The 60,948-nt window shown below is 38.7% G+C and overlaps 1 protein-coding gene across 2 annotated transcripts; it reads left to right on the forward strand.

The window, feature by feature from the left end:
• Positions 1-21,600: 21,600 nt before the first annotated feature.
• SNX2 (sorting nexin 2) lies at positions 21,601-58,283 on the forward strand. 2 transcript variants are annotated; one of them, XM_075740828.1, is made up of 15 exons: positions 21,601-21,775; positions 31,462-31,579; positions 40,430-40,590; positions 41,874-41,940; positions 42,135-42,178; positions 42,265-42,406; positions 45,696-45,774; positions 49,023-49,098; positions 50,383-50,496; positions 50,724-50,817; positions 52,639-52,844; positions 53,868-54,011; positions 56,706-56,786; positions 56,892-56,963; positions 57,796-58,283. In XM_075740828.1, the coding sequence occupies exons 1-15, from the start codon at positions 21,668-21,670 to the stop codon at positions 57,844-57,846; spliced, it is 1,557 nt and encodes a 518-aa protein (XP_075596943.1). In that variant the 5' UTR covers positions 21,601-21,667; the 3' UTR covers positions 57,847-58,283. The 2 variants fall into 2 exon arrangements, with proteins under 2 accessions (XP_075596943.1, XP_075596942.1); XM_075740827.1 differs by having other exon boundaries at positions 21,617-21,775; positions 40,427-40,590.
• The last annotated feature ends 2,665 nt before the right edge of the window (positions 58,284-60,948 follow it).

Raw genomic sequence — 60,948 nt, forward strand, 5'->3', positions numbered from 1 at the left:
CTGGACTTTGTCCCATGGCACTCTACCAAGCAGGGCCCTGGAGAGGCCAAAGTCTGCTCTACCGATCTCCATGGTACTGAGCTTGCTGTGCGCGCTCCTCGCTGCCCTGAAGATCTTGAACTCCACTACTTCATGGTCCCTGCAGCCAAGGCTGCCCTTGAGCTTCAGATCCCCTACCAGCCCCTGCTTGTTGGTGAGAACAAGGTCCAGCATGGCACCTGTCCTCATTGGCTCCTCTATCATTTAGAGAAGGAAGTTATCATCAATGCATTCCAGGAACATTCTAGATTGTTTATAGCCTGCTGTGTTGTCCCTCCAACAGATAGTGGGAAGGTTGAAGTCACCCTTGAGGACCAGGGCTTGTGAACATGAGGCTGCTCCTATATGTCTACAGAGATCCTCTCCCACTCGCTTTCCCTGGTCAGGTAGCCTGTAGCAGACCTCCACTATAGTGCCCCCTGCCCCTGTCCTCCCTTTAATCCTGACCCATAAGCTCTTGGTCAGCTCCTCATCCATCCCTAGGCGGAGCTCCATGCACTCCAGCTGGTTATTGACACAGAGGGCGACACCCGCTCCTCATCTGCCCTGCCTCTCCTTCCTGAAAGGCCTGTATCCTTCCATTCCAACACTCTAGCCATAGAGGCCATCTCACCACGTCTCTGTGATGCCAATGAGATCGTAGCCCTGCAGGTGTGTGCACGTGTCTCCAACACCTCTTGTTCATTCCCCATGCTATGTGCATTTGCATAGAGGCGTTTAAGTTGGGCCCTCAATGAAGCTGACTGACTGGCTGGCATTCCTTTGTGCTGCACTTCAGGTGTTTTCCTGCTGACCTGCAATCCTTGTCCCAGCTCTGGGCTTATATTTCTGGCATGAAACTGGTAGGAGTTCCCCTCCTCTGGCAACTTTAGTTTAGATTTAGGATTCCCTCTGATAAAAAAGGCTTACAGGGAATACTATGAGTCACAGATAAAGCCACATAAGGCAAAAGCAAATAAGGTAAGAAAAAAGTTGCGTATGCCCCGAGTCTTCACAACCTTTACTCCCAGGCACTTGGGATGCTGTTAAACAGTAACATGAAGTGACTGATTATTTCACCTTATGATGGTCTTGCAAGAATGAAAGGAGACTAGCTTCAATACTACTAGGGTCATCCAGGCACATCTGAATTCCCTAGGGAGCTGGGATCCAACCAGTTTAAGAAAGAGATCTCCCAGATACCACATGGTGGATGTGGCAGAACGCAGTCTATAGGTCCCTCCTGTGTTTTGTAACACTTAAAGCCACGCAAAGAGACATCATGCTGAAAGAGTTGGAAAAATAAACCCAAACTGATGTAAGAATGTGGCTGGGGAAAATCAGCTCATGAAAGCCAGATCTGAGGTTAGTTTTGGACTTCATTGAATTTATTTTTTACACAATCATAACCTCAGCTGTTGCTCTGGGAATTATAATGTAATGTTTTTCTTCATAGACTTTAGGCCATCAATTAATGAATTCTTGGAGATTGTTACTATTTGTATAACATAAAATATATCAAGTTTATCTACTTTCCCATGGTGTCCAATGAGAGGGTGATGGAGCCATTCTTCTAACTGAACTTTACTTCTAATGTCAATGAACTAAATCCTGGTTCACAGGCACTGCTGGTATAATTGTCCTGAGTACACTCCATGTCAACTCACAGCGCTTCTTAGAGAAAAATTCACTAAAAATTGTATTTCTAGCTGCTCACTGATGAAATAGCTCATTATTTTCGTCAGTAGAGCCTTAGACTCCTCTCATCTTCATGTCTCTTTTAGCATGTGTATTAATAGATGTTTTGGGATGGAAATTGTGGAGACAATATAAGACTGGTGAGAATCCTTTCCTGGAATCAAAGCAGGCTAAAAGCTCTGAAACAGATCCACCTCCTAGGAATGATGGGAGCTCCTACATATAAAAAGAATTCCTGTGAATTTTTTAAATCAGAGAACTACACATTTTAATTTGTCTTCTTTCTAGTAACTATTGGGAGTTCACTGTTACTACAGCTCACTTTCCTTGCTTACAGAAAAGAAAGGTACCTTGCATAAGTCCTAATATTTTGGGGGGATTTCCCAAGATCTTCACGGAAATGCATGGGTGTCACCCAGACAACTGGTCAGAGCGGATCAGTGTAGCGGATCCATTTACACAAGCAAACACCACGTTGCAAGTTACTATATGTGTACTAAGCTCTCTCTTGTTCCCTATTTTCAGGGCAAATGAATTTTTGCTATCAGACATTCAGAAATAAAAAATGTTTTTCAGCTATTTTAATTCTTTTTCTTGCAAATAGAGTACAAAATTAAACATAAAAATCCAAGCCTGATGAGTAATGTTATAAATAATGCACTGCTTGATGTTTCTTCTTTGTGCATAGACTTTTTTTTTCTTATTTTCCATTTTAAATCATGACTTATAAACTAGAGGTTCACAATCCAGCTGCTAGCCTTGGGGATCCACCCCAGAACAGCACTGGAAAGGACAGCAGGTCATCTGGAGCAGAGGCTATCATCGTTTCTTCCAGCTGGTCCCTAACCTGACAATGGCACAAGATGCAGAACAATGCAGATGTAGCGGGTTACTGAAAGAGACTAAGAGAGAAGGAAATTACACAAAGGAGGTTGAAAATTGATCACAATAAACTCTGCAAGAATTTACAGTATTAAAATCCAACTTTCGCATATCTAAACAGTTTTGGTAACACATGGGTAGCCTGTACCGTATCATCATGGAGTTTAGAAAAATAAGATACTATTCTCCAGGCAGTTTTCATTAATTTTAAAAACTATTCTGTTTTACAGTGTTATTTCCTGTCTTCAGGTTTACATTTCGTGTGTGAACACCTTCCAAGAAACAGGCTGGATTTTTCACTGGGAGTTTTTTCCAGAAGATCAGACTCCCATAAGAAGTACCCACGTGGGAGGTCACCATCACTTTTGGCCTGGCTTTCAGTCATGCTGCTGGCATCAGGTCCATGCTGAAAGAGAGGAGAAGGGAATTTGATGTCCAGGGGAAACAACAAGCAACTGCCAGAGAACCGAGGGCGGGAAAAAGCTGCTTGGATGCAACACAGAATAATCATTGTGTCCTTATGTGGCATGTCCAGACCACAACATAAATGTAATCAGAGAAGGGAAAAATGGACTGGGAAAATCTTGAGATGATTATCAACAATTACCAGCCTCATTTCTGTGCTTATTGCATTTCCATTTTCTTCAGTGGAAAGATACCATGCTGCTCATGGCTCTTCTGTAGCAAATCATTTCATTCAGTTCTCTTTGCACCATAATCTGTGAAGATAACAGAAGAAACAAAGGCAAAGGAAAGACAGAAGCTAGAAAGCAACAATTCTAGAAAAATAAGCTGTAAAATAGCATAAGAAGGAAAAGAAAAACAAAACATACAGTTAACAGAGCAAAATGTTGGAAAGCAGGCAGGGAAGATCACCATATTATCCCGGGTTCTGTTTAGGCATGCAGTATTTTTCCCTCTACCTTGAAATTTTCATCTCAGTTTGTTCCAAAAATTAGAATGAAAACCAAAAGATTGTATGTTCTAAAAATGGGCCTGTGCATTTTGTCAGATAGGAGACAGATGACCATAAGGCAGTGGGATGCACCACAAATTTTTTGAGGTCTATTCCAAATCCATCTCCTACGATCCCATGATAAGGCAGAAAGTTATCACAGACAGATATATAACTGACAAAAATAAGTGATCGGGCTGAACAAATATGAGAGACAGGATCTTTTTTTTAAAAAGAATTCTTAAGAAAATACTGTATACAGGATTTATATTGTGGCAGAATGATCTAAGTGATTTTGGTTTATGTTTCAGGATTATTATCTTGCTTCACGTGAATTGGAACACTTGTTTGTGTTGGATGCTTCCCTTTAAAAAAATCCCCTGTGGCTTCTTTTTCAGATATAAATAAAGTTGAAAAAAATATGTGAAGTGTGGATGAAGGAGGAAAAACAACAGATCCAGACTCCCTGGTACCATTCAGTGGCAGCAGATGCCAAACATAACAAATAAGTTTTACAACAAGCTTTACACACTAGTCACCTTTTTCAAGAAAACTCTGAGGCAAGAAAAAATGAGAGTTTAATTCTGTGGCTCTTGATAAGCCCTTTTCAACAATCCATACAACATGGGTATCTCCACTGCAATGAAAGAATCCAGTGCTTGTTCTTGCATTTATGGCTACAGTCTACAACTGAGCCAAAAGAATCAGTCTGCTGTGTAGGTCCAGAGGTAACAGATGCCGCCCTGTGAGCTAGAAGAGAGAAAGTGACCCAATCTACTTCCTATTCTGACTAATATCAAATAAACTTAGACCACTCCTGAAAGACATTGTTCAGATTACTTTGTAGTGTCTCATGAAAGAGATGATCATCTCTGCAGCTGAGTTTTCTTATTATCTGCCCAAAACTTTCCCAAATGCAAATAAGCTTTTTATTCTTGTCATATTATGAGGGAAATGCAGAATGGTCCACCATCACTTTTCTTTACACCGTTCTTTACAACTTCTCGTGTATTAGATTAGTAGCATGTCCCTCATTGTTTTCTCAGCTTTTCCTCACAGGTCATGTTTTCTAACCTCTTATCCTTCTTGTTGCAGTCCCTTGAAGTCCTTTTAGTCTGTCTGCTTTTTACTGTGTTCTGCAGACACAATATTCTTGACCTGGGGTCTGAGCATTGAGTTGAGTAAAAAAATACCCAACCTGTCTCTCATGCCTTATATAAAATGCTCCTGTGAACATTCCCAGAATGAAAATCACCTGTTTTGCAGGTGACGCCCTCAGGATCAACTTGTGGTCTCCTCTACACTCTCAATTTCCTGATGCAGTTTTGTTTCCTCACCAGTTAATCCTTGGTTTGTATTTGTGCATTTCATATTTGCTTCCTGAATGTGACACTTTTTTTTTTTTTTTTTAAATTCTAACAGACACTTGTCAAGTTCTTTAATTTCAGAATTTAATCCTCTTTCAGCTCTTCTCACTTATCTATAAAACATCTACAACTTTTTTTAAGTCTGAATCTGTTTCATCAACTACATCACTACTGACAAAGTGACCCAGGATAGATACCTGTGGTATCAGCTTACAACGTCTTTGCTTTTTGGCTGTGAAGCGTTGACTATTCCTTTTTGATATGGCTTGTTGACTGCCTGTTGTGATACATGGATGAGACAACAACTTACTGCCATTTTCCATCAGTTTCAGATGGCTTCTCTGGGAAGCAGATGTGTCTTTGAAAATGCATATTACAGTAATTACTCAAAGCTATCAAGTAAAATGTTTTTTTCTGAAGACAACAGACTACTTAGGGTTGTCAGTCAGTGATGTGTAAAATGGTTTTCATTCAGTAGATATGCATTTTTCAATATTGCAAGCCATTTCTTATTCCTTCGTTCATTCATATATTCCTCAGCTACTTGGATGAACAATGTGTGAAGCATTTTTTTATCCAGCTATTGGTGTACAGGTTTTATGATGCTTTTCTGGTGCACATCTCTGTCACTTTTGTGACTGAGTTTGGTATCTGCTTTGTAAAGAAGCATGAAGATAGGCTCCACTCACATTGCTTTCATAGTAAGTTTTGACGCACATAGTTCTCTACCAATGCAGCTACTTAACCTAGAGAAATGGTAGTCCCTGGGCAGCCGAGGTTTGAAATTAGCCACTAGAGGGACTCTACCTAGCACCAAACGTAACAACATACCTGTGATCTCACAAGAAAAGGACTGGTTTAGACCATACATTTTAAAAGAAAGTCTGAGAATATGGAAATGAGGACATAAGTGACAACCTTGAAGTATGTTCTGGGTATAAACTGTTTCTGAGTGTAGTTTAAACATCTGTGTTAGAAAAGGAAGTCTCTTAATTTACCGAATTCATAAAGTAACATGCTGCTTATGCCAGCTTTGACATGAATGTCTGGGGAAAAATGAAATCCAATGCATTGTTTTTCTTTGAGGAAGAAAAAATACAAAATCCTTTGACTGAGACCAATGAATTTTTCCAAAAGTAACATGCTCATCTAAAATAATAGGTTCCATGTCAACATACTGACTTAGTAAAAAGAAACATATTCTTGGCAATAGCTTAGAGAACAAAAAGCTCACTGGTCCAAAATAGCATTTGTCATTGTCGTTGTCGTCGTGTCCCCCCCCCTCCCCTTAATATATATATGTATATATGTATATACACACACACACTTCTTGTTAAATAACTGTATAGGAATTTCCTAAGGCTGATGGTTTATGTTCATGATTTTTAAGACAAGTGGCTTCTAAATAATATTTGCTCTCTAAACCAGAAAACCCACAATGCATTCCCATCATACTGAAGTCATAATTACAAATCCACTAATGTTTTCCATTTGATTTAATTTGGATATTCTAATGCTTGGATCTAATAAGCAGTACAATGTCAGCATTTAAGTTTTTCATCCATCAGAACCTCAGAGAAGACTTTAATTTCCTTTGTTTTAAAGGCTTAAGTAAAAATATATAAGCCCCTGAAAAAAAATTTAAAGGAATTTATCCTATTCAAATGGGTTACACTATTCATGATCTGAACTCATGCATAAATTGCTTAGATCATACTGAAAGATGAAGATATATTGAATACTTTTAATTCTACCCTGACTCCCACATTGTGTCAGGGCATACGGAAAAACTAAGCAAATAGCCATATCTTTACATATCTGCTTATGTTCTCATTGCCAGCTTTCAAGGTACCTCCTGAATGCCCTAGCTGTATCCTCAATACACCGCAAATACAGGGAAGATGATGCACAGTCCTGCGTTGGCAGACCATGTCATGTCACTGCATGGGCTGTGCTCCATTCTTTCCTGCTTCACATTACCAGCTCTGTCATCTCGGGAGGGGATTGAACATCCCTGCTCTGGACAGCATGGATGAGGCAGCTGCTTATTCCAATGATGGCTCCTACTGCACTGAGCCCCAAGTGGATTTTTTCCTTGATGGAGGCAAGCACCTTCCCAGCAGATGCCTATTGCTAGCATGGCAGTGTGCACTTTTAGGAAATCTCTGGAGTGTTTAAGTAAAAGCCAAAAGATAACTAAAGCTCAATCCACACAGGTGTGCAAGTGTTCAACCCTTTTGATCTCATTAGGAAACAGGTACCTGAATGATCTTGGGGATGTGAGGTAAATTTTTAGATAACTAAAAGCATGCAGACAGTTGCCAGTCTCACTGCACGCCTGTGCAAATCAGAGTTGTATGCACTACCTTTTTATCTATGCTGCTGACAAAACTTAGTCACATGTAGGAACAGAGGAATCACCACAACAAAGCAGAACTACAGTCCTATCGCAACCACTAAAAAAATCTCCTCACACATAATAAAATTAATATGGGGTAAATGTTCCAAATGTCAAGAAGCAGATAATCTCTATTTTAAAACATTAAGGCTAATTAACCTTATAAATATTTAACTTAGCTTAACTATGTGTCCTGGTTTCAGCTGAGATAGAGTTCTCCATAATAGCTAGTATGGGGCTATATTTTTGATTTGTGTGGAAAACAGTGTTGATAATATGGAGACTTTTTTGTTATATAGAGATGTTTTTTGTTATTCTTGAGCAGTGCTTACACAGAGTCAAGGTCTTTTCTGCTTCTCACACTGCACTGTTAGTGGAATGGCTGGAGGTGCAAAAGGAGTTGGGAGGCGGCACAGCCGGGACAGCTGACCCCAACTGACCAAAGGGATATTCCATACCATATGATGTCATGCTCAGAATATAAGGGTCTGGGGGAAAAGGAAGGGGGGGGGGGGGGGGGGCTTTTGGAGTGATGGCATTTGTCTTCTCGAGTCACCGTTACATGTGCTGGAGCCCTGCTTTCCTGGAGATGGCTGAACACCTGCCTGCTGAACACCCATGGGAAGCAGTGAATGAATTCCTTGCTTTGCTTTGCTTGCGCACACGGCTTTTGCTTTACCTGTTAAACTGCCTTTATCTCAACCCACAAGTTTTCTCACTTTTACCCGTCCAATTCTCTCCCCCATCTGGCGTGAGGGCAGTGAGCAAGTGGCTGCGTGGGGCTGAGCTGCCAGCTGGGGTAAAACCACAAGACAATGGGTAACACGATGCCATATTAATGTCTAAGCCTTTCTCAAGGTTTCAACTACCATGTCTACATTCAGATTTTAGTACTGAACCAGATTTATTTGATTTTTATAGATCAAAAAGTACTGCAGCTGAATAATAGTTCAATCATTGGATATGACAAAACAAATAGTCTCTAAACATGAAACTTAATTTTTAACTATTGTTCCAAACCCATGTCTTCTTCACCACTTCTCATATGTGCTATTCATTACTTATTTGCCATGCCAGACTTATTTAATATTTTTAGTCCTGGGTTTCTATTGCCAAGTACATTGGAGTTGTTTCCAGGCCACCTGGGACAAAATCAGCCAGGCTCATTCAGACTGCAAACCCAGCTGGATCCTGCCTGGGCTGGCAAAATCACTTCTGACTGCTCATCTCAGCTGGTCGGTTGGAGGATCAACACAGCAATAACCTCCCATAGGACAGGGCGACAAAAACCAGACCCCAAATGCATCCTCTGCTAACATAGAGGGAATGGGCATCGACTTCTGGGCAGAGCCAGGTGACCCATCTGCACAGAGCAGCGCTGCTCCCAACCCTCACCGTGAACTGCCCATTGCTACCAAGCTGTTCCCAGAAGGTTCATCTTACCAGTTTGGCTGTTGACCTGATAGCTTCCAACAGCTATCACTCCCACTGGCACCGCAGGCAGGTCCGCTGCACCAAGCAGTCAGTGACTGTGGGCGGACAGGTGAGCAGCTGGGAAAACATAGCTTTGAAACACCACAAATCTGAACATCTTTTGAAAATGAATGCTTCAAAATAGCACATATTTTGTAGAAACGGAATTGGTCTATGAAGAGGAAGGCATGTATGTTTGTTGGAGGAAACCATTCAAAATAATTCAAAGAGCTCAAATATCTTGAAATCATTAATTTGAGTGACTAATTGTGCTTGTTATCCTGGATAAATCAGTTTGTCAGCTGTTTATGATCTACACTCCTAGTATCAGGCAGGAAGTCACAGGCTGTCCTTCCTTCTGCCATTTTAATCTGTAGAACTGCAAACAAGAAGGAGGAACTGAGATATCAGTCCACTATCCGTGTATTAATGGGCCAGTATACCAGCAGCCATAGGAAGAGAACTTAGTGATCTCCAGGATAAACAAACTTTTTTTGTTATATACTAAAAAATTTGCTTCCCAAACTTTTGACTGATATATATATATACACACACACACACATAGTCCATATACAGAGAGAGTATATATAGATAGAGTATTTATAGAGAGTATACTTGAGTATATATAGATATATAGTTCATATATAGTATATAGAGACTGTATATATATTCTATACATAAATTATCTCTGTACACTGATATATATCTCTCTCTCTCCCTCCCTCCATATTTTGTATCTAAAAGATCAAAGCTAACATAGCTAAAAGATAGCTTGTATCAAAGAGGACATCCACCTGAGTTGCCCAAGCTAAGGGCCAAAGGTAAGGCAAGACTTGCTATAGGTTTCCTGCATGGTCAATAGAAAGAGATAAGGGAGATAAGTGGGGGTGATCTAGAGTAAATTGGAATTGCTCTCTGAAGGTGTGCGTCTCCTGCCAGCTAAACAGGGAACGTAGAAAAGAGAATGCTTACATTACAGACAACTTAATATCATTCTTAAAGTTAGGTAAGACAAAGCTCTTTACCAACTGCCTTTAGCTGAAGGGGAAAATGTGCCTAGGATAGAAAGTACTTCCTTATGGTAGCGCTAGAGTTTTTGAGGAGGACTTGTTAGGTGAAGTTAAGACAATCCCACCATGTGCCACTCTGGAATGCTCATGAAGAATTTAATTAGCATCACTTTAAGCTCATACTAAATTCATCCTGAACAGGTTCGGTGATTTCATTAATTAACTTAGTGGTAGAATCATACTTATAACCTATAGTACTGAAATGAGATGCTTGTACCCTGTTTTTTGATATTCACAACACTAGGTTAATCAAACCAAAGAAAGTATATTTTAGGATACAACATAAACTAGATAAATAGATGATTAAAAAACCGCATGTACTGTTCTGTAGCTAAATTTCTAGTTTATGCAGGTCAAGCACTTACAAAATACCTTCTAAGACATCAAGTGAATCTCAGTGGTTTGTTTCTGAAGTTCCCATCTCTTATCAATGGATTCCTCACTATCTTAAGACTACGTACTCCTCTAAGGACTTCCCTGAGCTCTTGAAATTGTTTTCTTAAGAAGAAATTTGAAAATGTGATTATTAACTTATTTAGACAATATGTTGATTGCTTTCTCAATGGTCTTGAGAGATTAATCTTTTTTCATGCTCTGTTTAGCATCTGTTTTCACTTGAAGCACAACTTGAAGGAAATAGATTTTTCAAGCCCAAACTTATGCCTGCACAGGATAAATTTAGCTGGAGCATAGTGAAATAAAATTTGTCAAAGGACAATGTTGTGAAGCCAGATTTTGGCTTAGCATGTCTGGAAATATCTTAGAGAACATCAAATATATGTACTAGATACTGTATTAACTCTAGAGGCAATAGTGCCAGACTCTTCTTTCACACTGCTGTTCAGTGGATGTTTGCAAGCTTTCCTGTTACTTATTGGGAAAGCCATAATCAACATTAAATTGATAAACTAATTGTTATAACAGCCAGAGACAGTGCTATTTGGTGAAAATCAATTAATGTTAGAAGTTTTTCATTTTTCCTACTTATCTTTTGCGTGGTCTGGCTATAATGTAGACAGATGGCCTAAGTCAGTTTACAGCAAAATTGTAAATGATGCAAATTACAGCTGCATTTGGGCTGCGGAACTTTGAAATAAAGCACATACTGGTTCATGCATACTCACTGTGCAATTTTTGATGAAAAATTGCTTTCACATGCTCTTATCTTATATGTTCACAAAGTGGGGAAAAAATCTCAGTGGACTGTAGATTATTCTCTGAAAAAAAATTACTGGAGACATTTGAAACAACTTTTTCTGGCGCCTCGTTCTCTTAATCCATGCAAATGCAAACATTTTGAGAGATATTTTTTAGTGTGTTCTTTGTTTTATTTAATTTCAGGGCTCTTTTATTTTTTTAAAGCAACAGCAGTACATGAGCCAGTGTGTCTGGAGGGGAGGGAAGTAATTTTTTCTCAGACTAATTTTGGATTGAGTATTATTAATAGTATTTTGAGTCCAGTTAATTCTACAGCCACTTTATAATTTTTATGATGACAAATATCATAATCAGCCAACAGCCATATTTAAGATTAAGGCTCAATATTTTAGAGAGTTTATAATTTAGGATATATGCATATGCTTTGCTGAATAATATTTTCTCACCTAACCACAGTTGTCCTAAAGTCAAGGATCTGTCTATGTATTTGTGTAAACATCCTCTCTAGGCAATGGAAATAGACAATCCATCCCAGCTTAAGAGTTAAAGACAGGCAGGATTCTAGATAAATCATCTTTTCCTTTGACTGTATGCTTCTGTAGCCTACAAATTGAGCTGAATAGCTTAGACTAGGTTCCGGCCTTTTAGCTAGCTAAAGTTGTGAGGAGTAAACTGTACCCAAAATGCATATGAAAATGCTAAGGAGGAACTGAAGTGCAGGGTTTTGGAGCTATTTGTTGGATATGCGCGTTCTTAAAATTCCAACAGTGGTCTCAGAAAGCAGATTTCTGTTCTCTTACTTTTTGCTTTAAAATTGAAGTGAATTACCTCGTATCAATCACACACAGCAAGCCGAGAGGGGCAAATTATTTTAAAACACTGAACACCTATATAAGAGCAGATGCAACACCCCCCTCCATTTGCACGTGCGCAGTTGCAGCAGAGGAACGACTGGAACATGAAATCCTGACCCTCCCCAAGCTCTCAGAAGACTCTCCTGGCAACTCCTTAGCAATGGCTTCAAAGTCATGAGAATATACAAAATACATTGTCTCCAATATATGGAATATAAATAACATGTATCGTTCCTTATCTATCCCAAAGAACTAGTTGCAATGTCGCCCTTGCCTTTTATGCACATTTTATAGCTGAATAAATTAGCCAGCACTATGTTTTAAGAATGCAGATCTTCTTTGAGAAAAATCCTGTGATCAGTAAAACCTGCTTTTGTTCCTATGGTAACAACTGAAAACTCTCAGCCACCTTACCCATCACTGGGATCCCACAGCACGGGAGCAGGCTGCTGTATGTGAGTAGCACAGCCTCTGCTTTGTGCCAAGTCACCAGAAGAATAAGCATCCATCGCACATGCTCAAGATTTGGCAGAAAAAGACAGTGCTCCCAAATTTTATGTTCATGGTGGTGAACTGGAGACGCGATTACACCGATTTTTGCTTCATGTCATTCATTTTCTTCCATGTTGCCATCTACCTTCAGGCTTTTGCCAAGGTTGTCTGTAAGGTTCCCCTACATCCTCCTCAAATCTTCTAATCTAAGATTAGCTCGAGAATTGTAACTCTTTAAAAGTGAAAGATAATATAAACTTTGTCCACCTACCAAGTGATAACACAACTATTTTGATCTCTCATCTTACAAAGCCCTACACTAGATGGGGATAGTACTGCTGACTAACTAAGATGCAGCTCTGGTTACAGGATTTTTTTAACAGTGTGTGCTTTCAGCAGGTGATTTTTTTTTTTTTTTTTCTTCTAAAAAGAGACACTCGGAAACAGATTGGGGTTTTTTTTCCCTGAAACTGTTTTCATTATCATTCTGACCCTAGTGTTCTCACTAGACTCAATTTCCCCTGGAGAAATTAGATCAAAATAAATGGTAATCTTGAATTCTCCCCTGTTGAAGCAGTGATGGTGAGAGTTAGGGGGCATTTCTGAGCAGTTCCTAATACAGTACCTGAAACTAGCCGCAGAAAAAGAGGATCACCTCTGACCCTATCTCCCACCTAAGGAAAAGAAAATGGTCCACAGTTGAAGAAACTTGGAATCCATTAAAGAAAATTGCGTAATAGCTGCATGAAACCTTTTCTCTGACTGGAGAGATTTTCAAATGGTAACTTTCGATGTGCATGAGTAGCATGAGTAGGCACCAACAGAGACTGTGCGCCTATTCCTCTCTGATATTGTGCCAAAGGTCCAGCCTGCTTCCCTCCACCATTCTATTTTTCTAGGTACCCTTGTATTGTCCAGTTTTGGGTGAAAGAATGAAGACAACTCAAAATATCAATATTAGCAGATAGCTCTAAAAAAGGAGCCAAAGAACATGGACTGAAATTAATTGTGACCAATATCACTCAGATAGCAGCTAAGATCGCATATGAATCTTTAAGCAGACTGACTGCTTCTAATGCTCCTACCTCTGACTGAAAGTCCTAGCAAGTTAGAGAATAGTAAAAAATGGATGTTGACTTTAGTTATCTGTCATCAGAACTCTTGTGAAAATTTATCCCTCGTAAAATGAGTTAAAATTGAATAATAAATGCTATGAATGTTCATACCTTATATGGGACCACCTACAGACCTTACATGATTTCCTTATGTTCTCTAAAAGTAGGAAAGCAGGACAAGACAGTTTATATTTATAGAAATGTATGACATTGACTTGGTCATGGACAATGGGCTTGCAGTTACATGACCCCAAAATTTTACCAGGCTGTGGTTGAACATATAATTATCCAGCATTTAGGAACCCTTGGCTCTCTTTAACGTGATTAAGACTATGCTTCTCCCTGTGGCCATAGGCCGATGCTTGAAGAAGGGTTAGCTTCAGGCAAGTGCATACAATGCATATTCCAAGTATTGTCTCACCTCCAACCATTCTGGGGGGTTTCAGACACATGGCTTCTACTTTAGCAAGGGATGCCTCAGGTCTGCCACCTGCTAACAACATCCTTATCGTTGTTTTCAGCACAACTCCTGTACTGGGACACAACTCCTTACGAGCTGTGTCTCATCAAGTCACAATAGCCTGGTTTAGATTTAAGGCTAGTAGAGCCAAACTGAAAACAAAGCTTTGCTGGAAGGCATTCTCTCTCCAGTAAAGCATAAGCAGTGGAGGACAATCCCAGTAGCAGATAAATGCATATCACAGTAACCAATGTTTCTTGCTTAGTTCTCACTTGCTGTTAGTGCTTATGAAGATGGAAAAAAATCGCTGTTCTTCTACATCATTTTACTATTGTAACAGAGTAAACATACCCAGCTAATACTACCAGAGCTTTATATTTTAATATACTGCAACATTAGATGAACTGTGGAACAGTTCCATTAATTGATTGAGGGCAGTACCTGTCGCTACTCAAAAGGTGAATGAAGTATCTAACCGGTTAAAGAACCAGTCTCTTTCACATATATAAAATTATGTTTCTCTAATAAATGAAAACACTGACCACTCACTCACAAAGAATAAAACACAGATGACAGAACAAATTTTTTTTTAAAAAAAATATGCAATTAAATACCCAGATGGAAAGATGGCATATATTTCACAGAACAATAGTCTTCATGATCTGAAGTATAATGTTCATTTGGCTGACTGGATGAGTGAGGACATGTGTCAAATGCACAGATTTTGTAAATATTTCTGGTTTTTAATTGTTCTTAGGAAGGTTGACTCACTGCAGAGCTTTACTTTTGTGTGTAAGTGCAGGATCTATACAATAGCACATTATTCCTTTTTTTTAATGTTTTATAAATGGGAAAAATCATATCTCCCAAATTTATCTACTTTAATTCTAAGCACTCTGGTGGTTGTTGTTCCTTCACTGCACTTAGCCATTTTCTTACGATATCTCTTATTGAGGAAATATTCCTTCACTACTTCTTGAACATTTATCTTTTATGACATTTTCATAAGTAAGCTAATGAAACATTATATGTTAATCTAATATAGAGTAGGTACAAAACTGGTTAGAAAACAAAGTCAAAGACTATTTTTCAGTGATTACCATTTTTATGGAAGAATGAATTTAATGAAAGATGACAGTGGTGTGCTGTAGGTCTGATATGATTTAATATTCTCATCAGTGATGGAAAAGGGAGAATGCATATTATATTTGCGAGTGACACCAAACAGCTATAGCATAGCAAGAGAATTCAAAACGGTCAAAACAGATTGGAGTAAACGTTAGTAAAAAGAAAGAAAATTCAGTGGTGAATGTGGGAGTTTACTCTAAAATCTGACTAAACCACTTCACAGATAAAAATAAGGCCAGTATCAATTCTGAATATGATGGCAAATTGCATGAGCTCCAACAGCACCATGCTGCTACAAAGTCATACTCCATATGAGGATGTATAACTGGCAGGGTAGTGATAGAGGTTTAGGTTAGGCATGAGGAATATCTTTTCTGGTGCTAGACAGCAAAGCACTAAAGCAGCTTCTCTGCAGAGGTTTTGGAGTCTTCATCACTGGAGATTTTTGAGAAAAGGTTTGACAAACATTTTCCAACAAAGGGACTAGATAACTTCCTGTGGCTCCCTAAAGACCCAAACCAGAGGGGCTGACCTTGAGCTTGCATAACTCACTATCATTCCCTCCTCCAAAATAGCTTTATCTTAGTCTTGCGCTTCTTTCAGTTTCATCGATATTTCAGTTGTTAAAACGACACAATATTGCAGTGGCTATTACATTAGTACAATAATAAGATAGAGTTGGTCTGACACATGTAGGAAGTGTCCTGGTTTCAGCAGGGATAGAGCTGTTTTTTGGTTTTTTTCCCTGGCAGCTGTTACAGTGCTGTGTTTTGGATTTAGGATGAGAATAATGTTGATAACACACTGATGGTTTTAGGTGTTGCCAAGCAGTCAAGGATTTTTCAGCTTCTCATACTGCTCTGACAATGAGAAGGGGGGGGGGGGGGGCACACAAGAAGCTGGGAGGGGACACAGCCAGGACAGCTGACCCAAACTGACTAAAGAGCTATTCCACACCATATGACATCATGTCACATTGGCAGGTAGGGGTCTGGCGTCGCTGCTGGAGGCCTTGTGCAGAAGCTGGAGGCCTCACGCAGTGGCTTTCAAAGTGATGGCGTTTGTCTTCCCGAGTCACCATTACATGTGCTGGAGCCCTGCTTTCCTGGAGATGGCTGAACATCTGCCTGCCTATGGGAAGGGGGAATGAATTCCTTGTCTCGTTTTCCTTGCACGTGTGGGCTGGGGCGGTCTTGCACAGCAGCTGGGGGTCTTGCACAGCATTGACTTCAAGTGGTAGGAAATTGTGCTGTTCATCACTTGTTTTGTTTATTATTATTATTGTTGTGGTGGTGGTTGTGGTTGTTGTTATTATTATCTTCCTTTTTTTTGTTTGTCCTATTAAACTGTTTTTTATCTCAATCCATGAGTTTTCTCACTTTCACTCTTCCAATTCTCTCCCCCATCTGGGGGTGGGGGGGGGGGGAAGCGAGCGAGCAGCTGCGTGGGGCTTAGTTGACAGCTGGGGCTAAACCATGACAAAGAAGTTACAAAAATCTGATATATTTGATTACAAAACTTTGATTGACATTGCTAAGAACTTAATCATCTTTATTTTGCATCTAATTTAATTATTTTTGGACAGATGGACAGAAGTATATCCATGCAAAGTAATAAACGGTATACTGCCCATAGCCAAATAACTTCTTGTAACAATTTCAACGCTTCAGTTTTGTGCAGCAGTTGTATTGACTTGAAGGAATTGCTGGCTGGTGGGCCAAAACCAGAAATGACCATTTTTGGAGGGTTCTCAACTCATCTCAAGACTAATCTAGAAAGTATGAGACCTGGCAAGGGCTGACAAAAGGAAAGGAAGGGACAAAATAGAGAAGGAAAGAAATAAAAGTCCACCCCTAAAAATGGGTGTGGGTAAGGCTAATAATGTGATATTGAGGCTTACTGCCTAGGTGAAGAAACTTGAAATGTTAGGTATTCTAGAAAACAAACAAATCCTAGCTGCCTCAGGTTGGGCATCCACATTAGTAAACACTTTAAGTTTTAATGTTTCAGCCTCTGCTCACTGCCTGTATAATAGGCAACATACTCCCACAGGAATACTCTGAAGACAAAATTCCTCAGTGCCTGTGAAATCCTTAGATTTGAAAGTGACGAGCCTCAGAGAAAAGCTCATGAGGAGACATGTCAGGGGTGTTGGACTAGATGATCTCCAGAGGTCCCTTCCAACTCCTACCATTCTGTGATTCTGTGAATCTGTGAATTAAAGCAGGCACAGTACCTACACGCAAAAGGCTGAAATAAGTTCCATGTGTAAACTTAGTCTTGACGTTTACATTGTTCAGGTTCTTGACTTTGCAACCTTAATAGCCTTCTCACGTAGCATTACAGAGGTGGATATATTGGCTGCAAGGGAAGGGGTGGCTGCAGTTTCCATTAGGATACATGGGTAGCTTCCTCTCCTCTCCCTTAGATTCTGCTTAGTGCATGAAGTAGAGCTGACAGCTATTACGTATTGGTTGAATGACACATGTATTAATAAATACCCACACTGTCAGGGATGAGGCTTGTCTTTAAATTGAGGTTTTGGTTTTTTGCAGTAATATATCACAATCTCATATGTGATTGGCTTTTTGCAATCATCCTAAGTTTTCCTGCAGCAGTCATGGTTTTCCGATTTATTTCCTTGATCGGTTTTCTCTATTTTGGATTATTTTTCCACCCAGATTTACTAATCCACAGTTTTTCAAACTGAAATCTCAATTAGCTAAAAATCCAGGTCCTGTAGTTACCTTTGTATTACTCCTTGTCCCCTCTGCCACTAAAATATCTGTAATAGATTTCTGTGGCCACAGATCTCAGAAGCACTGGAAAAGTAAGTAAAAAACCCTTCAGCCTATATATACAATGTTACTTTGAATCAGAGAAGCTAAACTCCTTACATACCTTTGTTAAAGAGTGATAAAAAAACATAACCACAGTCGACATCTTGTTCGCTCTTCATTTTATTCTGCTTCCGTAGCATAATTAGTTGGTAAGATAGATGACTACTTCAAGGTATTTCAGAGAGGTGATTTACAGTCTAGCCACATGAGGGTTAACTGCATGGGTGTGAATCTTGATGAAGTCAGAAAGGTAGTCAGTCTAGTGGAAAACTATTAAACACCTAAGTACTATGCTAGATTAAAACACTTGCTAGAAATCTAAAAAAAAAACCACTGTATCATATGATCTTCCAATCACAGCAAATAAAATTATGGTGAGACATCTTAACGTACAATGTCAAAGGACACAGATTTATGACGGATGTGATAGAATCCTAATTTCTAGATAAAGCTTACATGTGTCAGATATTTGAAAAGCTTCCACGAACAGCACAGCAGAACAGGAATACCACAAGAAACTGGAAAGGCAGTTAAGGATGTAATGATAGTGCCATCCACAAAAATGTAGATGCCAGAGAACTGTACTGCTGAAAAGAAGATGTTTGTATATTTTGAATGGGGTTGGGGTTTTTTTTTTCAGTTTCTTACTCTGCATTTTTAAACCTTAAGAAGACTTTTGAATGTTACTTAGAGATATACTGAGCAGCAACAGGCTGAGTTTAGGAATAGAATAAAAATGTGAATAGAGCATATTACATCTCATAGTCACTGGAAACAACCTAAGCATCACTACTATTATTATTTTGTACAGAAAATGGAAACATGGATATGCTGGAAAATGTCCCAGTCCCATGAAACTTAAAAGTGCTATCCAACTTGGTAAATGATAAGCAAGTTTTTACAGCTTCTAGAAACAGTCATGTTGTAGCTATGTTGGTCTCAAAATACATCTTTTACTAGAGTAGCAGACAACTTTTTCTGACCTGAGGAAATATGGGAAAGCTTGGCTGTTCCTCTTCCATCTACTTCTATACATCTAAGGAGAGATATTGTCACTTTCATCGGAACTTTTGTTCATAAATCTCTTCTATTTGATAACTTTTTTGTCATTTGCAATTGGAAACTTGGAATTCCCTAGCGTTAATACAAATTTAGCTCTCCTGAGTGGGAGATTTACCAGGTCACACTCAAAGCACTGAGACATGAAATGTCCTCAGATGTTGGCAGGGACGAGGGACATTCTCTCTTAACTCAGCAGTCCACACCTCCGAGGAGAGAGCTCTCCAAAACCTCTTACACCTTGAGGTGAGCAGTACAGATAAAATTATGCATGACACTTACATGTTTCCAAGATAACATGGATTTCTGTTTACATATTAACAATTTTCTCATGATGTGATGACAAAGAGGCTGAAGGAAAACAATATGTAAGACTGTATTCTTTCCATTTAGTCATAGAATCATAGAATCATTTTGGTTGGAAAAGACCCTTAAGATCACCAAGTCCAACTGTTAACCTAACACTGCCAAGTCCACCACTAAACCATGTATCTAAGCACCACATATACATGTCTTTTAAATACCTACAGGGATGGTGACTCAACCACTTCCCTGGGCAGCCTATTCCAGTGCTTGGTACACTTTCAATGAAAATTTTTTCCTAACGTCCAATCTAAACCTCCCCTGGCGCAACTTGAGGCCATTTCCTCTTGTCCTATTCCTTGTCACTTGGGAGAAGAGACCAACACCCACCTGGCTACAACCTCCTGTCAGGTAGTTGTAGAGAGTGATCAGGTCTCCCCTCAGCCTCCTCTTCTCCAGACTAAACAACCCCAGTTCCCTCGGCTGCTTCTCACAGGACTTGTGCTCTAGACCCTTCACCAGTTTCTTTGCCCTTCTTTGGACACGCTCCAGCACCTCAATGTCTTTCTTGTAGTGAGGGACCCAACGCTGAACACAGTATTTGAGGTGCGGCCTCACCAGAGCCGAGTACAGGGGGACAATCACTTCCCTCGTCCTGCTGGCCACACTATTCCTGATACAAGCCAGGATGCTGTTGGCCTTCCTGGCCGCCCGGGTACACTGCTGGCTCATATTCAGCTGGCTGTTGACCAACACCCCCAGGTCCTTTTCCACTGGTCAGCTTTCCAGCCACTCTTCCCCAAGCCTGTAGCATTGCATGAGGTTGTTGTGACCCAAGTGCAGGACCCGGCACTGAGCCTTGTTGAACCTCATACAGTTGCCTTGGTCCATTGATCCAGCCTATCCAGATCCCTCTGCAGAGCCTTCCTACCCTCAAGCAGATCAACACTCCCACCTAACTTGGTGTCATCTGCCAACTTACTGAGGGTGCACTCGATACCCTTGTCCAGATCATTGATAACGATATTAAACAGAACTGGCCCCAGTACTGAGCCCTGAGGAACACCACTTGTGTCTGGCCGCCAACTGGATTTAAGTCCATTCACCACAACTCTTTCGGCACAGCCATCGGTTTTTCACCCAGTGAAGAGTATGCCCATCAAAGCCATCAGCAGCAGCTAGTCTTTACTAGGAACTCTGCAAACACTAGAGAGATGCCACCCTTGCCCGAATGAGCTTATAGTCTGTAGAAACAGGCTCATTCTTCCCACATGAAGAATGCTGTCTCCATTGAACACAGTTTAGAAATTAACTTCAACACAGCAAATATTAATGGAAGTTCTCACAAAGCACAAGCACACTGAGTGGATGAAAACTGTACTTTATCAATATGGAAAATAATGGTACTTTTTAAAACTTCTTTTTTTAATTTAGCAGAAACAACTATAACAGGTTAAAACAAATGTAAGTACCTCAGTAATGCTTACTATATAGACACTGTTGACATCTGACTTCATCTTTTTTAAAATGAGTATTAAAACTTAAAATTTTGAAAGAATTTATGTAATTTGTGACCTAACTCACAAAGGGGGGGGGGGGGGGGGGGGGGGGGGAGAAAAGCAATTCAGAAGTAGTAACTTAGGGAATGCACCTGTGAATACTTCATTTGCACGAGAGGTGTTACTTCAGTGGTTGTGAATACAACTGCACCCAACTAAACGACTGCTTTGGCACAGTGGGGCACAAGACTCCTCGCTCCCTAAGGAAGATCTCATTTTAAACAGTGTAACAAGTGGAGTTTCCTCACAGAAAAAAAAAAAAAAAAAAAAAACAAACGAGTTCTTAATTCAATGGCTAACACGAAATGGAAAATTTCTTGAACCTGGTTCCAACTCTGTGGCGCAAGGCACACGGCGGAGGGTTGTAATGGTGCAGGTGTCAGCCTCGCAGCCCGCGATGTCACAGAGGAAAGGAGCCGGGAATGAGAGGGTGAGGAGTGGGGGTGGGAAAGGGGCTTCTCCTCCAGCGGGAGCCTTCCCCGGCTTCATTCCCAGCAGACACTTCACATCCCTGCTACGGCTGCACCCACGCCACCCCGCTGCAGGCACGGAGACCCCCCGTGACAGCCAGTTTTACACGCCGGGGCGGGTAGCCTAAACCACAGACACGCGTGGACGGTGCCTTCACGACGGCACCGGCCCGGGCTCCCGGCTTGGCCCCGCCGCCCTGCCCCGGGGCGGGGGAAGCTGCCGCCCTCCCGCCGTCCCCGACCCGACGGTGGCTCCGCGCGCGCTCCCCCCCCCCCCTCTGTCCTCTCCAGTCACGTGGCGGGAGGGGGCGGTGCGATCGTCACGTGAGCGCGGGGGGCCGGGGCTGGCGGCCGGGCTGGAGGGGAAGATGGCGGCGGAGAGGGAGCCCCCGCCGCTGGGAGAGGCGCGGCCCGCCGACTTCGAGGAGCTGGAGGACGGCGAGGACCTCTTCACCAGCACCGTGTCCACCCTGGAGGTGAGAGTCCGCCCGCCATCGCGGGCCCCGACCCCCACGGCCGGGCAGGCACCCGCCGGGCCCTCCCCTCCCCGGCAGGCCGCCAGTGCCGCGCTCCTGACCAGGTCCCCCGACTCCTCGTCGGGCCTTTACCGGCCCAGCCTAGAGCTACGGCCCCGCCGCCTGGCTCTGGTCGGGAAGTGGCAGCTCTTCGGCGTTTCCATCCCGGCGGGCGAGTGACCTCGGCCCCGCCGGGGCTCGGTGGTTCCCGTCAGGTCTTCTCCTGCCAAAACAAACAGAAAACTCTTTATCCAAGGACCGCTATGCCAGGTCGCCGCTTTCCCTCGTCTTACTCCCTTCTTGTACTGCCGGGGTAATAAATATTTCCACCTCTCCTTGTCACACGACGCCAGCTTCACTGGTGGTGTGTCGTGTCGTCGTGTGTGTGTGTGTGTCGTCGTCCCCCGACTTTGCGGGGATTAATAACAACCCATTTTCTTTGTCTGGCCTTCTTCCGAGGTTTCATGCTCTTCCCGTTTGTAAAAACTTACAGAAACTTACTCCTCTCTAAGCCTTCTTCCGCCGGAGCGGCGCAGCGTTCGGCTGCGGTGGCTCAGCGTCCCGGCGCAGAGCGGCTGCTGGACCCTGCCTGCCCGGCGCCGTCTGCCGCCCGGGGCACTCGTCCCCTCGCCTCCGAGCAGGAGGGGCAGCTACCGGCGACCGAGGGGAGGAGGCATCCATACATGGCGTTATGAAACCTGCGGTTGTTGAGGGAAATCGAAGTCTGAAAGACAGGAACACTTGTAGTGAATACATCTCTAAACCGTGCCTGCTTTCCATGTCAGGACTCTAATAAAAAAAAAAAAAAATCGAAACACCTGAATCTAAAAATAGGTCCTCATTCTGAAAAATGCTTGTGTGTTTACTCACTATAGTGGGAGCTTTTCTTGCTGAGTTGTTGTGGTCATGTTTCACCTGTGTGGTTTGCCAGTATCTTCTGGAAGAACTTTATTATTCTTGTACACAGTTGCCCATTTAAAAAGAAAATTGTTCCTGTTCCTCCTTTCCTGAAGAGTTTCCTGTCCCTGACCTTTACAGTAATAGGATCAGTGCATGTTTCTTTGTTTTACTCTGGCTGTTGCCTGTCCTTAACAGAAAACACCACTATACAAAGAGGCTCTTAACTGTATTTTAAAGTCACTTGCCTTCCCTCAAGTCACTTTATTACTTTTTTTTTTTTTAATAGATGCATAATCTGTGCATTGGTAGAAAAAGATCTGTGGAAAAATGCTGTGAAGGAATAGCAAATGATGTGAACCTGCAGTTGACAAGAATCATGTCAATAGACTTCTGTGCATCTGTGTGTGATACAGTGTGTATTACTGGAGTCTTGTTCGGTGCACTAGGGAAGACTGCAGTATCACACAAGTAATGTTTTTACTGATATGGTCTATAATTAAAGCTGCAAGAGATATGACAGATTTAGTGTCTAAAGCACACTTAGAATGAGAAGTCCTTGTCTTAATGATTAAAAATAGTTACTGAAAACTTTAACTGCAAAAGCTGGCAAAAAATGCTCTTTGGTTTGGCTGACAGCTCTGTTATACTGCTTTATTTTTGTAGACAGTCTGTTTGGAAGAAGGTAGTGAAGTAGAAAGGGGAAACCTCTTTGCTTAAAGGGAAGCTTTGAAAAGCTTTGTCAGTAAAGCTTTTTGTAACATCTGATTGGCTGCAGCATTTAGGGAAGAGCCTTAATCTTGTCATTTTCCTGTAGATTTGGAAGGAAGAGATCGTGAAAATTGACTTTGAACTTCTCACTAGCTTGAAATAGATCATTTGACTCAAGTGTATAGGGCGCTTTAGTCCAGAGAGTGATTTTCTCATGGTGTAGGCCTAATTAAACTTCTGTCTTGAGTGTTGTTTTAATTTGGTAAATATTAATGAAGTAACTGTTTCTAAATGGCAATAGAAGTTACATAGTAACAACAGAATGGCGTCATTCTTTTCATAGTTGATCATGTATTTGTTTGCTGATACCAGAGGAGAGAGCATGGCATGGGATGGTGAGGTCGAGAGCCAGCTTATATGAAGACAGTGGTACTTTTGACAGGATTCCCAACTGGTTTATCTTGGAGTGGTCCATTTGCTTTTTGTGTGATTAATTTGAGACCCTCTCCTACTTTTTCTTGCTTTCATTCTCTTTGCAGCTCACAAAAGGCATACTGTTCCTTTCTTACCTATGATTTGGTTTTGCAGTGGAGAAGCTGTAAGATTTCTAGTAGGGCTTCCGGATAGCTTCCATGTTAACAAAGTCTGCATTTGGAAAACACATGCTAACTCGTCTAAGTTTCTTCTGACAAAATATAAATTTAATGTATATGAACAGTAGGTATGAAATTTTAAATACAGGAAGGCTTACTGACTTCAGTGGCTTATCTGTATAATCAAGTGGAGAATATCGTTTATTTCAAGTAGAATTCTCAGGTGTGAAGAAAAAGAAGCTGCAGCTATAACTTTGTCCACATACTAAAATTAATGTCTTGAATTAAACCCTCTCAATTACTAAAATATAAAATGTTAAAAGAGCACGCTGAGCTGTAATATCTGGCATTTCTGGGGTGCAGCAGGAGCACATTCTAGTACTTGAAAACTTGGTGGGTGGCAGAGCATGAGATGTGAACACAGGGCACTCCAGGCACTGGGCTGAGCAGCAGCTTGTCTTAGCTGGTGGGGTACTTGTTTCCTTGTCAGATATCCATGGTGCCTAAGAGTAGTGGAATGATTATTTGATTTTCATTGTGCCAACCATATTGCAATGTCTCGAGGAGTGCTTCCATTAAATTCATGGTCACTGAGTGGTGTCTAGCTGGCAGAGTTGCTTTCATCATTGGGAACAGCAAGACTGAATCAGACAAATGGTCTAAGCCAAGATTGTGTTTACAGCAATACTCAGTGGTGGATGCTGTGTGAACAACATTGCTGATGATTGTACGCATGTGCTGATAGTCACCCGCAGTGCTCTCCCAGCTACCACCTTTTTGTAGCTCAAGGACTTCCTGAGCTCTAGCTCACATTACAATATCAATAATCTTCCATGGACTTATCTACTTGCTAAATTTTCCAGTACATGATTTTTTTGTTTGTTTTAAAGATGTGTCCGTGATACGCACAAGATGTTCTGGAAGTTAGCTGTGTGTTATGAGAAGATTAATCCCCTGTTCCAAGTTTGCAATCAGCAAATTGCTAATTTGCTGTTTGTGACCTCTGTCACTATTAGGTGAGACCGCAAATAACTGTATGAAAGTCACTTTTGATGACATATATGAAAAAAGTGTGTTAGACTTTCTGAAAAATGGTATGTTTAGCATTACTCTCATTTCATCATTTCCTCCTTCTTCCTTGCCTTAGTCTGTTTCTCTGCCACCTTCCTTGTTTATCTGTTGTGCTACTTCTTACTTAATTTTCCCTAATCTTCTCACTCATTTATGTATTGGCTGTCTCTGTCTTTTGTAAAGCACATGCCATGTGAACATGTAGGTAAGCTACCACCTACTCATTTCAAACGGTATTTATATTCTGGTTTGTTGGGGATTTTTGTAATGGAAGGATACATGGAGGTACTTGAAAACAATGAGTAAGCAGTAGATGCGGTAATCCTTTAAGGACTGTCATTTAGGGCAGGGTGTGTATATAATCTCATTGCCAGTTTATCAGTCAAAGATCTGCAATGTGCCTTTGGGTTTCTTTTGCACAGAAGGCAAAACATTAGGTAGGCGCAAAGTCCAGATGTCTTCAATGATATCCATTGAACTTAGCAGTGACAATTATAGAGGAAGCAGTAAAGACCCCATTGGAATATCTGAGAGGAAAATATTAAGTCCTTCAACACTGTACTATACCTTTGCAGAAAACTAAGTCTGTATCCAAGATTAATTGGTGTAATTCTACTGGAAATGTGTGTCTTGTTCCTTGGTGTTAAATGCAGGCTGTAACGGAAGTACGTAGGCATTTGTTCTTGTGTTACTGCTTGTGTCCTCTTAGTTTTTGCTGAAAATGTTGCTCTCATACTGTTGAGTATTCTCTCTGCCCATGCTGTGATTTGTGAGCTTCTGTAACCCTGTTTCAGACAATGAGCCTGGTTAACTTGAGCAACTAGAATAGTATGATGGTCAACTTTTGTCAGCCTACTGTGTTGTGACTTGAAGGAGCCTAGGAGGGGTTCAGACAAGTAGTTGAACTGGTTTGGGGGGAACATGACTGTTAAGAGATGGGAGGATGTCCAAACATCTAGGCCTGTAATTTTGGCCAACAGCAAATGTGAGAACTTGTTCATGTTTTTTCATAAGTCAAAGCTATGAAATAGTTATTACCACCAAGTATAATGCTCAATAAAAGAGGGGAAAATTGAGCTTGTTATTGCCATTACAAATTGGAATGGGCCTGTAAGCCTCCCACCGTAAACTTGTTTTCTAGAAAACAAGTAAAGCAGGATCCTGAATGTCCTGGCCATTGGGTATCAATTTCACAGGCATTTTCAGGAAACTGACATGTTTGTGACATGTTGTGAATCGTTGGCATCAAATAAGTTTAAAATTTCTAAACAGCCATGCTGTCTGTGTATCTGAGCCATGGGGTTTTTTGTTAGTCTCATCTTCCGTTTCTTGTCTGATACTCAGATTTTCAATGCACCAACTACTAACTCATCTAACAGCCATTTACATAGAGATAAAAGAGCAAAGTTGGGGTACTGTCTTTTAGCTTGCACCTGTGGTAGGGTGTAACTGTAATAGCTTTATGTGTTAAGAGTTGTTTGAGTGCATGGGTGCTTTTTTTGAGAGGCTTAATAGCACTCTCTGACCCACTGACTGTGTAAAATAATCAGATTATTAGGAATTACTGATTCCAATTTCTGATACATTCAGGATTGTGGCTTTCTGGGTTTTCATAGTTCCCTAACAACTGTGTCTGTTTTGAAGATAACTTTTGTAGATAACACACTAAACTTTGTTGCAAAACTTTTAAAAACAAGCTAATGCCTTGTCCAAAGTTACAGTAAGTGTTCAGACCATGAATCATTTTTAAGAAGCTTCTACATATTGTCTTCTTCATGTAAAGTCCCAGCTGTTTGTGAAGATATTTAACCCCATCCTTAATTTATCTTGTCTGAGAATGACAGCTGTTTAAAAATACCAAAGAGCCACTGAAAGATTAATAGGCCAGGAAATACCTTATTCAGCTGTCAGCTTGTTGTGGTTTAACCCCAGCCCACAGCTGAGCCCCACGCAGCCACTCGCTCATTCCTGCCAGCAGAATGGGGGAGAAAATTAGAAGGGTAAAAGTGAGAAAACGTGGGTTGAGATAAAGACAATTTAATAACTAAAGCAAATGCTACGCACACAAATCAAAACAAGGAATTCATTCCCCACTTCCCATGGGCAGGCAGGTGTTCAGCCATCTCCAGAATGTGTAATGGTTACTTGGGAAGACAAATGCCATCACTCTAAACATCCTCCCCTTCCTTCTACTTTCCCCAGCTTTATATGCTGAGCGTGACATCATGTGGTATGGAAAGTCCTTTTGGTCAGTCGGGGTCAGCTGTCCTGGCTGTGTCACCTCCCATCTTCTTGTGCACCCCCCAGTCTCCTCACTGGCAGAGCAGTGAGAAACAGAAAAGGCCTTCATGCTGTGTAAGCACTCTTGAGCAATAATTAAAACATCCCTATGGGATCAGCATTGTTTTGGTCGCAAATCCAAGCCATGGAATTATACAAGCTGTTAGGAAGGAAAGTAACTGTTTCCCAGCCAAAACCAGTACACAGTTGAAAGGGTATTTTGAAGGAAAGACATTTTATCTGTAAATCATTCAATATCTACTATTATTAAAAATAGAACTTGAGATTTATAACAAATATAAATTTATTACATATTTATAAAATAAATAACAGCCATTTATAAAATAGCAGCCCAAAGGAAGACTTGAGGGTACTGGTGGATGAGAAGCTCAACATTATCCAGCAGTGTGCACTCACAGCCCAGAAAGCCAACCGTGTCCTGGGCTGCATCAAAAGAATTGTGACCAGCAGGTCGAGGGAGGTGATCCTGCCCCTCTACTCCGCTCAGGCGAGACCCCACCTGGAGTACTGCGTCCAGCTCTGGGGGCCCCAGTACAAGAGAGACATGGAGCTGTTGAAATGGGTCCAGAGGAGGGCCAAAATGACAATCAGATGGCTGGAGCACCTCTCCTATGAGGACAGGCTGAGAGAGTTGGGGTTGTTCAGCCTGGAGAAGAGAAGGCTCCAGGAAGACCTTATAGCAGCCTTCCAGTACCTGAAGGGGCCTATCAGAAAGCTGGAGAGGGACTGTTTACGAGGGTGTGTAGTGATAGGACAAAGGGTTTAAACTGAAGGAGGGTAGACTTAGATTAGGTATAAGAAAAAAATTCTTTACTGTGAGGATGATGAGGCACTGGAAGAGGTTACCCAGAGAGATTGTCAATGCCTCATCCCTGGAAGTGTTCAAGGCCAGGCTGGATGGGGCTTTGGGCAATGTGGTCTAGTGAAGGGTGTCCTTGCCCATGGCAGGGGGGTTGGAACTAGATGATCTTTGAGGTCCCTTCCAACCCAAACCATTCTATGATTCTAACATATAGGCAGAACTTCTTTTTCCCTGAAAATCTCCCTGTAGGAGTCACTTCTAGACTTTGTGTCTTGTATACAGATTATACAAGCTGCACGAATAAGCTTTGTATCTTGAGCTTTCTAAGGTTCCCCCATGGTCTGTTGGTTTGAGTCCTCTCCTTTTGTGAGTATTCTTCAGCTGTGGTTCCTGGAAACCAAGGTATGTGAAATTTGGAGAAAGCCCTATGTAACTGATACACTTGATACAGCTGTGAAGCCTGGTATCCAGTGCAGAATTCTTGGCTTTTTTGAATAGTGCCACAGGTAGGATCTTTCCCTGCTCAGTAACAGAAAGAAATCCATAGCTCTACCAGGACTTGGTATTTTTCCATGTATTTATGACTATTCCTAAGAAGACTCTGTTACTTCTTCAGAGTGGGAATGGTTTTGTATTTGCCTCTGGTTAACTTGTTCCTTTAGGCACATAAGTAATGGAGTTTTCATATTATGCCACACATTGATCAGGTTTAAGCGTTCAAGTTAAATCTTGTGTCTGTTAGGGGTTTTTTGTGATTAGAAACCAGGTATGGTCAAAAGTAATCATCAGTAACCAAATTAACTACTGTGGATAAAATTGAGAAGGTAGGCTGGGAGAAGAGTTTGAAGGTGTGAGTATTCTTCGAGGGCTCTTTTCCACCACTGATTAATCAAGAGCACAGTTAAGGGATAAAGCTGAAAGCCATCTGCTGCGTGGAACAAGTGATCAGGAAGGCTTTTGTTCCCTGTGCCTGGCCATGTTACAGCTGTTTTTCATGGCAGTGAATTGATAAGCATGAACTACATGTCATTCTGCATCTGTGGTAGTGTGAAGTCACCACTATGTCCCAAACCTGAGATCTGTCAAAATGTAAGTGGATTTGCTCTTCAAAGTTGAGTAGCAGCAAAACTGGTTTGGAATAAGTATCTATAAAGTTTTTGTGAAGAATTGCTTTTGCTGATAAAACTTTTAAACTGCTTGAACCTTGCAGGGAAATCAAGCATCTCTGTGCTCTGCTCTTCTAGCTGAAGTACGGGATCTTGAACTGTCAGCCCTACACAGCACTGCCTAGAGAAACAAACCGTTTCTTCTGGAATATGCTACTTCTGAGTTCTCAAATCACTTAGAACTGTTGACTATTACATGTGACGCATGCTGTCTATGCTACCATTTGTAGAATAATGAAGCCTGTCAAGTGATGAGGTTTTCTTAAATTTCCTAGTTGATTTCATCTAAATTAGTTGTAAGTCTTGTGACACAATTGAAGGATCATGGTTCATAGAAGGAACAAATACGCCTTTATTACCTCAGAGCACTCTATTTGCTGTGGGATCATTTTGGCATTGGTTTAGTATAAGTGTACATGTGACTGGTGGATTGGTTGGTTGTAAGGTTATAAACTCTACTACCTACATACAGTTCCCATGTGTTTCTGCTTTGACTTTCTTTGCAGGCTCTAGGGCAAAGTCCAGTGAGCAGTTTGAGAGGCTGCTCCTTTCGTTGCTTATCATTTTGGTTTGTTTATTGGTTTCCCCACATTATATGTGGGCTTTTTAGAGAGTGGCAGCCTTTGGTAGAGGGAAGAGGATATAACCTCTTCTGTCATTTGAATGGAGCAGTTCCTTGATGCAACCGTGATCTGGTTTAGAAGAATATAAATTTTTTTGTGTTCCTGTATTTGTGTTTACCTTCATTCTGTCTTCTGCAGGGAAAACCTTGAGCTAACACTTTTCCAGGTCAAGAGAGTCTTTATTTTATATGTCTTCTGAAATACTATTTTGTACTGTGTCTGAATTTGTTTGGCAGGATTTTTACTGTTTCTTGCTTACTTCCTCTGTACCAGAATTTCAGGTGACTGAGGTCTGGATAGATGTGGGGGCCAGGATCTTGCACTGTGCTGCTTGAAGTAAAGCACCAGTGCCATACTCCATGTCAGGACATACACTCTTCTCGGAGAGGCAGCTATAAGGAAGATCTCTTCCTTAGGGTGCCTCAGCTGCATTTATGAATGTGAAAATACCATCTGGACAGATTTTTTCAGTGGCTTTTCAGGCTTTTTAAAAATCTTTTGTAGCCTGTGGCATTTGTTGAAGTGTAGCCTGAAACGTGTACTATCTCTTTTCAGTTCTGTGTCTGAACTTAAATTATGCCAACTTTTCAAAAACTAGGAAGCAAGTAGTGACACAATATTTATATATTTTTTTAAAGCGCATGCATTCATGAGTAAATATGATGATGTTGAAGACTCCTCAGCTAGCTGTCTTGGATGAAGTTGTGAGCAGTGAGTCTTGCGAATTTTCTAGAGCTAGTGAAATAACCATAGTTGATACTTACTCAACAAGGATTTTCTAACTGAAGCACTGATCTTCAGTTAGGCATATATTTATTTTCTGAGTAATCTATACATTTGGTAGCCCAGCTTCAGTATTGCATTAATTTTCCTGAGTGTCTTCAAGTATTTCTGGTTTTCACAGGGCAAGTTCTAGTCTTCAGATATGAAAACAACTGTATCTATGGCAAGCCTCGCTTCCATGTCAGTACAATGTGACCCTCTGTACGAATAATCCCCAAATTCAAAATTTCTTACAGCTGCAAGCAGCCTTGAATTGTTTGAATGGCATTAACACACTCTTAATCTCTGAAAAACTGGTATAGAGCCTTTGGAGATTTCTTCTTTTATTTTTTTTAATGTACAAATCCAAATCTAAATACAAGCCTTTCCAAAAGGAACTTAAAAATCAAATTACATTCTGCAATACTAATAAACTTATTCTAGATATTTCTGTAGCAGCTTTTGTTTCATGTTAATTAAACTTAAGGAAACGAGTGACTTTTTTTTTCTCTCTGACACATGAAAAGAGCTGTTGACTAGCTCATATCCTTTGTTCATTGTTACCATGCTAGGAGCAGGAAATGGAAATAGCTGATAGGGTTTCCTTTCTGTACATCTTGCCTTGTTTCTCTGCAATGAAAGAATGTTTGTTGCAATAATTCTTGTATACTGACACATGGCAACTGGTTCTCTGCTAATTATTTCACTTTTTTTTAAACAGTCAAGTCCTTCCTCTCCAGAGCCAGCAAGTCTTCCTGCAGAAGATCTCAGCACAAACTCCAATGGTCCAAAGCCAGCACAAATCATGCTAGAAGATGACAGAGAAGACCTCTTTGCTGGTAATTGCTCTTTTCTTCTAATATGTCTGCATAAACTCTTTTGCTCTTGGACTGAATGTGCTTTTCTGGGAAGGAGGCTTAAAACCTTTTTATGCTGTAAAAGGTCATTTTCTTGGCTTGTAAGGGCATATGAAACCGTAACCTAGCAATGGAAACTTCAATTTTAATTTTACGCAGTTTAGTATTGTAGCAAATTTTAACTGTTGCTTAACCTGTTGAAGGTATGTTTTCTGGAAAATTCACTAAGTAATGAATTAGTGCCTCTAACCATCATCAGTCATTCTTTCCTGAGTTCAATAGTCGTGTATTTAATTGAAGTCCTATGATCTGCAGTAGCTTGTCAGATTTATGAACTTGTAGGAGAAGTAACATACTAAAAAGGAAAAATAGCTGAGATTATTCTTTGTCCAAAGTTGTTTTACCATTGTTATCACATCTTGCTATTGATTGTATATTGTTGTAAAACTGAAGTGTAGTTTGAAACTCAAAGTAGAAAACTTAATCTTGCTTAGTAGTGAAAACAAAGTGATATGTGACTTCTTTTCAGGATCAGATGAGTTTTGTTAAATTTTTTTGGTTATGTGTTTTTGTAGCGTAACTGTTGCTCTCTCATATATTAGTGGCACTTTGAGAAACTTACTTAATAGAAAAAATTAATTTAAATTTTTTAAATAGTTTGACAATGATGTATGGATTTTTTTCTTGTGGGACTTTGTAACATTAGTTAAGTTTGTTTACTAAATACAGATTTCTCAGTTGTGTGTACACAGTGCATAGTGTGGCAGTGTTAGCTGGTTAGTAATGTGTTATGCTGACAGTGATAAGAGTATTTATAATTATATAATTAACAATACTCAAATCTGTGTGTAAAAACATGACAAGTTACATCCTAGATTTCTACTTAATAACTATACATAAGTTGTCCCAGTGTTTTTTCCAATAATTCAGATCATACTGCAAGCTGGAGGTTATTTGCTTTTTAATAAGACTATTTTGTTACTGTGAAAAGGTTACAAACTGCATTTGGGACTAGTCCTAGCATTTCACTAGTGCATGTTTCTGTCTCTGTTACTTGACAGTACTGCATGTTTTGGAGAAAGATGTGTGAAAGTTTTGATAAATAATCGGTCAATAGACAACACATTTCTAATGCTTCATTAATCAGTCACTACTTTGGTGTTGGTTTTCAACTATCCTAATGTGGGTTATGGGTGCTGTCAGTTACAGGTGTAGGAACATTAACTGTTTACAAAAGGAGGTGTAATATTCGGGGTATCTTATGTACGTCAAAAGGTGGTTCTGAACGTTGCTTCTCAATACTAACACTTTTCCTGTTACTACATATTGAGTGAGTCAGCTGGCAGTATGCTTTGAATACAGTCCTCATCTCATCTTCATTGATTCCCTGATGTAATAATTTGGAAAGAAACTTTATAGCCTTTAGTTCTGGGCTATTTTATATAGATAGGTGCATACACATGCCCATTACCTTTGTTCTGAACTTACTAAATTTGTATTTGCGTATATTTGAATTTGGCTCATGACACTATTGGAATGCATTGACTGACTCTCTGAAAGTGTTCTAAGAGAGAGAAAAAAGAATAGAGGGTAATCCTACTTCTTTCGTATTTATATTACCTGATGTCATGACTTACAAAGACCAGCAGCGCTGTAGCAACAAAGCTTTCTAGTACTAGTAATTTGATTATTTAGCTTCAGTATATAAAGCTGGCTTTTTATAACCATAGAGCCATCTGGCATGGATATTTTAGGAAAGCCAATTCTCCTTTGAATAATATTAAGAAAAAAGGTGGCTGGAGTAAATATTGAGGGGAATGAGACACAAGGAACAAATGTTAGCAGCCAGATTGTTTCAGCTGAAATGAATGCTGTGAGGAAAACACACAGAACTGATTTAATGAGTTTGAGTTTTGCTATGGAGGACATTCTGTTAAATGCATGCAGTGGTGAACTGCAAGCATCTATATGTACTGCATGTCTAACACAACTAAGACTGGTCTTTAAAAGGTGAATTTATATACATACTGAGGCTGAGTACAAACTCTCCAACGGGGGGGAAAAAGCAAGAGTGATTTATGGAGCTTAAGGCAGAATATGACATCTTTCACAGTATCCTGTTCTAAGCAGGAAGTTTGCATAATACAGTTTTACCCTAGTGATGAACGTCTGTCTTTGTTTCACTGTTAGCGTAGGTGTTCTCAAAAATGACGTCTAATTTGTGTTCCAGTGCTATGCACTCACAAGTATAACTATTTTTTCTTTCTTAGGGCTGTTTTCCTAGACAATGATGTTAATCCATCTGATTAACTTTCTGATACTGATGTACAATGAATAGAAACAATATAAGAAGGCAACATGAGATGTCTTTTTCTTGCTTCCAGCATGATTGCATAAGCCTAGCTTTTGTGAGAGCAGGACTTAATTTACAAGTGAGTGTGACTGGGTTTTTTTTTTTCAATGTGTTGAAATTCCAAAGAAACCTATCTTTGCACAGCTTACAGGAACACTTAACTGGAGAGGAAGAGAATAAGGTTCCACAGCTTTCTAACTTACTTTGTTACTTCATATTGAATTGTTAAACACTATAAAATCCAGGTCAAGGAAATCCTATGGACGGCTCCTGAAAGGAGAGACTGACTCTTTGGGGGCGTAAACAATTCTAGTTTTGCAGACGTACTTGTAAAAATTATGATGGTATGCCCCTCTAGCTATTGTAGGCTCGATAAATATTTTTCATTATTCCATCTAATAATGCAACCTAATAGAAAAAGATGTGAGAGAGAAAAAAATACATGATTTCCTGTACTGTTCTAATGCAGTTCAGAATCTGGGGGGGGGGCTGTCTTAGGCTTTTTTGATTCTACTTAAAACCTCTTTGCTATTGTGTTTCTGCAGCAGCAACAGGATAGTATATGCAATAAAATGTTTTAGATATTCATTACTTTGTCTCTTGTGACTCATAAGTGCTTTGGCTGAACTATTAAAACTGGGTTTCAAAGGTGGAAGAAAATGAGTTTTCCATCTGTCATTGGAGACCAGTAAATTTTGCTGCTGCGTTCATTAGTATTGTGGTTCTTGGTTCTGTAAAAAACCAAACTGTCTTGCTAAACCCACTTAAGCACTTCCACCCTTAGTATAAAAGTCAGTGTATTGATTATTTGGCCAAGAAAGAATTACTTTATCTTACCTTGTATAGCTCTTACATATGGAGACCATAATGGTCGGTGCTCAAAATCAGGTAGTATTAAGTGTATATATCTTGAGGGGCTTTGGGGTGTGTGTTAAAACCTGGCTGTCCATAAGCTTCTGCTGTAGAGTGAAGACCTAGATACTTAGTCTGCCAAAATGTCAGCCTAAAGTTCTGTGTATAGCTGCAGAAGCATGCTGTGGACTGCTTGTGCAGGACATAGTTGTCTGTGTCTTCTGCCTCTACTGCTCATAAGGCAGGGCTATGAAGTTATATCAGTGCTCTGTCACTGTATTCGGAAAATGGAAAACTACAATTTTTCCTCTCTGCAAGTCTAGATAACTTTTGATGATGTTCTGGTTTTTTCAGGTCTGAATGGTGTTTATCTTATGCACATATCTAGCTATTGTGTCCTAGGGGAAAGTCAATGCGTTGGAGGAGGTGATGTTTGGTTTTGTTGGGTTTTTGTTTTGTTTTTCTTTCAGTCGTGATAGATTTGTCTTAGGCTTTTTCCCTGGGAGTTGATAGAGAAAAGGAGATGCTAATTCTGTGCACCTGACAAGACATGTACTTTAAGCCCAGCTAAACAGCAAAGGCTTCTAGCTGATATCTGCCAGACTGTTGCCATGTGATGTGTCTGATCAGAAGACGTCAGTGCAGATCCCTTGCTGCTTTTTAGAAGCTGGTGGTTCAGTTCTAGGTCTCTTCTGCAAAATACAAATGCACAAAAGCATGCGAACCTACAGTTTTCAAGTCAGAAGAAGGCCTTATTAGTGGCTGACTGTTCTGTTAAAACTATTTCTGTTCTCTTTAAGATTATTCTTAGTACTCTTGGTAAAACAGTAAGGATCATAGGCTATGAATTAAGTGTAGTAGTTCTTACAGTCAGTTCTGTTAGGTTTTCTGTCTCTGAAATATTGCTACACCTGGAGAAGCCTTTTTTAATAACTTGTCCTCTGTTCTGGACAACACTTTCTACTTCAGTTTCCTTCCATGCTTATGTGATCACCTGAGTAAATTTTTAAAGATAAGAAGTCAATTTAAACACTTGAGCTATGTTAAAATTTTAGAGGTCTGACATTTAGAAGTGTGACCAGTAAAAATAACTTACTCAGCTGAAGTGAGCTGCTAGTGAGGAATTGCAAACTTACACTTTCCAAGATGAAGTTTGACAAATACTGGTGGTGAAAAGTAAAGAAACAAGAGCTGTCCAATGCTGAGATTGAGTCCTGTGCTGAAGTGCTTAAGAATCTTGGGGTAGTTGGCTGTAGAATGTTAATTAAGCATAAATAGTTGTCTTCTGCAGCAAGATGAGGTGTTTTCATGTTCTTTGGTGCTAAGCATCTTGGCAGTGATCTGTAACAAAGACTGTTTATAGATTGTAAAGTAGGTATTCATGTGCAAGAAGTCTTACAGCATTAGGTCGGTGGGAGTGCTTAATATGTACTGATAACTGCCATAGCTGATGTGAGTGTTGGATCTCAATGTTTTCCACCTGAAAGTTTGGCAGAGCAGTTTCCTCTCTTTATGAAAGCAGAGCTTACACTTTTGAGAACTTCCCAGGAAAGCAAGACATCTAAATTTCATTTTTCATGAGAATACTAATACAGAATATTAAAAACAAACAAACCAAAAAACCCAGCACAAAACCACAACTTAATACCTAAGTTTCCAGGGGAAAATCTAAAATTAATAAATCAAGCAGATGTTTCCGTAAGTGCCATGGCTTCTACTCTGAAACCTACCAAATTCATCTTTCCATGGGGGAAAAAACCAAACCAAGCCACAAACACCACCCCACCCCACGCCCCCAAACCACCACAAAACAAACCGTTGTCAATAAAACTTTTTAATCTAGATTTGATCAGATTTCTCAGAGTGGAAGAATGTATATAAGAAGCATGAAGAAGAAGCAGAGTTTATCAGAACAAATCTATTTCTTAGGAAGCAGACCTTCAGCTTATGTACTACTAGGAGACTCCCCTTCTGAGGGGGAAAAATAGTTAGAAACATAAGCGTCTGCTGTTGTTATGTAGAGCTAATACTTCTTTTTCCCTTCTGAATGTTTTAATACTTGTGTTTTAAGCAAAAAGCACAGTATCCTTGTCTCTGTCCTGCTTCCCTCTTCTACTCTGTCCCTGTCACCCTCTTCCACTGTCTTTTCCATTTCACTCTTCTAGATTCACATAATGTCTGGGATGCATGCAAACTTCAGGGTGAGAGGTAACAGGAGGGAGGATGGCATAAATTCTCCTTTCTTCTTCCTAAAGGAACTGACTTGCTGCTGTCAAACAAACAGATACTATTTTCTCTGGGTAAGTTCCTCCAGGAAAATAGAAAAGAAGGGCTAGTAGGCAACACCTTTAAAATTTTGCTCATTCTCAACTAATCTGGGGTTGCACAGCTTTAGAAATACTGGTGTGTACAAAGCCTAATGTTACTGGTCTTGCTGAAAGGAAGCCACCTTGTCTTTGCATTGCTTGTTCCTGCTGCTTTGCAGAAATAATGCACCAGCTTAGCAGTATCTTCAGCTATCTGCAGAACAGTAGTAGGGAGCAAATCCTGGTCGGACTTCATGGGATCACAACCTAGATCAGTTCATGATGCAAATGGGTGCGTGGATACAGGTCTGAAAAACAAGAGTGCTGGGAAGGAGTGTGCTTCTGTTTCATTTGATAGCAGCGCTGCTTCACTACATTGAATTCACACTTTTTCATTAAGTCATACTTTTACAGTAACCGGTATGTTTGTGCAGCTGATGAAAGTGAGAAATCTGTGCGCTTTGAATTGGTTTGTGACTTGTTTTATAAGCCTGTCCAAAACTGGAAAGTACAGAGGAGTACCTAGTGACAATTAATGGTTTGTTTCCCAAACACATGTGCTGGAATATAGCTGTTGATAGGAAAAGGAAGAATTGAAGTGAAATGGCTTTATTTTATAAAATTTTTATATTTTATATTATATCATATTATGTATAGAACATGTTACATATGTATATTTTTTTTTTCTGATAAATGTTTCTGTGAAACAGTCATTTGTACAACATATAACTTATATGTTGAATACTGTTCGCCACCAAAGGAGAGACCTACCTCTTTTCTCTGTTTAAATGTTGTTGTTCTACCAATCTAATATGTTTTTGAGGGGTTTTTTTCAACTGCCTCAGTTGCAAAAGCATGACTTCCCACCTGATCTGAGGTTTTGAATTAAAGTTCTTTATTGGTTTAAGATGCAGTATCCTTCCTGTGGCATTTTAGGGCAGGAAGCATCAGCAGGATTCTTCAGAAAGACTTAGCAGTGAGAATAGAGCAATGGTAGGAAAATAAATCTTCTCAAAGAAATCTTTTAAATAATCTTTGTTCATATTAAAAATGGAGAATATAAAAAGGTGTTTGCTTTTAAATTTAGTTTGAAAATACTATGGAAATCTGTAATTTGAAATTAGGAACAGCCAGCAGTTTGAAGGACGTGATCATTCCCCTCAGCTCAGCTCTGGTGAGGCCATACTTGGAGTGCTGAGTCCAGGTCTGAGCTACTCAATACAAGAGAGACATGGACAGACTGGAGTGAGTCCAGTGCAGGGCCGTGAAGATGATTAAGGGCGAGAAGCGTACAACCTATGAGTAGAGACTGGCAGAGCTGGGGCTGTTCAGCCTGGAGAAGAGCAGTCTCAGGGGGGATCCTGCACTGTTTATAAATGCTTAATGGGACGGAATGGAGAAGAGGCTTCTCGGTGGTGCCCAGTGACAGGACAAGAGGCAATGGGCACAAGTTGAAATACAGATAATACGTAAGAAAAAAATGTTGGGGTGTGTGGGGGTTTTTGTTTGGTTGATTTGGTTTTTTTTAAATGGTGAGGGTGGCCAGGCATTGGCACAGGTAGTCCAAGGAGGAGGCGGATTCTCCATCGTTAGAGATGATCAAAACCCATCTGGATGTGGCCCAGAGCAGCCTGCTGTAGCTGACCCTGCTTGAGGAGAGAGGTTAGACTAGATGATCTGCAGAGGTTGTTTCCAAGCTCAGCAATTCTGTGATATACTTCAAAACGAAGTGATGACAGCAAATTTTGTCAGCCTCAAGCCAGTGTGAGCATCTGCTTCAAACCAGGTAAGGCATAGTGACCTTGAAGTGCATTTTTTCAGTTTATTTTGAGCTTCAATATCAAACAAAATTTAAGCACACCGTCATTTTTATCCCTGAAATAGAGAAGTGTGATTCTGTTCATTGGCAAAAAAAGTGTTACAGAAGAATGGGAAACAGAATTGACTAACAGAACATCTCTCAGTGGCAGCAGGGATAAAGCTGAGTGGTTTTGATATATTGATTGTGAAAGATCATGATATTACTTTTAGCAGTAATAAATTATATGGTTCATTGTATGCTATTTCCAGTTCTATTTTTACGTTGTTAGTAGATTACAGGCTGCTCTGGAGAAGCAAACAATCCTACATGGGACAGAAATGAGATGTTTTTTATGTGTAATATAACTATTTGAGAAATTTTAAAGTAGATCTGATCTTTAAAACTCCTCTTTTCTTAACCATTGGGTAAGGACTAATTATACTTATATGCACCAGGCTTTAAAATTGAGTGGTTCGTACAGACAGATGTTGCAAGCACAGCGCTCTTCCACAGTGCTCTTCCAAATTACATAGTAAACCTTTTTTGTAACTTTGTATAATTTGGAGTGGCTCTGTTTTAATGCCTTTTTACCTGCTTTGTAAAGTACTTGGCACAGGAAGTCTAGTTTGTAACAAGACTTGAGATGGGTTGGGAAGTCAATTTTGGTATCAGATCACTGTTCTGTGGTCAATATTATCTTTTAAGGAACTAGAATTCTTGAAATTGCACATTTAGCGAGAACCACAGTATTAGTTATTTAAAGTAGAACAGGAACGTCTCTATACCCAGGAAGCGTGTAGTTTGCCTGTGGTCAAAAACAGTTAGCGGAGGAAAGCATGCAGGATTTGTAGAGCAGAGATTTACATCCTCTTTAAAAATAGATAAACTGTGTACAGTCTGAAGAAAGTATTCTGTTTCTGGTGAACTGTTTTAAACCCCAAAGAGACTGAAGATAGATGGAGACTAAGCTAGTTAGTCTTACTAGTCAGAATGTCTCACCTGCTAATATTTCTGTTTTACATGTTGTGGGCTTTTGGCAGGGGCAGGGGTGTATTATGGTAGTGTAACTTCATTTAACACATGGCTTGGACTGCTCACTTATAAGCCTATATGACTAAATCAGCTGTTGTTCAGAGTGCAAAAACTAAAATCGGTACAGGTGCTGAAAAAAGCTGTTTATGTGGTTAAAAAAAATAAATCATTAGTTTTCGCAGTATGTCATGCAGAAATAAAGGACATATCACTTGTAAAGATTTTAAAAGACTCTTTACCTAACAGTATATTTAAAAAAATGCAGTATTAATCTTACCTTAACCCATTATACACTAGAAGCTCAAATGTCACATGTAGTTTTAGCTATGTGTTGATAGAAATTATCTGGTACAAATGGATGCTATTTACAGATGATCTTATTAAACTTGTGTATCATCATATTTCAGTGTGCATGTTTGTCTCTGTGATGCACATCCATCTCTGTTGCACAAAAATTTCTTTGCTAACTTAAAATGTTTACCTAGAAGCAACAGAAGAAGTTTCACTGGACAGTCCAGAGAGGGATCCAATACTTTCACCAGAACCTACTCCTGCGATCACTCCTGTAACACCTACTACATTAGTAGCTCCCAGAATGGAATCAAAAAGCGTAACAACCCCTGTGATTTTTGATAGATCCAGAGAAGAGGTACGCAGCAAACTTCTAAATTATGGAAATGTCTTGTTAGTTTTTTGAAGTTTCTTCTTCTTTCAAAATGTCAGTTCCTAAATGTTGACTCAGGGGATCATCCTTTGCTAAGGGAAAGTATGTAAAAGAAAACCTATTCTGTTTATTTTGCACATAAAGTTTAGTATGAATTTGACTCAAGAAAATACTGTAACAATTCATTACTTAGGTGATTATATTGGACATACGTAGTGTGAGGAGTAAGATGCTCTGTTACTTCAGAATAGATATTGTAAAAGTGTATATAGGAGAAAGCTGTGAGCTTGATAGAGAAGAAATGGTAATGAAGTATAATAACTCTTACTAGCATGTTACAGGTTTCAGCTTGGATTTCTTAAGCTGTTGTTAATGAGGAAATGGAGGAGGCAGTTGTTAGCGTTATCCTGCCTGCTAACAAACAGCTGAGGCTAGTGGTAGTTTTAACATTGTCATTTAGATTTGGTGTTCCATTCAAAGCCCGGGCATTGCTAAAGTCCATTCATTCTGGAGTGTTCTCTTACGAGGCAGTGCCTCTGCTGTGCATCGATGATGGCTGCTTCCCCAGATACCACAAGATGGTATTTTTTTCTGATTTTCCCCCTGGTCCACCTTCCACCTTGGTACACTGTCCATTCTGCCATGGTGTTTCTTAAGATCTCTGGTTTTTATCAAACTTATGTATATTACATGAAAGATTACAAAATTCTACATGATTATTGCTCAGGCAAGTGTCAGAAAATTCTCTGTTACTTTTCCCTTCTCAAGCTCTTCTGCTGCAGATACCATTAATAAAAAGGAGTATCTGTTAGTTAGAGGCATATAGAAACATCTCAAATGAAAGTGGTTTTGAACCATGGTATCTGCTGGCATTAGAGGAGGATACAATGACCATACCCCTAAGATAAATATTTACTAAAATTTTTGAGGCCAACATGTCCTGAGAAAAGGCTGCCATACTGAAAGCTTTTGCAAGAAGGCTTAAAACTAAAATCCTAGAATCATAGAATCATTTAGGTTAGAAAATACCTTTATGATCATCAAGTGCAACTGTAAAACTAACACTGCCAAGTCCACCACATGAACTTTGTTGCAGTGATGGTGTTAGAAATTGTATTCACTTAATGTTGGATTGTGGTTGTGGAAGGGTGTTACTATTATATAAACATACTGACTTTTCCTACTCCTTCCTCTGTACCCTTATCCTTGTAAGTATACATAATATGAATTCACTTTACCTTGTTAAATATGGTATATCTTTTTCCTAGATTGAAGAGGAAGCAAATGGAGATTTGTTTGATATAGAAATCAATGTATCAGACCCAGAGAAAGTTGGTAAGTTGCTTGAAACTAGCAAGTCTGTCTTATCCCTTGGAGATTATTCTGAGATTTTAGCATGATTTCTTACTCATCTTTTGACAGTTTTTAGTATCTAAATGAAAAGTTATTTAGTGTATATTTTGGAACAAAAAGTGTGTGGAGGGAGTAAAATAATTTGCCCTAGGATAAGTATCTTAATTTTCTTACAGGAGATGGCATGAATGCTTATATGGCATACAGAGTAACAACGAAGGTAACTAGTGCAACAAATATTTGCAGATAACTTTGTATCATAACTGAATAGATGGATCAGTAATTCATAACAATTTTGTTTTTAAGACATCACTTCCCATGTTCCACAAAAATGAATTCTCTGTTAAAAGAAGATTCAGTGATTTTCTTGGCTTGCACAGCAAATTAGCAACAAAGTACATGCATATTGGTTACATTGTGCCTCCAGCTCCAGAAAAAAGTATTGTAGGTAAGTGTAAGTTTGAATTTAAGCATGTCATTTAAGTAGCGTAATAAAAATTAAATATTTTAATAACTGTTGGCCTTCTCAAATAAATACTTTTCTGCACAAATATAACTTACTGCTTATCAGGTGGTCCAAACTATTAAATATTCTTTCAGTTCTGTATTTTTAAAAAGTTCAGGTTAAATTGTAAAGACATGTGCTGTCCTCTTCCTAACTCAGACCAGCGTTGATAATAAGAAGAACGTTTGTTTTAATACATGGCCTTCTGTTTCTTATCTATCATTCTTTCTTCACTGTTACCCTTCAAGAGCTGATTAGTCTATCAAAACAAAGATGTTAAATGAAAGTTTATTTTTAACTTGTGTTGTTATCAGTTGCCTGCAATATACAGAGCTTCATATGTACTCCAGTTCTCTAATACTTCAGTCTGTTTCTTTTGGTCATGTTGAATGCTAAAATCTCTAGTTAATTCTTCTAAGTGCTAATTCAGAAAACATTTCTGAGTGATGCTAGTCTTTGTGAATGCCTTGAGGGATCAGATCCTTTCTCCGTGAACTAAAAAGCATGCCTGATGCGTTGAAGCAACTTCAGTTTTATGAGCTCAAAGTAGTAGAGGTTCTTTCAAAATAACTGAACATTTAAAACAGTAAAACCTGTTGAAATATTTCAGCTTACCCATATAAATAAGTGATTGGACTCTAGAATGCTGTTTGATATGTAGGGAATGACAGGACTTTTCTTTTTTTAGTAGTTTAGTCTGTAAAGCTAATCAATATGAAAGCACCAGATTTTCGTATAAGTAGAAATAGGCAGACTGAGTAGAGGTAGGCAGGAAAAAGCTAGTGAAAATCATGCTTTTAATTCTATGGAAAAGCACTGCATTTTTCAGTCTGTACGATTGAAAATTTGATCTGAGTTTTTGGCAAAATCTTGTGTGATTCTGTAATAACCAATTTTTCATGTTATAAAAATAAGTTTGATAAGAAAGGCTAACAGGATTTATAAAGATAGAATGAGGCTTCCAGTCATGTCCGTTGGATGATACAACATTTAAGGCATTTATGACAGTGTACAATTACATGGAAATGTAGTACTTGCATCACAGTCAAATTAATCTGTAAGATGAAGTTTGGACCGTATGTGAGGTACCACTTGAACAAAACCAGCATAAATACTGATACACCTGGAAGTGTGTGAAATGGTGGGACTTAGGGTGGTGTAAGCAAGCACTGGCTGTCCCTTCAGATTCTTGTATAGAGATTTTGTTAAGCTACAGATAAGTTGGGAAAACTCTCAGACTCTGTAGGACATGTTCCAAAGAGCATGAAATTCCCACTTTAAGTTTAAACTTTAGTGCACAGGTGGTATTTAGTTCTATCCAAAACTGTGTAGTCTATGCATTTCTAATTCTGGAGAAAAGAAGAGATTCTGGATTGATTTAAAATGAGGCATCTTAAAGCAGAGAGCTGGCAAAACAGCTGAAAGTAAAATGACATACTGTGTTTACATTGCACGTGTTTATTTTTAAAGTCTTAATACAAAAGATACATTCAGTGTTATGCAGTGTGTGTTGTACTAAAGTCCTTAGTCTGTTCATTCTGTTACACTGTTGATAATGCCTGGAGGTTTAAGCTCCAACTGTATTTTGGTGATGGGTGGGAGAGGCTGGCATTTCAGACCTTAGCTACAAATTCAGGTGGTCAATTGCTGACTGTAGAACAACAGGATGAACTGAGTCAGTGGTGAACTAGTGTTGGACATTCATCCAAACTGCCTCACTACGTACATATGTGTGTTGGAAAATCACATTTTTTCTGGTTTTAAGAAAATAATCTATTAAGTCATGGATCCTTTCCTGTGAAGGATTAGAGTGCTTGTGCTACAGAAACTGCTTTTTCTCTTGCGTTTAAATATGCTTATATTATCAGAGAAGGAAACCTGACGTGATACCTAGAAATAACTGTCAGTATCACAAGTTAGGAATTCCTCATATTGGTCATTTGATTACACATTCAGGTTTTTCCCTATGAACTTGTGTTGCTATCAAATGTGAAGGACCTTTTGTATTAAACTGCAGCATTTCATGCTTTCTGTATACTATGAATAGTAATACTCTTAATGTAAAAAAGATGAGGCATGTGAATTACCTCACCTTTGAATACTTTAATCTTTGTACTTAGCCATACTTGATTTTACAGATAAATTTGTGGATTTACAGTTACACTACACTGTGTAGTATACCTTTGAAAAAAAAATGCCAATCGGATTTGTTTTCATCATGTTACAGAGAAGGGAAAACACTAAGGCTTCACTGAGAGGTTAAGGGTTTGTCCTTGTTCCTGTAAGGATGCTGTTTGTCCCCTCTGTGGGCTACTGTGTGAAACTTCTAAAGCCAGAAGGGAGATCGGGTGAGGAACAACCTTGGGAACTGTTGACCTGGCAGGTCCCAGAGTACCTGTTCAGAATCCTAGACTTAGAACTTATAGCTGGTGAAGCACAGAACTAACAGAGCAGCAGTACACTACAGGTAGAAGTAAGATGTTTAGACTGTATCATAACATACCTCTCCTGTGTTTTAGGAAATAAGAATGATTACGGATGTTCAGTGTTTCATGGTGGTTTTGATAAGACTCAGGTTCCTAAACTGTCTGCAATTGGATCTTTAGAATGAAAAATATTGACCTCAGTTTGATGGTTTTAGAGTTCTTCTGTTGCTGATGTTGAATGTATTTCTCAGACCATCATACTTCAATAACTCTGGCTCCCCTATCACAGTTTTTTTGGCCACTCCTGACTTGGGCGGAGGAAGCAATGTAAAGCTGCATGCATTTTATTCTGCTAATTTTATTCTCTATTAGTTTGTACTTGTTCATATGCTTCAGAATTTTCAGAACTGGTTAGTTTACCTTAGTTGACTAAAAAACTCTTAGTTTTAGAATTTAAAAAAATAATGGAATGATTATTATCCTGTTTTCCCATTTTTATTTGGGTAACTGTTTTCTTCTTCTGTGCACGAATGACCAGTAAGACTCTGATCTTCATTTGGATTGTCTTTGTAAATGCAAATTAAACTAATTTTGTATAACTTGTAGTCAGGAAATCGTGTATTTCAGAGCCGCTTCCACAAAACCATGCAGCATGCAGTGTTGATGTTTTTTCTGTTCCTGTGTTTTTCATTGTAATTTGACTTAAATACATAAGCTTAGGAGAGCTTTATCTTGTAATCGCTTCAATTATGTTAATGATTTCTTTATGATAAAATAGAATCAATATAATGCCATTTTCTTCAAAGGCATGACCAAGGTTAAAGTAGGCAAAGAAGATTCTTCATCTACTGAATTTGTAGAGAAAAGGAGAGCAGCTCTAGAAAGGTAATGTATGTATCTAACTAAAACTTGTTTAGTCTCAGAATGACTTGTAATATACTGCATGGGCTCTGTAATTGGGGTCTGAGCCATCTGTACTTAGATGGATTGTGGAGGCATTATGCAGCTGCCAAATTTTTGTGTAGAAATGGAATAATTCCCATAAATAATGGGGTCTTATTCATAGAGAGGATGATAGCTAACTCTCTTCAAACTGGTTGGTACTTAAAATTGAAATTGCAGTAAGTAAAACTTTCTTTATCAGCTTACTTAAGCATTTTAGGTTAAAGGAATTCAGGCATTTCAGCAGTATATCTGTTCCATAGAAAATCAGCTGTTGGGCAGGCAGACGGGTGAAAGACCTTCAGTCACTTGAAAGTAAAATGGCCTCCTGAAGACTTGCAGTACATTGATGTGACTAGCTGAATTTTAGCATAAGAGGTATTGGATCTCTGTCACTCCACACTGGTATATAACTAATATTGTTCAAGTATCTTTGCAATGGAAGGGTACTGTCACTGATACACTGCATGATTTTCCCCTACTGACATGGCTAATTAAGACTTTAGAAAGTAACTGGTACAACTTACACAAGTATACAGCCTTAATTTTGGTATGATTTTGTATTATGCTCATTGCTGTTATTCAGTTGCATCATATGAGAACAATATACCATATAACAGTTTCAGTTAAACTAGAAAATTAACAAAAGTCAAAGGTTTTAGATAGTATGTTGGAAGACCTGTCTAACATATGATGCATGAAGCTCTTGAGCTTCTGGAGTTCCCGAGCCAATCTTAAACAAAAAATATCTCTTCAGAATCCTGTTGCTAATATCTTTCCATTTCCGAAGTAAGAGAAGAACATCTGAAATGATACTGAACCTCAAAATACTGATAGGTTCTTCTGTCTTAGTTACCTGTTACTGAAGATTGGCATAGAGCTTAACATTTGCACCCAGAAGTTACTGAAGTTGTTCTGTCCCTTGGAGCGGAACTGTGAAACACGTTCTGGTTATACAACAAGTTTATTGCTAAAGGAGTGGTGCTGTGAGATATGAAGACTTGGAATAACAGCTGGGATTAGAGTAATTGTGTGAAAGTATCTTTTCAGTTATCTAAGCCGAACTTTAGGTCTCTGTAATAGAGTTTACTGTTTTCCCCCTTGGTGGCTTACTTGAACATCAGAACTAGTATTAGATAGTTTAATTCACAAGCTTGTGTGCATGATGCTTTTTCATTTATTTGTTAAAGGAGTTACACTAGTGTACCACTTCTAGTGGATGTTGGGCGCTCCTCCCATGCTGGGGAATGGACTCCTCAGGACTTGTGACAGTGTTGGGAAGGCTTCACAGTATTTGTTTATTTGGGTTTTTTTCAGAAAGACCATGAATATCTTATCTAGCAAGGAGGAACTTTTTCATCATGCCAACTTTAGCTGTCTCTTCCTTTCAGAATCAAAAAGTTACCTACCTACCAAGGTGTTGAAATGATACTTAGAGGCAGTGGTTCTATTGCTGTTGCCTAAACCTGAGAAAAACATAGTAATGTTCCCCAGAAAGTCAGACCAAAGAAATCTGCTTCAATTTTCTCTTTTTTGAACCAAGAACTATGGAGGAAGTGGGCAGGAAAGCAACGTACCTTGTTAGTTGAGTTCACTAAAATTTACGCCCTGGAATAGTGAACTTAGTACAAGTCTGCCTGCCAGATGTCCTCAAGCGCGTTGCTGGCTGTCTCTAGTGAAAATGTTAGAAGTCTCCCTCAGAATAAAGGCTATTTTCCAGCAGCATATTTCTAAAGAAAAATCTCTTTGAGTGCTTGCCATGTTAACTTTAACTTGTACTTACTACAGAGTATAGAACAAGCACAGAAAAGTTGAACAATCTAATGTATAAAATAGTTTAATTGTAATCCTTAGTTTCTTTAGGAAGAAAAATAAGGATCTGGTGGCCATGCCTAATGGAGGATGGCAAAAATACATTTACAATATCAATACACTCAGGCTGTCAGCTAAAAATCCCAGCCCACATCACTTTCTAAGACAGTTTCTAAGCAATCTGTGAATGTAACAGAGCTGGTCTTGTACGTCGCAGGTGGGGCTTGCGCAAAACTAAAGCTTTGCAAAAAATAGTGTGCTGTTGATAGTATTCTGTCACTGCATCTTAATTGGCAATAATACATACTTTCTTATATTCCCATGATCTTTGAGGTACTCGATTTCTATAAAGCATTAGTGTAAACATCAGACACTTTCTATTAATATGTAATGTTAAAATCAGTTATGGTAAACTTGGCAGCAGTCTTGAGTGGAAGACAAACTTCCAGCAGTTTTTAGGGGAAGAATACTGTTGAACATTCTCTCTTCAACCCGTATTTGTTCAATCAACAGTTTTTAGATCTAAGCAGAAATGCAAAAAAATGCAAAGGGAAGGCATTGCATTGATTTATTTTTCATATTTATTTATTATTTTTAATTTGGGGTGGATGAGTCTTTTAGAACTAATATGGGTTGCAGGCTTTAGCCTAGACAGCAAATCAGTAGTTCGTACCTAGAATGTAATCAGCTCAGTTCTCCAAGATTTCCTTTAATTCTAAAATAAGTCAGCCATAAGTATCTGTATCAAAAAGCATGCCCACTGCACTGTACAAGAATGTTTAAACAAACTCATCTATATTTTTTCTGGCGTAAATTAGCTGTTATTAGAGAAGGAGGACTTCACTCAGTTGCTGACAATATGAAGTATAATATTTTACTACTGTGCAACATACAGTTATGGCAGGTCCCACCTTAAGGAGTTTTTGGTGTAAACAAACTATGTTAGAAACCACTGCCCACACCTTTGGTGTGTTGTGTTGTGGTATGAAGTGCATGGAGCTGCATTACTTTCAGTCAGAAGTTCCAGGTTTTGCGGCAGCCTTACTGGAGTAGGACTTAGTGAAAGTTTCAACAGCTTAGTGGTCCTAGCTTGTAACTCTGTGTGGGGCTTAGTCTTAGTGTTTGTTGGAGGAAGGTGACAGAAAGCATAAATACAGTTTGAACAGTCAGCAGAGAGGCAAAGGATTCAAAGGGCATGGAGACTGAACTGTCATCTGACCCTTTAAAGGTGACTTTTTAAGAGTTTTCAAGCCCCGTTAGATAATGAGGGAGGTTGTGTGCTGCATTGTACCTCTTCTTTAGATGAAGGACACTTTCCAATGCTGTCAGGCACTTTAAATCTGTTTTATTATCTAATATTTTAATTTTTAAAATCATAGGTATCTACAGCGAACAGTAAAACACCCAACCTTGTTACAGGATCCAGATTTAAGACAGTTCTTGGAAAGTTCTGAGGTATTTAAGTTCTTTTAAGTTCTCCTATTTGTTTCTAGATACAGTAACCTAAAAAGCAAAATAGTGTCTTTGTATTGAGACCTGATCCCCTAAATTCATATCAGATTAAATTGGATTGTACCCTTCATGGGACAGAAGCGCAGAAGGTACTTAGGTAATGGTATGCACCTGCCTCTGGTAGAACTTAAGAGTAGTAGTGACCAAAAGCTATTTGCTGTTCAGTGACTTCTCAAGCAAGTTAGTCTGTCCAGTTCTGAGTGAAGCTTTTCATATGTGGTGAAAATCCGTAATTGATGTTACTGATTGTTAAGTAAGATCAAGAATTAAACTGGCTTGGGAGCAGCTCTCTTGCCTCTGGGAGTCCAATTTGAGGTGTACTGGTAATGTGAAAATAATGTGAAAACAGTAGCAATGCTGCTGGCCAGGCTAGATGTTTTGTGAATAGAGGACTGCAGTCACCCATGCTATCAATTAAATAATTATGAATTATTAAATATATTGTTAAAGATACATAATATGTATTTATAAATGTTCATAGTGGATTCACTGTTAACACTGAACTGTCTTTGGCCAATGTCAATTTCTTAGTTATACTAATAAGTCACAGAGACCTCACTACTGACAAAAGCATCATTGATAGATAACTTAGTGGATTTGTCAATGCTGCTGCCAGACAAAACATCACATGAAGGGTAAATGGTCTGACATAGGGGCCACCTTGTATGGCGTATTCAGACCAGTCTGAATAATAATATCAATTAAATTTGAAGTTAACTTACCCCTGAGTAAGTACCTAAGCAAATACACAGTTCTCTTGATATGCATGAGGTAGGTTTTGACATCTGGCCTATACTGAAAAGCAAAAAGACATCAACCTTTTATAATCAGCACCCAGTGCAAATCTTGCATTACAATTAATATTTTACAGAATTTCTTTCATCTAATTTGTTGTAAATCTAAGCTTTTCTGTTCCTGTAGTGACAGTTTGTTCTCTGTAGTGTATAGGTGGCTAGGTAGGACCTTTGGCTAGTTCATAATAACTTTGGACAAGTGAGTTGTTTTTTTCCATTTAAATGTAAAGATGTAGAAGAAAAGTAAATAGTCTATATTTTTAAGTTTTCCTCTTGAGAATGTAAAAGTAGTAAATCTGAGAAATTAGATTCCACTATATCGAAACACATAGGAGTAAAGAAAACACTATATCCTTTTCTTTCCCCCTTGTGCCCAGTTAAACCTCCATCCTTTTAACCAGTCTGTTTGCCCTTATTTGTCATTCAATTCCAGCTGCCGAGAGCGGTTAACACCCAGGCTCTGAGCGGAGCAGGAATATTGAGGATGGTGAACAAGGCTGCCGACGCTGTCAACAAAATGACAATCAAGATGAATGAATCGGATGCAGTAAGAGCTGATTTTTCGGCTTGAATAATGAGACAAATTAATGAGCCTCAACAATTGCATTTTAAAGCTGTAGAAGTAGAAAATGGGTTATTAATTTGCTTATTGGCTTGAATTTTTAGCTGTATCAGTTGACCACCCTGGCAGTACGTGGATAATTTGCTTCTTTAAAACCAGAAATGTTGTTGGTAATCTAATTTGTAATGCCTGACTCTTTCATCTTTTGTCAGTGGTTTGAAGAAAAACAGCAGCAATTTGAGAATCTGGATCAGCAACTTAGGAAACTTCATGCCAGTGTCGAAGCATTAGTCTGCCACAGAAAAGGTAACTTTTATGTGGCTGCATGAGCTGAAGTGCTTAGAACGTTAGGAAACGGTGATGAAACCAGAGCTTAGTATGTCAGAGCTCTTAAGTAATTAGTAGAGTTATACAGTATATTTTAATGCAAAAATCTTCTAATTGTACCTTTTAGTTTAAAGTGCTGTAGTGTTTTTTATACCTGTTTCTAATCTTAATTTTAACCAGAATATCTGTCATTCCTAAAATTACTATATTGATTTACCATAAACTTTTTTCTTGCAGAGGTCCAATACTGTACCTAGCAAGTGATTCTACTACAGTAGGCATCCATAAATGTATCTCTAGGTCTCATGGCAAGAGTCATTTCCTTCTGAACAAAAAGTGGCTGCATAATCCATTTAAACACCTTTTGGTTCAGTATTGCTGTGTTAACTGAGTTTAAGCTCTTAAATGGGAATTTACTATTCTTAATTTGGTCCACATAATGATACATCATCAAGCTACAGTTATGGTAAACTCTTCTGGAAAGATAAGTAGTCTCAAAATATCAGCTTTTGGTAAACTTATTTTAGAGAAAAGCAAAACCTGTAAGTTTATGTTTTAATCACATGTGCAGCTGTTTTGTCAAAGATTGCTTTCCATCAGATGATTTTTAAAAAACCAAAGCACCAAAACTTTGATTTGTAGCTCAAGGAAGACCATAAATGTGCCTTCTGACACTACTGTATTAGGTTAAAATACAGGGTCACATTTCAGCTCTACACTTTCAAAATTACATGAAAATGTCATAAGTTGCTCTGTCATAACTCTCAGGAATTACTCTCTGTAGTAAAAAAATACTTGGCCAGATGTTCTCAAGATTAAAGAGTATTTTAAGAAGTAATGGAAAATCAAAGTGCTTGTTTACTATTGATTTGACACCTGCTCATAGATTGGAAGATTTGTTGGGTTTTTTTTTTTAAAGAGTTGTGTTTAAATTGTAAGGTTTTTAAATATCTGAAGACATTTTGCTTCTACAAACATTTCTAGTGTTTTGATGATTCTGCAGAAGCATCACAGTTGCAAACAAACCTGCACTTTTAATCCTGAAGTAATTTGGATTAAACATTTGTTCAAAGGTCCTTCATAGGACTTAACTTTGTACAGGATGACTTACATGGGCTTTGATGAGACAATTGCCCCAGTATTTGTTAATGAATAAGCTCAAAACTTTATCTTCATAGATGCCAGCCATGCTGGTATGTGGTTTGGGGTTTTTTTGTTGGTGTTCTTGGGTTGTTTTTTTTTTTTCTTTTAAAGCATGCTCTTTTAAGGTGATACACTACAGTATGCACAGTCAAAGGTACTGTAGCCAATGAAATAGTCCAAGAGAAATAAATTCCACTCATGGGGGTGCTGGTTTTGTGCAATAGTTGGCATTTTTTCCACTCTGAACTGCATGGAACAACTGTGCTATAGACCTCTTAAAATTGTTTTGAATTTACCCTGTAGGTGACTTGGCTTTTGTTTTGTGGGCTTGCATTTTCTGTGAACTAGGCAGTTGAATAATACCAAAGCGACAGGTTTTTTCCATGTCTTTTGCTAGACAGAGTAGGCATGACATTAGCAGGCTCAGCAAAATACTTACTGATGGAGAGTGTTTTGTGCAGGAGTGTTTCTCCTAAATGTGGTTTCATTGTGATCTCCTTGTGTATTTTATCATGAGCTTTAGGAAATACAACTTCAATATTTTCAGTTGGCGCAGTCAGGGTTGAAATAGCGGAGAGTTCTCTGCTCCACTGATCTATGCCGCAGAGTAATTAATCAATTAACTACGTTGTACTGAACATTACTCCTGTATTTCAGAGCTTTCAGCCAACACAGCTGCCTTTGCTAAAAGTGCTGCCATGTTAGGTAACTCTGAGGACCACACTGCTCTTTCTAGAGCTTTGTCTCAGCTTGCAGAGGTTGAGGAGAAGATAGATCAATTGCATCAAGAACAAGCTTTTGCTGATTTCTACGTGTTCTCAGAACTGCTTGGTGATTACATTCGTCTCATTGCTGCAGTAAAAGTGAGTACTACTGGGAAAAATACTGACGTTTGTGTGTGAAGTCACATTCCTCAACTTGTAGATTTAGGGTAAATGAATGTGTGCATTTGCACATGTCATAACACAGTTATGACTAAGTTTTTGCCTGAAGTTCTACCTGGGTAAAATGAATGCATCCATGATTAGTTATTCCAATGATAAAAATGGTTGTGACCAAAAATGGGAGTAGATTAATAAGATCCAGACAAAATATAAATGGTGAACATCATCTACTTTGAGCACTACTAATTCTGCACGGTATTTGGGGACACCATATGCTACTGTGTCTAAGCATACTGTACTTGTTTCTTTCAGGTTACTTATTTTTATGGTATGCTCATAAATTTTTGAGAACATAATTTGGCCGTATTTGATAGATAACCAATGGTTTCTGTAAATAAGAAGCAAGTACAATTTGTTGACCTACATCTCATTAAAGAAAATATTAAATTTTGGTGTAAGTCATGCTGCACAGCATAATTAAGTTTTGACATGGGAAGCGTATCTACAAATCTTATCCAGAAGAATCTTTGAACTAGCCAAGTTGTTGGGAGTATATGGTTTTGGTGTTTTGTTTTTGATGGGAATTTTTATTAATATCTATAATTCTGTTACCTTAGTCCATTGCTAACAAAAATGTGTAACTGAATATACATGTAATCCATATGCATGGAAAGTTCACTAGAATCTGTTTTTAAATAAGTATTTGCCTAATAAAACACTTTGTAGCAGTTTTGGTTGTGTTTTGATGGAATGAGGAAAATAAAATGGTTTCAGGTACTAAGGTGTCTGCTCTGAAAACACTTCTTGAATACCCTGTTACTTGTGGAAGGTATTGAGCTTGCAAGCAAGCTGTCAAATTAAATGCAAGACGACATGTGGTAGATGCAGTGAAGTTTCTTTGAGTATACTTGTTCCAGTTTTATCCAGAATCACCTTTTCCTACTAGGAATTTAGATAGCTCTAACAATTCCAGTTGTTTAATAAATTTGTCTTTCCTTACAGGGTGTGTTTGATCATCGAATGAAATGCTGGCAGAAGTGGCAAGATGCTCAGGTCACTTTACAAAAAAAACGTGAAGCTGAAGCAAAGCTCCAACTTGCCAACAAACCTGATAAATTGCAGCAAGCTAAAGATGAGATAAAAGAGGTAATGTTATCAAATGTTGTTTTGGAGGTCAGACTTTCTGCATTAACTCATTCATTCCGCATTAATGCACTACTTATACCATTTTGATTTACAAATCACTTACTCATTTGCTGGTTTTCATATTTACTGAAATTGTTAAAAGGAATTTATTTAAAATATTAAACGTGCACAATTGTTACCTGTTGTAAGATCTGTAAGGCAGTTGATACTGTCTCTACAGAGTCTGGGAGATGGGAGGAGGGGAACATGGACAGGTTAAATAATGCTTTTAACTGTTAACAGATCACTTGAGTAGGCACAGGAGCATCTCTTGGCTTCTAAAACTAAAATTCAGCTAAGGCAACTAATTGAGAACTGTTCCTGTTTTGCTTAATTATGCAGCATATCTACCCATATATATATATATAAAAAAGTATGTATATATGGTGTAATTTCAGTCAAAATAAATCTAACATTTTGAAGTGTCATAATTTATACACTTTTTCTATCATGCTTCACTAAGGAAATTGAAGAGGTAGGACAACTTAATTATTTAACATTAATGCATTCTAATTATGCACCAGTATTCTCCTATTAAATAATGGGAGAACATCATTGCAGATTTCAAGCTCTCTTGCGCAGTTACTTTGCTTGGCTTCCTCATTGGTCACTAACCACATGCTGCGTTGTTCTTTCTGCCCTTCAACATATTTTGCATGTGGTGTTGAAGTTACTCATTAACTTGGCTTTCTTTTTCTTAAAAAGGCCTTTGTTTACTGGGAAAACTTAGTGTCACTCTTTTGTGACCACATTCTTGCTGGTTGCCTCTCTTGATTCAAGTCACCCATCCATCCACAGTACAAGTGAGCTGGAACTTCTTGTCAAAAACACTTCCTGCATATTGAAAGTAGTAGGAAATACTCAGTGATCCTTTCTCAGTCCTACTATTAAAAGAATTAGTTAGGTTGTTCCTGAAGGATTTATTTTTCCTACTTTATTGGATGATTAGAGAAGGTTGTTAGTAAACTCACAATTTAAATGTGCTGATCGAAAGGTATTGCTGCCATTGGAATATGTTCAGAGTTGCTGAATTCTGTAGTAGTAGTCCTTCTGGCAGAGAAATTGCAAAGTGGAAGCCTACACAGCTTCAGCTTCATGCATGACTCAATTGCTTTTTGCAGATAAAAGGCCAAAGAACAGTCCTAGAAATACCTCAGACGATAAAGAGAAACTTCTCCTTGTCAGAAACTCTAAGATTCCGTTATCCAGTGATAATTCGTACAGAACCTGGCACTTGGGCATGGTGAAACTGGGATGTGGGATCCATTAGGCCTGTAGAGGCTTTCACTGGAGTCTCAGGCACCACTAGGTGCTGTGTTAGGGAGTCACAGGCAGTCTTCATCTACTTCTCCCTTGGCTGAGTTTTGTATTGTTTCAGTTATTAGATAACTCTTCAGGCTGTTCTTCTGTGAAGGGTATCTTGTTATGACTTATTGTATAGCTTCATAATGTATATCTGAAAAGGCAATAAGGGGACTCTGGGTAAATATAAATAAAAATAAAAATATGTAGATATTTATTGGAACATAGATGATAGTAACTTGACACTGCACCACAAAATGCTTTTGTGAATAAATAGCGCCACTGGATTGCTAACAGGAATATGCTATATTGAGGTAGGTTACTTCCCTGCTGCCTTTTTCTGAGGAAGACAAGTGTTACTGGATATATTGGCTCCAGTGACTTGGTTATGTGTATATATGTTGAGGTGAACAGATACAGTTGCATTTTAAATATCTGTTAGCCTGCATGTGTCTGAAGTGTGAGGCTGATAGCTGTGTAGATATACTTATTGTATTTAACAATACAATAAGTGTATAAAAGCAGTTATAAAGTAATGTAGATGATGATGATCATCTCTTCTTGTGTAGCTGGGTGCCTTTCCCATAAACTAAGGAGAAACATAACATAGTGTCATGTATTGTTACATGAGTGCCACGCTCCCAATATGGCAAAACCCCAGAAACACCACCACTTCCTCTGAATGTTCTTTTTGTGCTCTTATTACCTGTGTAACTTTTCTACTCCTGCTTTCTATGAAAACAGTTCCCAGTGAACAAGAAAGCATGTGCTACGGCTTGCCTAAGCAACATGTGTTCTGACTGGAAATCCAATAAACATGTCCTCAATAGCTTGTCATGTGCAACAGAAATATGATGGAGATAATCAATATACTTGACCATAAGCCGAGATGAAGATTTAATAATCTCTTCTGGGATTAGGAAAGTACAACTAACTTTTGAGACTCTTCCACACTTGATTGGACAGATAGTCACAGAAAATTTACAGGTTTAGATTCCTTTTATAGCAGTGTTTGTAAACAGAATACCATCTAAAGCTTAGACATTCTTCTTCAAAATAATCTTAAAAAAATGTTAGTAAATGTTCCTTAGTAGCAATACTAAGATATTCTTACATTTCATCTACAGATAGCATTACCTAAGAAATACCTTTGTTTTAATTGATCCAATGACATCCTATTATAGAAGTTGTTATTTTGAAATTATTAGACTTTCTGTTAAGCATGCCAAAAAACCCAAATAGGTCCTTTTCAGCTCTTGAGTGACTGTCACTAATATAGTATAAAAAGTTCAGATACTGATAGACTGAATGGACAACATAAAGCCTTATCTCTGCATGTCTTTCCTTTGCCAGTGGGAGTCAAAAGTTCAGCAAGGGGAAAAAGATTTTGAACAGATCTCCAAAACCATTCGCAAGGAAGTGGGAAGATTTGAGGCACGTATAATTTTGTCCAAGTAAATGACAGTTTTACTTTAGATAATACTGACATTCCAAGTAAAATTGGTTGAGGTTAATATGCCATAATTTATTTATTAACAGAAGGAACGAGTGAAAGACTTTAAAACTGTTATTATCAAGTACTTAGAGTCGTTAGTGCAAACACAACAGCAGGTAAGATAAATTTTAAGTTTTGTACAAGTTATTATTTAATACATTCTGTATTAGGTTAGTAAAAAAAAGCAGGCTTTAAGTATAGCAGTTTCTAAAACATGAAGGACTACTTCTAGTCTGTTCTGTATTGGAGCATGACATAGTGGTTGCAGTTTCCCAGCTATTGCTGTGCTCCCTTGCGGAGCTCTAACTCAAGGAAGCAAGAGAGAAGCCCTCCCTTAGGGATATGGGCAAGTGCAGGGTCTTGTATTCTCCTTCTGAAACTGAAGTAATACTTTCACTTATAAAATGGAGTAAATTGTAATGAATATGTACTTAGACTCACTGAAGAGATGTGAATATTTATTATTGCTCTTTTTAAAAAGCATAAAATATTACTGAATATTGTAAAGCAGTAAAACAGTTTCCAGTGACTCAAAAGTAGACATTGTTCCCAAAAGAGTGTCTGGAGTCTTTCCTTTGTTCATTTTGGGACTATAATTCTCTGGCTTTATTTAATTAAAAAAAAAAAAAAAAAAAGTGGTACCTTTAGAGGTAAGAATAGCAAACTGAGCTTGCAAACAAATTCTGTATAACTATATCCTATAGCATTGTGTTCAATATGTGGTAACACAGTGTGCTCATAACATCTTGCTGCTATGAGCAGATTTGTGTATATATTACTTGTATTTTTTCTTGCATTATATAATAAAGTGAATGGGTAATATGAAGCACCTATGTTCTTACTTTGTCCAGTGGAGACAAGTTTACCACAACAGGAGGAAGCTATATGTGTTTTCTTTTCCAACATTTAGTACTTAATAGTGAGTGGTTTTTTTCCCTTCTCTTCAAGCTAATAAAATACTGGGAGGCATTCCTACCTGAAGCCAAAGCCATCGCTTAAAAGAAGAATATTCCAAATGACAAGACACTATGGATGTTTTTCCTGGATAAAACTAAATTCCACAATGAAATCACTCTAAATCATCCAAATAAACCACTATATATTTTATGAATTAACATGTGGCTTTTTTTATATACTACAGCATTTTATTAACAAGCTGCATGTCCTGCCCCTCTTTGAAGTGGACTGTGGCATGATGTTCTGCAATACATTGCTGAATTGAACACTATTGTGTCTTAATACTTGCACTACAATGTGCACTGCAAGGCCAGAAAGCTGATATTTTTGTTCTTTACAATACAATGTTCTGTAGTACGTTTACCTAATCTTTATGAAACAAATTTAATTGCATTGATTAATGTTCACTTAAACATTCCTGTACAAAATCATGGTTTTGTGATTACAATAATAAAGGGATGTACCTTGTGAAACATTAAGCACTCTGGTTTTGTGTCCATAGATGTTTACTGATGTTCTTAGAAGTAGTGTTTAGAACAAATTGAGGTTATATCAAAGGCAGAAACAACATTTAGTAAAGAATGCTGGAGATGGTATTAAAAGGACCACAAACAAGTATTTGTGGTAAACTATTCTGGTCTTTAATTCTGAATCTCTTTGTTACAGCTATTTTTTTTCACCTGAAGTTGTCACTGCCTTGGTAAACTGTAATGCATTAATACTCATAGGGTCAAAAGGTGGATGCTTGGGCAGCAGACAGGCATAAATTGAAATCTCTTCCAAGTGTTTTACAAAGCTTCTGAAAGGTTAAGATCACCTATGTGGTAAAACACTGACGTCCTACTGGACTGATAAATTTCATCAACTGCCTTCAGTGGTCTCAGGATACAAAAAGGAAAAAAATCTTGCAATAATTCTGGTAATTGGGGAGGAAGCAGAGTAGGTAATTCAAGATGTGCAAGCCAGTTGTAAGGGCTGGCATTCTACTTGGATTTTCTTGAGCAGAAAATACATTTACAGGGACCAGTTACATGTTCTGTAAGAAATCAGAGCAGCTAAACATTTTTCTGAAATACACTATATTAACATAGCACGTGCTGCTTTGTCATTTTAATGACATACTGACCTTGTCAATGGCATGTATTAATATTAGTGGCAGGTATTAATATTAACAAATTTTAGACAAATGTTAATCATATAAAATACAAGAGAAGCTATTGCTTTCAGCTAATCCTAAGACTGCAGAATAAGCCCATGAATTTGTATTGTTTGTGGTCAAGCATAAAGAAGCACCCAATACTATTCCTGAACGGAATGGAAACCTAAATTCAGCTGGAATACCATATACTGATTTATGCAGCGAAATTAGGGTAAATTTTCCAGATTACTGTCTCTTATTGTTTCTGTACAGAGTTCTGTTGACTCAGCATTTCTAGGAAGTTTCAAGGAAATTAGTACAGAAACTGTTATTTAAAAAAAAAAAACCCAACATTTATCACGTCTTTATCAAGCATCTTTTTAAATGGTGAAACACTAAAACCTTGAGCTTGTAATACTTTGTGCATCAGTGTTTTTTAAGTCATTTAGCTTATAACTGCTTTTTGAAAAGCTCAAGTGTTCAACAGGTTTATGTTGAAGAAATTGATCTAGGCATAACATACTACTGAGTGTTATGATAATACTTGACTTTGGCTTGCTCTGTGCTAATGAAAATTGACCAACAGCTCAACATTAAACTTCAGATTTGTTCCAGTGAGAGTGAAAGTGGGCATTTGCAGAATAGAAGGCTCAGTTTGAACATGCAGAGCTCAAACACTTTTCTTTAAGTGTTTTATCCAACATTCTCAGCTCTTGATCTTTTTTTTTTCCTTCTAACAGGATTAGAATTCAGTTGAATTATGGATCAGACTACTCTCTGTGATGAGAGAATGAGAAATAGCTTTCACATTAGTCTCCTAGCAGGGATTAGTGTGACTTTGTTTATACTAGACAACTGAAAACAAGAACGAGTTGAGTAGGGTTTTTTCTTAAAACCAGAAGCCTGTTGGAGAACAAAAGGATAACAGCATTTCTGGAGATCAGTATCACAGAGGTTTGCTAATACAAAAAATTTGTAGGTTTTTTTGAATCACAACGTTAATTTGAACAGAAGACCCAGATCGGCTGTCACATTTGGCTAGCACGAAAAACTCCTGTTGTTTCAAGATTCTGCTAATTTATTTTGCATATGTTACCCTATATTATGAAGATGGCAGGTTTGCTTATCATCTTTCCTTGTACAATCAACATCTGTATTAGCAGATGTTTCTCAAACCAAGTGAATTGAAGGTGTTCCTGAACTATTTTCTCTGTGGAGCTCACTACAGGATTTTGTACTAAATTCAAGTGGTGTTTCCCTGAAACTCGAAACCACCGTACCACTGAAGAATCACTAGCATGAACAAAATGAATGTTTGCGAAATGGTGAACTATATTTGGAATGCTGTATAAAAGGCAAGGCGCTACTGAAGTCTAGTTTACTTTTTAGGTTAAAATAAACTCTGTAGATGTTTACAACAACTTTATATCACCCTTATTCTTGCATCCATCATGTCCATGGTGCTTTTTGAATTAAAAATATATGAAGTAATGTGGGTCAAATTGAAGACATTGTTACCTCTTTCTTAAACTGGCATTCAGTCTACAATATGTCTCTGATTCTTTAGTCACTGTCCCTTTTAAAATGGAATATTCTGCTTCCCTATTAATTATTCCTTCTTTTACCTCCCCTGTGTTATTTCCCTCTGAAGGCCTCATACGGGAGTTTGTATTTTGGCATGTCTGAAGTTCATGCCCCAAATATGTCAATTTCTTTCAAATTCTAGTGGAGATGAGCTGCTGGCTGGTATATCCTGTGCATTTAAGTGAACAGCCAACATCCACTAAAATTCTATATACAGTGAAATGATTGTCTTAAATAAAAAAATTCAATATTAAAACATGTAAGGAGTTGGAAGTTTCAGGTTGTTCAAAATGTTACTTATTATCTGCTAGGTGGATTCTTCCATTTTTTAAAATTCTTGTCTTCCATAGTTGAATGGGAGTGAGCTTGCTACTAAGTAAAATAAGTTGACTTCACTGCTAAAACACTACTCTTTTTTTTTT

This window comes from Balearica regulorum, chromosome Z, assembly GCF_011004875.1.
Source record: "Balearica regulorum gibbericeps isolate bBalReg1 chromosome Z, bBalReg1.pri, whole genome shotgun sequence".
Classification (NCBI taxonomy): domain Eukaryota; kingdom Metazoa; phylum Chordata; class Aves; order Gruiformes; family Gruidae; genus Balearica; species Balearica regulorum.

Bases quoted from the DNA above. Each gene is read 5' to 3' on its own strand.
- SNX2 (XM_075740827.1), top strand. From the start codon at position 21,668: ATGGCGGCGGAGAGGGAGCCCCCGCCGCTGGGAGAGGCGCGGCCCGCC. The intron at 52,845-53,867 runs GTGAGTACTACT...CTTTCCTTACAG, and splicing joins GTCTCATTGCTGCAGTAAAA to GGTGTGTTTGATCATCGAAT. The intron at 56,964-57,795 runs GTAAGATAAATT...CTTCTCTTCAAG, and splicing joins TAGTGCAAACACAACAGCAG to CTAATAAAATACTGGGAGGC.